The following is a 72089-nucleotide window of genomic DNA, read 5'->3' as shown; positions in this document are numbered from 1 at the left end:
TCAGCTCTATCTCTCCACTGAATTCCAAATTTTTTTTCGTACAAATATAGTAGACATTTCCAAAACACCCTCCAAATTTTTTTTTTCCAGATGCCAACAAAGACCTCAATATCAAATTTTGGGATTCCAGGTTATTTTTTTCACCTATACCAAATTTAGTACTATTTAGTGCTTTTAGTACAATTAACCACAGACACCAACAGTCACAACCATATCAAATTTCAGGATTTCCCACCTATTTTTTTATCCATTAAATTGTAGTAATATTTAGTACTTTTCGTACAAATATAGGACGCATTTCCAAACCACCCTTCAAATCTCAGAACAGATTCCAACAGTCACATCCATATCAAATTTCTATTCTCTATTTCTTCACACAATACCACGTTTTGTACTATTTTGTACTTTTCATAGAAATATAGCACAAATTGTCATAACTATTTGCATAACATAATTCCAGATACCAATAGACCCCTCAATACTTAATTTGAGGATTCCAGCCCTATCCCTTCACCCAATACCAAATTTAATACCATTTAGTACCTTCCGTACAAATATAGGACGATTTTCCTTACTTTCACCCAATACCAAATTTAGTACCACTTTTTATTTTTTTCGTACAATTATTTCTGCACATTTCCGAAACCACCTCCATATGTCCCGGCAACACCTAAACAGCGATCCGAATACCAAATTTCAGATTTCAAGCAATCTTTGATCACCAAATGACAAATTGTACCAAATATAGTACTATTTAATACTTTTCGTGCACTTATAGTACACATTTTCAAAACCACCTCTTTATTACAAATCTCATTTCAAAATTTCAATAGTCCAGCTCCATCCGTTCACCTTAACCAATCTGTCGCAAATTTAGTACCATTTTGTACAGTTCGCACATTTAGTACACATTTCCAAAACCATGTTCATATTATCAAACTTACTTTCCAACCTTGATTCTCATACCAAATTTCAAGATTTTAGTTCTATTTGTTCACATTATACCGAATGGTACTATTTTACAAATTTAGTACCATTTTAGAACTTTTCATAACCTTAAGTTGCGAATTTCCAAAAACCCTTTGGTGCATCTATCCTTATTCACTCCATCAGTGACTCTCATTTCAAATTTCAGAATTATAGCTCCTTACGCTTGTGCAGTACAAATGATTAAAATTTTAGTGCTATCACATGCCTATGTACCAAGACTGAACATTGTGCCAAATTTCAAGATTCTAGCTTCATCCGTTTCGTCTGAACGTCGATTCTCAGCCAGTCACTTATTTTACTACTCTTTTAGGAGATGAATCCATGGTAAATGGTAGAGGTTTCATTATGGTTTTATCTTAAAGCCGTATTTGCTGGTATCCTTCTGCTTATAAAATGAGAATACCTTCCGCTAGGTTTCCACACATCATTTCCCAACCCTTTCAATTTCTATGAATATACAATGCGATGAAATGAAATGATAATTTGAAGGACATTGCTGAAGAAAACGATATCCCAATGCAATTTTCCATTTTCACCAAGTGCTACTTTAAATCATGCCTTTCAAGGTATTTCAACGTTGAACATATCGTCGTTAGTCTATTTTGAGTATAAGGACGTCGTGACGTCATGTCTCATGTTAAATTATAAACTATCACCATGACATGATTGCTGGCTGACTGACTGGCTGGCTGGGTGGCTGGTATGGTATGGGTAATGGCCTTCAGCGTTTTTTATTCATTCATTTCATTTGGCGTTTTATACCTTTGGCGTTCTGTTGAAAAGAAAACCCTACCGAGTGATGATGACGTTTCGAATAATAGTTGGTTTGTGTTATTTTTCGTTAAACTGTTTTTTTTTTTTTTTTTTTTTTGTTTGATATGATTATTTTTATTTTATTTTTTTAATTAATTAAATTTTACAATGATATGTCACGGAATCGTCAATAGATGGGTTTTTGTAATTTATCGTGTGATAACAAATACAGTGTCATCATCACCATCCTTTACCGCCGTGTTGCGGAAGCAAACGATATTTGGAAAATCTTAATTTCACCCGCTTTATTGGTCATAAAGTGAATACTGTTGTTAATTGCAATTTAATTTCTTAATCATATACCTCAAATATTAAGTTGCCCTATTTTGTTGATCGCAAAGTGGACTTTTGATGTTGATTTGATGATGACGAAATGCAATTTCCCTTTATTTGACATTGTGATAATTTGTTATTTATCTTTGAAAGTACAATTAAAAAAATGTTAAAATTCAATTAAGGTTCTGTTATTCTGAATTCTGAGAAAAAAAAAGCATTTAAAAGAGTCTTGCCCTTTTTTCGATTGGAAGTTTTGATTAACCGAAACAATTCCGTTTGAAAGGTAATAAAAATCCGGGTATGATTTTTTATTTATTTATTCTGTCTGTCTGTGGTGGGCTTTTACGAAAAAAAAAAAATGATTTGTCAAAGTAATCATTTAAATGTCATTAACTTGGTGAGACATTTAAATAAATGCCCAATGACTGTTGATTGCAGATTAATGAGGCCATTGAACTGCCAAGGTCATTTATGTGGCTAGAAACATGGGGTGAATTCAAGAATTATTTGCCGTTCAAAATATAGAATGTCATACCCTAGTCTTTGCTAAGGACAGTTTACATCGTTATACGGGGTGTAAGCCATCGACGCTAGAACCAATTACGAACTACAAATACCTTCTTTTAGACAAATCCGTTGAAAAATGTGGCAAAAATCATCAAAAAACCGAATATCGGGAGGTACCGTTGTATGGAGGCTATACGAAAACGTGGACCTATATATGCAACGAACCACCACCGGAGCTAGAACCAATAACGAACTACAAATACCAATTTTTAAACAAATCCGTGGAAAATGTTGCTAAAACCATCAAAATACCGAATATTGGGAGGTACCCTTATATGGGCTCTATACGAAAACGTGGACCTATATAACCAATGTTCTGTCACCGAAGCTGGAACCCATTACAACCAACAAATATCATTTTTTGTGAGACAAACCCGTTGCAAAATGTAGCAAAAATCATCAAAATACCGAATATCTGGAGGTACCATTATATGGAGGCTATACGAAAACGTGGGCCTATATATAAGACGATCAGCCACTGGAGATAGAACTCATAGCCAACTATAAATATCAATTTTTTAGACAAATTGATGGAAATATGTGGCTAAAACTATTAAAAAACCGTTATATGGGGGATATCCCAAAACGTGTACCGATATATCTTATTCTAAAGCTCTACTTCAAAAAATGTGAGGTGTATCGTGATTTCAACAGACAGACGAACATCGTTAAATCGACGTCAAACGCCATACTTTTTACATTTTTTTTTCTTTAATTTTATTGAATGAAAGCAAAAAATGTCGGAAATAGCATCACATTTTAGAATAAGATTAGATTTGTTCGAATTGGTCACCTTTGGTACGAATTATGGCCTTCAAACGGCCAATGAAACCGTCACACGCTGTCCCCATATTCCTCTGCGGTATTTTGACCCATTTCCGGCGAAGCGCTTGCTTGAGGTGATCGACACTTTGGTATATTTTAGTGCCAGCCTCGCTATCCAAAATACTCCAGACACAATAGTCCAACGGATTGGTATCCGGATATTTTGGTGGCCATTGCCCGCTGGAAATAAAGCGAAGAACCTCATTTTGTAACCATTTTTGGGTGGCGCGATGGTGCTGTTTGCGTGCCCAAGGCTTTAATACACCCTCCAGAATATTTTTGCGATAATATTCGTCATTTATTCTGATGCCACGGTCGATTAATACGAGCGGAGAGCGACCATCGGCTGTTATGGCGACCCTCACCATCGCCATGGCCGGCGCTTGAGTTCTGGTGGCCAACCGAAGTTGCACATTTTCAGCTGACCTCTTTGGCAAGTAAACATGATCATTTTGTTTGTTTACAAACTGCTGGACAACGAATGTTTTCTCATCGGAGAAAACCAAATTCGGCAGTTCACTACTTTCGGCCAAGCGAAGCAACTCTTTAGATCTTTTGAGTCTATTTTCTTTATGTTGCGGTGTAAGTTCTGGCATTTTTTGAAATTTCAATGGCTTTGCCCGAGCTCATTTTTCAATATTTGCCGAATGGAATATTGCGATATGTTCAGCTCACGACCCATTTTTCGGCCACTGCGACGCGGGTTTCGATCAAGTCACTTCTTTATTTTTCCAACCATTTCTGCTGATGTTGCTTTTTCTTCCGTCCACTTCCTTGACGTCGGGCTAAGAGAAGACCATTGGGTCTTCTTTGCGACCTTTCGTTCTTCTATGCCAAGACTTTTCGCCCTTCTATGAAAATACCCTATGCGAAGACCTTTCGCTCTTCTATGCGACGGCCTTTCGCCCTTCTATGCGACGGCCTTTCGCTCTTCTATGCGAAGGCCTTTCGCTCTTCTATGCGAAGACCTTTCGCTCTTCTATGCGAAGACCTTTCGCTCTTCTATGCGAAGACCTTTCGCTCTTCTATGCGAAGACCTTTCGCTCTTCTATGCGAAGACCTTTCGCTCTTCTATGCGAAGACCTTTCGCTCTTCTATGCGAAGACCTTTCGCTCTTCTATGCGAAGACCTTTCGTTCTTCTATGCGAAGACCTTTCGCTCTTCTATGCGAAGACCTTTCGCTCTTCTATGCGAAGACCTTTCGCTCTTCTATGCGAAGACCTTTCGCTCTTCTATGCGAAGACCTTTCGCTCTTCTATGCAGAAGGCCTTTCGCTCTTCTATGCGAAGGCCTTTCGCTCTTCTATGCGAAGACCTTTCGCTCTTCCATGCGAAGACCTTTCGCTCTTCTATGCGAAGACCTTTCGCTCTTCTATGCGAAGACCTTTCGCTCTTCCATGCGAAGACCTTTCGCTCTTCTATGCGAAGACCTTTTGCCCTTCGCCCTTCTATGAGAAGAATTTTCACCCTTCTTTGACTTGTTTGACTTTTCGGTCTTGATATTTTGGTCTTCTTTGAGAAGTCCTTCTGGTTTTCTTTGAGAAGACTTTCTGACCTGCTTTAAGGAGTCCTATGGAAGAACTATAGGTCGTCTTGGAGAAGTCTTTTGGTCTTCTTGGAAAATACGGATTGCTTTTCTAGGAGTAGACCTTTTTGTTTTTTTGTGTGCAAACGTTATTGTCGTTGTTGCTGTTCTCTGAGAAGACCTTCGGGTCTTCTTTGAGGTTACCTTTAGTTCCTCTTTGAGAAGACCTTCTGAGCTACTTCGAGAAAACCTCCTGGTCTATTTTGCGAAGAACTTCTGGTCATCTATCAGAAGATCAATAAGTCTTCTAAGAGAAGACCTTCTGCACTTGTCTTTGTCTCTGGTCTGCTATGAGGTACACCTCTATGAGGTCTATCTACAAAATGAAAAAGTCATTTAAAATGAGTTCTGGTTATAAAAAATCCCTCTTCAGAAATCTTTGGAAAAAAAATCCTATTTACAGATTATTATTTCCACAATTTCAAAATCGGTCCATGTTTTAATATTGCCCCGGTTTGGGTGGTTCGGTACGATTTAAGGTGTTTTGCAGTTTTCATTCTGTTTTCCAACGCAACTAGCTATTTTTTGATTTTTGAGATTCTCATTGAGTTCTTTTTCTCTCTATTCCAAAATACTTTCTGAAATGCAATACTAGACTACTTTTGACAAAAATTTGACAATAGACTTAGTATTTTTCGCACTATTGTGGTTTGACTCTTTTTTGAATTTCAAATCGTAATATGTCTTTTGACGATAAAATTGGTTGACAGATGGGCTTATTGGCCGACCTTAGGTAGGCCATGTCCAATACTATTTTTTTTCTACGACTACTTAGTTACAGTTGTCATTTGGTACATCAATCTAATTTGATCCGTATAATTCAAATATGGAAATTTTGCAAATATTTTTATTTTTATTTTTGCATTAATCAAATCGATTTTCATTCAAAACAAACAATTTCACAGTTAATTTATTTGTGGTCACGAATTGGTGCGCAGTGAATGCCGACCGTTAGATGGTGGTGATGAGTTGCAAACAGGTTTTCTAGAAATAATTATAACAAAAAAAAAACACAATTATTTTTTTTTTTTTTTCAAACAAACAAACAAATAATGATGATGACGAATTGAAATACAACCGAAGACGATAATGATGAATGAATAGTTGATACACTTTCAAACACCTTTGAACAGGTTGTTGGTTGGTAGGAAAATGTTAGCACAATTTTGTTTTGAGCGCGACTGGTACCAGTTACTACTAATTGTGTTCAGTATACTGTCATAAAAGCGATAGTGGTTAAGTTGTAGCATTTTCAGACCGAAATGAGTAAAATTTGAAAAGTAAGCATCGTATGGGTTACCCTTTATGCAGAGATACGAAGAAATGGGTAACGAATTTAATGGAGGTGTTTCATTTCATTTTTTTGCCATTATACGGGCATATTAATATGTCTTATGGTATTGGGTTTTGATGCAAGCTTCTTGGTCACTAAAGTTTCTAAATAAATTTAAAACTATATTTCCTCCAGATAAAAAATATCCCAGACCCATAATGTACAATAGGTTGTTAATTGAGTGGCCTTGTCATGCACTGTAGCCTCTATTTTTATACCCTCCACCTTTGTGACACCCAAAATATTCGTCGTAGACCCCATAATGTATGTATATTCATAATCAGCATAAAATTCTAAGTCGATTTAACGATATCCGTCTGTCTGTCTGCCTGTTGAAATCACAATACAGGCCACATTATTTGACATAGAGCTTCAAAATTTAGCAGAATAATTTGTATTGTGTCTAGATAGGTTGGTATTGAAAATGAGATATATCGGTCCACGTTTTGGTATAGTCCCTATATAACGGTACCTCCCGATGTTCGGTAATTTGATGATTTTTGCCACACTTTTTCACGAATTTGTCTGAAAATTGGTATTTGTAGGTCATAATGGGTCTTAGTTCGTGTGGCGAAGCATTGTATGTATAGGCCCACGCTTTGGTATAGCCCCCATATAACGGTACCTCCCGACGTTCGGTATTTTGATGATTTTTACCACACTTTTTCACGGATTTGTCTGAGAATTGGTATTTGTAGGTCATAATGTGTCCTAGTTCGTGTGGCGAAGCATTGTATGTATAGGCCCACGCTTTGGTATAGCCTCCATATAACGGTACCTCCCCATATTCGGTATTTTTATTATTGTTGCCACATTTTTTCACGGTTTTGGTATTTGTAGGTCATAATGGGTCCTAGTTGGTGTGGCGAAACATTGTATGTATAGGTCCACTTTTTGGTATAGTCCCCATATAACGGTACCTCCCGATATTCGGTTTTTTATGATTTTTGCCTGATATTTTCAAGGATTTTTCTAAAATTTGGTATTTGTTGGTCATAATGGGTCCTAGTTCGTGTGGCGAAACATTGTATGTTTAGGTCCACACTTTGGTATAGCCCCCATATAACGGTATCTCTCGATATTCGGTATTTTGATGATTTTTGCCCCATTGTTTCATGGATTTTTCTAAAAATTTAAATTTGTTGGTCATAATAGGTTCTAGCTCCGTTGGTGAAACATTGTATGTATAGTTCCACCTTTTTTTATCCCTATATATCGGTACTTCTCGATATTCGGTATTTTGATGATTTTTGCCACATTTTCCCACGAATATGTCTAAAAATTGATAGTTGTGTGTCATATTTGGTTCTAATGTTTTCTTAAACCTAAGATGGAGGGTATAAGAAGTTCGGCCCAGCCGAAATTAATTTTTTTACTTGTTTGTTTTCTTTTGTTCAATCTTTTATCTATCATCAAGGACAAACACTGCAGATACCAGTCACCAGCGATGGCAACATTTCCAACCCACGTGTCTGCCTCACCAGTCACAGAAGATTTCATCACAGTTATTCATTGCTGTTATCAGCACCATCTAATCATCTCATCCCATCTGATCTTATCACTCTCCAGTAAAATGGTCATATTTTGAGGATGCTGTTTGTATTCTCTGTTGAAGGGATTGCCATTTTTTGTTTTTCATCATAATTTTGTTGATTCAACCAACTCTGCAGCAGATGCTGCAGTCTGCTTATCTCTGGGTGTTTTGTTTTTTTTTGGAAATACGTGTCATTTATTTAAATATTTGTTAGATAAACATTGTTTTATTGTTGTTGTTGTAGCAATTTATTATCACCCATCTGAACAACAATAAAAACAACACACAATACCACTATGTACTCGCTTTTGGTCCCGACTGCTATTATTATGGAGCGTAATATTTACTCTGTTTTAGCCTGTGCTGGGCTTTTTGTGAGTATTTCAATTTGAATGCAGTAAATATCAGTAGCTTGTATTTGAATTTGTTAATTATATAAACACAATATTTGTTGTTGTTGCTGTTTTGTAAATAGGTGTTAATTTTACTGGAGTGTTAAAGATTTTGTTTGGTTTTTTGTTTTCAAATTATAAAGGGGGAAATATACTACCAGACCAGAGGGCCTTTTCAACAAAAGTCCAGAAGGTCTTCTCATAGAAGACTAGTTGATCTTCTCATGTATGACCAGAAGTTATTCGCAAAAAAGACCGGAGGGTTTTCTTCAAGGAGATCAGAATGTCTTCCCAAAGAGGACCTAAAGGTAACCTCAAAGAAGACCCGAGAGTCTTCTCAGAGATCAGCAATAACGACAACAACGTTTTCACACAAAAAACCAAAAGGTCTTTTCCTAGAAGAGCAAATCGTATTTTCCAAGAAAGACAAAAGACATCTTTAAGACGACCTATAGTTCCTTTCATAAAAGACCATATGGTCTTATTATAAAAAGCACGATGGTCTTCCTCAGAGAATCAGAAAGTCTTCTACTAGTAGATCATTTCCAATACGTCTCCTTAAAGCAGGTCAGAAAGTCTTCTCAATGAAAACCAGAAGGACTTCTCAAAGAAGTCCAAAATATCAAGACCGAAAAGTCAAACAAGATCGAAAAGTCTTCTCATAGAAGGGCGAAGAGCGAAAGGTCTTCGCAAGAGTAAAAGGTCTTCTTATAGAAGAGCGAAAGGTCTTCTAGAAGAAGAGCGAGAGGTCTTCTAGAAGAAGAGCGAGAGGTCTTCTCATAGAAGAGCGAGAGGTCTTCTCATAGAAGAGCTAGAGGTCTTCTCATAGAAGAGCGAGAGGTCTTCTCATAGAAGAGCGAGAGGTCTTCTCATAGAAGAGCGAGAGGTCTTCTCATAGAAGAGCGAGAGGTCTTCTCATAGAAGAGCGAGAGGTCTTCTCGTAGAAGAGCGAGAGGTCTTCTCATAGAAGAGCGAGAGGTCTTCTCATAGAAGAGCGAGAGGTCTTCTCATAGAAGAGCGGAAGGTCTTCGCATAGAAGAGCGAAAAGTCTTCGCATAGAAGAGCGAAAGGTCTTCGCATAGAAGAGTGAAAGGTCTTCGCATAGAAGAGCGAAAGGTCTTCTCGTAGAAGAGCGAAAGGTCTTCTCGTAGAGGAGCGAAAGGTCTTCTCGTAGAAGAGCGAAAGATCTTCGCATAGAAGGGCGAAAGGTCTTCTCTTAGAAGAGCGAAAGGTCTTCTCTTAGAAGAGCGAAAGGTCTTCTCTTAGAAGAGCGATAGGTCTTCTCGTAGAGGAGCGAAAGGTCTTCTCATAGAAGAGTGAAAGGTCTTCAAATAGAAAGGTGAAAATTCTTCCCATAGGAGAGTGAAAGGTCTTCTCTTAGAAGAGCGAAAGGTCTTCTCTTAGAAGAGCGAAAGGTCTTCTCTTAGAAGAGCGAAAGGTCTTCTCTTAGAAGAGCGAAAGGTCTTCGCATAGAAGAGCGAAAGGTCTTCTCGTAGAAGAGCGAAAGATCTTCGCATAGAAGGGCGAAAGGTCTTCGCATAGAAGAGCGAAAGGTCTTCTCTTAGAAGAGCGAAAGGTCTTCTCTTAGAAGAGCGAAAGGTCTTCTCGTAGAAGAGCGAAAGGTCTTCTCGTAGAAGAGCGAAAGGTCTTCTCGTAGAAGAGCGAAATATCTTCGCATAGAAGGGCGAAAGATCTTCTCATAAAAGAGCGAAAGGTCTTCTCATAGAAGAGCGAAAGGTCTTCTCATAGAAGAGCGAAAGGTCTTCTCACAGAAGAGCGAAAGGTTTTCTCTTAGAAGAGCGAAAGGTCTTCTCTTAGAAGAGCGAAAGGTCTTCGCATAGAAGAGCGAAAGGTCTTCTCGTAGAAGAGCGAAAGATCTTCGCATAGAAGGGCGAAAGGTCTTCTCTTAGAAGAGCGAAAGGTCTTCTCTTAGAAGAGCGAAAGGTCTTCTCGTAGAAGAGCGAGAGGTCTTCTCATAGAAGAGCGAGAGGTCTTCTCATAGAAGAGCGAGAGGTCTTCTCATAGAAGAGCGAGAGGTCTTCTCATAGAAGAGCGAGAGGTCTTCTCATAGAAGAGCGAGAGGTCTTCTCATAGAAGAGCGAGAGGTCTTCTCATAGAAGAGCGAGAGGTCTTCTCGTAGAAGAGCGAGAGGTCTTCTCATAGAAGAGCGAGAGGTCTTCTCATAGAAGAGCGAAAGGTTTTCTCACAGAAGAGCGAAAGGTTTTCTCACAGAAGAGCGAAAGGTCTTCTCATAGAAGAGTGAAAGGTCTTCCCATAGAAGAGCGAAATATCTTCCCATAGAAGAGCGAAATATCTTCCCATAGAAGAGCGAAATATCTTCTCATAGAAAGGTAAAAATTCTTCCCATAGAAGAGTGAAAGGTCTTTTCATAGAAGAGCGAAAGGTCTTCGCATAAAAGAACAAAAGGACTTCTCATAGAAGAGAGAAATATCTTCTCACAGAAGAGCGAAATGTCTTCTTTCACAGAAGACCCAAAGGTCTTGTCTCTTAAAAGACTCAAAGGTCTTCTGAGAGAATGCTAGAAAGTCTACTCATTGAAAGCCCAAAGGTCTTCTTATAGAAGACCAGCTGGTCTTCTGATAGAAAACCAAACCCAAAGATCACCTGAATTAAAATAGTATTCCACTATCACTCTAATTTGCAAAACAAAAATATTTAAACAATTACATACGTACATATTTACATACGTGTGATTACAAAGGCTACAAACAAACTGTCTACTCTGTCATTTAATGCGGCAAATATGAATGTAGATTAGAATGAATTATTTAACAATATCAACAACAAGAACAATAACAAAAGTCATAAACAAAACCAAACAACTGCAAATACGGAACATTTACATACTAAGTACACATTCCCGCCGCCAGTTAGCAGACGTCGAGTCGAGTTGAGTCGAGTCGAGCGTCAACTGCTACTCTATTTTTTATTGTTATTTGGAATTCATATTTGTAAATAAATAAATAAATGAATAAATTTCCATGGCGTTTATATTTACATGCAAAATAAGCTATACTATATTTACTGGAGCTTATATAACAATTGTATGTGTGTATCGCATATTTAAATGGATCAATTACATCGATGCTAATCAATAACAAAAACCCGAGTCAGTCCCTTTAACTGTGGCCAGGCAGGCAGGCGGCTTAGTCATTCATGCATATTCAAGTGTGATAGCTGATGAAAAAAACAAATATTTTTGAAATAATTTATAATGACAAACGAACAACTACGAACTGGATGTATGTGACTGGGTAGATCACCCTGTTCAAATATATCTGTACTTAAGCGAAAAATAAGAAAGAAGAGGTAGAAATCGTATGAGGCACCAATTCTAGAGGATATTCAGGGAGTCTTCTATGTGTAGAACACCCCCAAAGGTTCTTCTTAAGACAGAATTCTTCTATGAATAGAACATCTTTCAGATATTGTCTAAAGGCGTAAGATGTCTTATATGGAGGACTTTTTTATAAGAAGTCAGTCAATAGGGGTTTTATAAATAGAAGGTCTTTAAGAGGTTTTCAGTATAAAAACATTGTTAGAAGGTCAAAACTTATCCTATTTAACAAAAATCGCTTAGTTATAGAATATTACAATAGGTGTTTTTCAGAAGAATACATCTTCAACAAATATATTATATTTAGAAGGACCAGGAGTTTTATATAAATACCAGCAAGTGTTAGCTAATTCTTCTGCAAAAAGTCCACTCTAATATTTTGGATTTGTTCCAAGAGTTAGACGTTCCTATTTATACCCTCCACCATACTATGGAGGGTATATTAACTTTGTCATTCCGTTTGTAACTCCTAGAAATTTACATTTTAGACCCATAATAACTGCAACAAAGTCAAACGCCATAATTTTACATTTTTTGTTTACATTTTATTGAATGAAAGCCAAAAAAATATCGGAAATAGCATCAAATTTTAGAAGAAGTTTAGATTTGTTCGAATTGGTCACCTTTGGCACGACTTATGACCTTCAGACGGCCAATGAAACCGTTACACGCTGCTCGAATGGTGCTCTGCGGTGTTTTGGTCCTTTCCCGGCGAAGCGCTTGCTCGAGGTGATCGACACTTTGGTATTTTTTAGTACAAACCTTGTTTTCCAAAATACTACAGACACAATAGTCCAACGGATTGTTATCCGGAGATGTTGGTGGCCATTGTGCGCTGGAAATGAAGCGAGGAACCTCATTTTATAACCATTCTTGGGTGGCGCGTGCTGAGTGCGATGGTGCTGGCTTTAATACACCCTCCAAAATATTTTCGCGATAATGTTTGGCATTTATTCTGATGTCATGGTCGATTAATACGAGCGGAGAGCGACCATCGGCCGTTATGGCGGCATACACCATCACCATGGCTGGCGCTTGAGTTATGGTGGTGGCACCGAAGGTGCACATTTTCAAACTGCTGGACAACGAATGTTTTCTCATCGGAGAAAACCAAGTTAGGCAGTTCACAACTTTCGGCCAAGCGAAGCAACTCTTTAGCTCTTTTGAGTCTATTGCGGTGTCTTTCTGTTTTGGTGTAAGTTCTTGCACTTTTTAGAATTTTAATGACTTTATCCCGAGCTTATTTTTCAATATTTGCCGAATGGAATATTGCGATTTGGAATATTCCAACCGGGACCTCAAGATAAAATATCAGGATTCGAAATCATAAATTCACTCAATATCAAATTTAGTACTTTTTGTATAATTTTAGTACTAATTTGGAAAATCAATCACAAACTCCAACTGTGACAAATTATCCAAATTTAGTAATATTTAGTACTTTCGTACAATTATAGTAAAGATTTTTAAAGTCCACTCCATATCTCAATTCCAGTTGCCAATATCCATTTTGGGGATTCAAGCTCTATTTCTTTACCCAATGCCCATTTAGTACTATTAAATACTTTTCTTAAAATTATAGTACACATTTCCAAAATCACCTCCATATCTCAATTCCAGATACCCATAGAGACCTTAACATCAAATTTGAGGATAACAGCCCCATCTCTTTACCCAAAACCAAATTTAGTACTATTTACTACTTTTCGTACAAATATAGGACGCATTTCCAAACCACTGCCAAATCTCAAACTTAGATACCCATAGTTATCTAATATCAAATTTCAGAATTGTATTTCTATCTCTTCAACCATGTATATAGTACACATTTCCGAAACCACCTCCATATGTGCAGGCTACACACGAACAGCGACCCTAATACAAAATTCTATATTTCAAGCAATATTTGTTCACCCAATACCAAATTGTACAAAAATAATTACTTTTTAGTACTTTTGGTTCATTTGTAGTACACATTTCCAAAACCACCTCTTTATCACAAACCTACCATCAAAAGGGAACCCAATACAATATTTCGAAATTACAGGTTCATCCGTGCACCCTAAACTAAATTATTCCTAATTTTAGTGTCATTTAGTACATTTGACACACTTAGCCCATATTTCCAAAACTATGTCCATACACCGAACCTATTTTCCAACCTTGATTTTCATACCAAATTACAAGTTATTACCTCTATCCGTTCGTATAATACCAAATAGTACCATTTTAGAACTTTACTACCATTTTAGAACTTTTCGTTAACTTTAGATTTAGATTTCATAAAACCCTTTGGCATCTATCCGGCACTCCATCAGCGACTCTCGTTCCAAGTTTCAAAATTCTAAATTATGCCGTCTGTCCAATTTTTGTACTATTCTTATCCTTTTAGTAGGTATTCCCAAAAATTCAGTCTTATTACACGTCTACGCAGCAAGACAGACATGCAAAATTTCTAGCTTCAGCCGTTTCGTCTGGGCTTAGATTTTCAGTCAGTCAATGAGTTATTTCACTTCTCTTTTATATATAGAGATAGAAAACCTTTAACTGAATTGAATTCATCTGTATATAAAGCTTCTAAAAGGGCTTCTACTTTCTGGAGAATATTTCGATCCTGTTCCTGCAGAAAGTTACTTAACAAAAATTTCTAAATTGAGTATATCCCTACAAAAACCATTTGCTCAAAAAAAATTGTTTTTTATACAAAAGTTGCATTTAATTCAGGCCTTGTCAGGAAAAAATGAATTCATTTATTTCTGATTTATTTTTTTCCACCGCAAAAACTCAATGTGGAAATATTTTAAACTTGAAAAATTAATCATATTTTTTTGGAAGATTTTCTCTTTTTTTTCTAACATTGGAGAAAATTTTGAATACTTTGAGGATACATTATATTTTATAGCACAAACATGATGAAAGCATTCGCGCTTTGCTGCCCACTTATGGCGATTGCATATTTATAATTCATGCAATTTCCAACAACATTTGTAGGTGAAAATTCCTTAAGTTTTGTATTTTATATCCCGCACAGACATATCTGTTTTATTTTATAAACCGAAAAAAAAATTTTAAAAATGTAAAATATTCCACCAATAAAATAAATTCTACATCAAAGTGTTTGAAAACAAATATGAATAACACTGTTTATAGCCAATTAACATCATTATAAACATCGAATATTCTTTGATTTAAATATTTCCGAAGTGGTGTGTATTTGTCGATTTCCAAACAAATGTGTGAAGTGCAAAAATCCATTTAACCGTAGCCTATTTAAAATCTTGTTAATCAATTTATTTATAATAACAACAATTCTTTGTTAACATGAAAATGACGTTATTCCAGATCAAAATATATAAACTCTATATTTGTTTGTTTTTTTCCTTCTTCCATTCCAGATATGAACGTCTCTTACATCGTGCTCAAATCGAAGATCTAAGCGAGGTATCCGGCATCGGTTGTTTATATCAGAGCGGCGTTGATCGTCTGGGCAGACCAGTGATAGTGTTTTGTGGCAAATGGTTCCCAGCACACAATATCGATTTGGAAAAGGTAAGGGGGAGATATGAAATAGCTCATTCAATATGTGCGTGTGTGTGATTAACTCTTTTCTTTTTCCAATTCCTTTGCAGGCCTTATTATATTTGATAAAACTCTTGGATCCCATCGTTAAAGGAGACTATGTTATCGCTTACTTCCACACATTGACCACAACAAATAATTATCCATCATTGCATTGGTTGCGTGATGTCTACAGTGTATTGCCTTACAAGTGAGTTTTGAAAAATTTTATTAGGCTTCAAAGATTTATTTGAAAGGTTACAGATAATTTGAAGAAAAAGATCATCTTGATGAATTTTCCATTGTAAAATATTGCTGATTTAATTTTATTGATAGAAGAACTTTAGACATTGATAAATTTAGTTTTCAGCAGGACGAAACAATTTCGTATTAAATATTTGAAAAGGGATACTACTTTTCAAATATTTAATACGAACAAGTAAAAAACCAGTAAATAAAGTCCTGAAGTCGGGCGGAGCCGACTTTATGATACCCTACACCACTTTGCTAATTTAGTAGAGCTCCACATAACAATTAAAAGTTTTTATGGGAGAATTCAATCATACACGCTATGATTATAATTATAATTTAGAGTTCGAAGGACTAAATATGCCGAAGCATTTGTATCTTTTAAATTCGGACTTGTATTGCCCATTTGGTGCAAAATTAATTTGAAATCAGATAAAGATATATATGGGAGCTATATCCAAATCTGAACCGATCTCGATAAAATTTGGCAAAGATATTTCTGAGTTGTATTTGATATATTTCCCTAAATATCGTTGTTACGGACTGCATATTATGGCTGTGGGTAACAAATATAACAAATCGGATGAACAGTATATATGGGAGCTATAGCTATATCTGAACCGATTTTCAACAAATTTGGCATACTAGCTTCCAGACTCAATTCGGTCGTATGTGCCAAATTTCATCACATTTGGGTAAACATTAAACGTTTGGTGTACAATAAAAAGTAAATCGGACGAAGTTATATATGGGAGCTATATCCAAATCGGAACCGATCTCGATAAAATTTTGCAAAGGTATTTCTGAGCTGCGTTTGATATATTTCCCCGAATATTGTTGTTACAGAGTGCATATTACGGCTGCGGAGGACAAAAATAACAAATCGGATGAACAGTAAGACCTTTTGAATAATGCTGTTAAATTAAAAAAAAAAAAACATAAAAAGGAGAATGTTAGGCCGTTATATAAGAAACTCCATAGACAATTTAATACTTCAAGGATTGTCATCTACCAAATCTTCAAAAATACAATATTTGAAACAATTTTGTGTGTAAATGTGACTAGGATTATCAAAATACCAAAAATCGGTATTTTATCGGGAGGTATAGTCATATAGGGGCCATACATAAATTGTGGATCTATATATACAATGTTCTTTCGCCGGAGCTAGAACCCATTATGAACTACAAATGCCAATTTTTACACAAATTTGTTGAAAAATGTGCCTAAAATTATCAAAATATCGAATATCGAGAGGTACCGTTATATGGGGCCTATCTGAAATACTGGACCCACAAGACCATTTACGAACATAACCTGCTTACTGGCAAAATACAGACTTGCGAAATTTTAGCCTTTTATATAAATTCGTTCGAAATATAGCGTGAATGACAATGTTAATATACCCTCTAAAGTATGGTGGAGGGTATAACTAGTAAGACAATGTTAATATACCCTCCAAAGGTCTAAATAATCGCGTATGCAAGTCCTCGACGTCCTATAACCCCCATATAACGATACCTCCCTATATTCGTCAATTTCATGATTTTAGCGGTATCATTCACCAGATTTTTTTTTTCAAATTTCCTAATTGAAGTTCATAATGGGTCCTACAGCCTATGACAAAAAATATCTTATGAGAGAACACGTCTACTTATAGTCCCTATATAAGGTGTTTCATTTGAGAGGCATTTTTCTGCGGATTTTGCTTTGGGAATTTTTCAAGTTCCTTCAACATGGTTTGTTTTTAAATAAGACACGCAGTTTTCATTTAAAACTATTGCTAAAAGAAAGTTTCGCATCACATTAGAAGCATATGTACCATTTCATAATAATAGCATACTTTAAGGCGCTCCCCATAATTTTTAAATTGAAGGTTAAATTAAATGTTAAATAAATATTATAAATTAATCTTAATTATAATATTATAAATTAAGGAGTAAAAAGTGAGTCACTTATTCACTGATTCATAAACACCCAGGCGAAACGGCTGAAGCTAGATTGCTTGTAGGCCAATATTGGTGGGTAGGGGTTAGATGAGGCCGGGTTTTTAGAAATTCGGTCTAGAAGTGTACAAAATGTTCTAAACTGTACAAAATATGTAAAATGAGGGTCACTGATGCAGTGCAGTACCAAAAGGTTTTTGGAAAATCCAATTTTATGGTTACGAAAAGCTCGAAAATAATACTTCTAAAATGGTACCTTTTGGTATTACGTGAACGGATAGAGCTAAAAACTTGAAATTTGGCATGAGAATCAAGATTGGGTGAAGGGAAAGTACTGAAATCCTGAAATTTGATATAGATGTCACTGCTGGTATCTGTAGTTGAGATTTGTTTAAAAAGTACTATGTGGCACTAAATTGGGTATTAGGTGAAGAAATATATCAGGAATCCCGAAATTTGAAATTGAGGTCTCTGTTGGTATCTGGGATTGAGATTTGTTGGTGATTTTGCAAATGCGTACTATAATTGTTCGAAAAGCACTTTGGATCACTTATGTTGTCTAGGATGAAGAGATGAAGACTGTTTTGGATATGCATATTAAATGTGACTAAAAATATGGTATTGGGTGAAGAGATTGAACAGAAATTGTGAAATTTGATATTGAGGTCTCTTTTTATTTCTAGGGGTTATATATAAGAAAAATTGGATTGGAAAAATTCAACATCAAAATTAATTATTTGAAAGTCTTTTGGTATAAAAAGTAAACATTTTCCTATTTTCTTTTCCGAAAAAGAAAAAACTTAAATAATACATGAAACCTTGAAAATCTGAAAATGTAGTACGATGTTTAAAGTTTTGATGAAAAAAAAAATGTTGTCAAACTAAACAAATTGTACATTTTGAGTACTTAAAAGGTCTAACACGTATTGTTAGAGCGAATCTTAAAAAGGTAGACTTTTCGCTGGCAAAGTAGCGATGAATAGAATAGCTTTAATTTCAAAAATAACTTTTTTATACTTAATCTAACTCTTAAACTAATTACCTTTTTTTATTTTCCAGATACAAAAAGAATCTGAAAGCCTTCTATATTGTACATCCCACATTCTGGACAAAGGTATGGATATTTGTTTCAATCATTTAGAAATAAACTCTTTAACCCCATTTTTATTTTTTAATTAGATGATGACCTGGTGGTTCACCACATTCATGGCACCAGCCATTAAAGCCAAAGTACACTCCCTACCAGGCGTTGAACATCTGTATTCCGCAATAACTAAAGATCAATTAGAAATTCCCGCTTATATCACAGAATACGATATGGCCACAAATGGCATACACTATTTTACACCGCAAACACAGACGACCACGTCATAGACTACAATTATCAGACCAGAGGCTGTATAAATAGCAACCCCAAATAAAAACGAAAACTAACAACAACAACAACAAAACTTAACAACTTAACAAGTAATCCTTCCACAAATATTAGAAAGAAAAGAAAATAAAATACAAAGAAGCCTTTTTCCGTCAACCTTGTGGTCCTTTTTGAGAAGAAAGTCCTTGTGCCCAAGCCAACAACCGAAAGAAGAACCCTACACAACAGAAACACTGAAAAAAAAAAACACAGCCAAGTCCTCCTCATACTCTTATCCAAATATTACTGGTGTGCGAGAACATCATTATGTCAGTCAAAAAAAAAAAAGTTGTAAAAGAAGAAGAACAACAACCGCAGTCTCTGTCTATAGAAAGTGTTATGCAATAAGAAACAAAAAGAAGAAGAAGAAGAAGAAGAAGAAAAAAATATACTGTAAACCCACAATCTCCCATTCCCTCCCCCCATTTTACCGACCCATGCTAATGATGAAGATTGAAGTAAGATATACCTACCTATTATACACAACAACAACATAAACAATAATAACAACACCAGCAACATATTATATACAAATAAAAACATACATACTTACAAGCCGTTACATACCAACTATATATATATATACAACAAAAAATACATTGAAAAGCTGAAGCAAAACTAACTGGCCACCACATTTCAAATATTCAAATCGGAATGTTGCTGGCAAAGAAAACCAAAAGTTGCGAGAGAAAGAAAAAGGAAGCAGACAAACAGGAAAATGCCGACAACAATCCTCAACTAAAACTAAACATTTAAATTTTAGCATTACCCAAACTATAAACATTAACACACACAAACACACACACACACACACATACATGCATATACACAAATATATATATATTGTAAAGTAGAGTTTGGGACGGACGTTATTATATATAATAAAAACAAAAACCAAGAAAACAAAAAATAGAAAGTTGAACAAAACTTGAAAAGAAAACCAAATGTTGAACTAAAAATGATGTACCTTTATATGAAAAATAAAAAAAAACAACAACAACCATTTAGAAACAAAACTCCACATTATTATTATTATTATTATATTATATTATTATATATTGTTATAAATCATACAAAACAAAAACCTTATAAAACAAAACACATTTAACATTTTCAAAAGAAAAGAAAACAAAAAAACCAACGCTAATATTTAATTTAGAAACGTTAGTTATTAAAAAAAAATAATAAAACAAATAACTTTTTTTGATGATAATGTAACGAAAAGCAAAGAACTAAGTGAAAATCATCAAATAAATTAAATGAAACAAAAAAAACAAATTGTTGTAGTCCTTAATAAAAGAAACCGAAAAGAAAAAGAAACAAAACATTAAAAAAACTAAACCAAAAAAAAAGTATAATTCTTGATTTTTTATTTATTTTCTTTTATTTTGAGTTTGCTCAATAGGTTTGAATATTTTTTTTTCGAAATTTCAATATCTTTGATTTAAGTACAATTACACAATTTCCAGACAAAAACACGATTACATTTGTTGCATTTCTATACCCTCCACAATAGTATGGAGGGTATATTAAGTTTATTATTCCGTTTGTAACACCTCGAAATATACATTTTACACCCCACAAAGTATATATATATATTCTTTATCAGCATAAAATTCTATGTCGATTTAGCGATGTCCGTCCGTCTGTCCCTCTGTGGAAATAACACTAGCTTTCAAACGAAATGAAGTAGATTGATTGAATTTTACTCAAATGTATATATTTTATCTGCAGGACTTTTGGTATTGAAAATAGGCCATGTAGGTCAACGTTTTGGTATAGCCCCCATATAACGGTATCTCCCGATATTCGGTATTTTTATGATTTTAGCGACATTATTCACCGGAGTTGTTTCAAACTTGTTATTGGAAGTTCAGAATGAATACTACAGCCTAAAACAGAAAATTCTCTGTGTAGATCCACGTCTTCCCACATATAACGGTAACTCCCGATACTATTCATACTATTCACTTCACTACTATTCACCGGAATTGTTTCAAATTTGGTATTTCATGTTCGTAATGGATACTACAGCCTATGACAGGAGATTGTCTGTGTAGGGTTACGTCTTTGTATAGCCCCCATATAACGGTACCGCCCGATATTCGGTATTTGGATGATTTTAGCGACATTATTCACCGGAATTGTTTAATATTTAGTATTTGAAGCTCGTAATGGATACTACAGCCTAAGAAAGAAAATTGTGTATGCAGGTCCACGCCTTTGTATAGCCCCCATATAACGTCACCTCCCGATATTATTTTTACGATTTTAAAAGAATTTTTAACGGATTTTATTGTTTTTAAGAATTGCCAAGTTCGTTCCAAATGGTTCATTCCAAATTGTTCATATTATGTACTACAAAAATTTACAAAATCTACAACGGTTATTAGGTTATTCAGATGGATTTTCCATAAAAACGTCACTTTCTTTTCCAAATGAAACTGACGTACTTTACTAAAGTCTCTTCGGAATTTTCAAATTTCCTAACCTGACATTTATTGGCATTGATTATCGAAGGAAGAAACAGAAAATTTAAATTAAAGTGGCAAGGATATTACAAAACAGAAATGGCAAGAGCAGCGGCCAAACCGACAAAATATTCAAGTAAAATAGGCTAAATATTTATCATGTCGGCAGGAACTAGGTCCCCACTCTGGCTACATTGGTATTACACCGTTTATTAGCGGTCATACAATTAAATCAAATGATGCCTAGATTCTAGATTGAGGATTTATACCGAAGAAAAAGTTTATAATGTTAGAGTCGTGTGTAAATCAATATTTCCTTACAGCATAGCATACTTTTTGGCGCTTTCAACAATTTTTAACTAGAAAAAGAAACTACGATATAAAAAAGAAACTACAATAAAAACTATATGATATACTTAAGCTGTAGATATATTCATTCGAACTACAGTTCAGAATTTTTTTTAATTTTGAAAATTTTTGTATTCGCCTAAAAGTATGCTGTGAAAATGCTTAAATAAAATAATGACTGTAACATGATGTATAACCAGACTTAGGGGAATTCTGTGCCCTTTATAAAACCTCTATTTTACTCTGGTATAATTTCGGTTTGGCTTTTAGACCCTCAGAAGTATCACTATAGAAGGGGCACATATCATTTCAAATTTTAAAAATGCCTTTCTTGCAGGCACGCTAATTTTCGATAGAAGTATTCAATTTGGTCTTGACTTTGCACAAGGTAATATTTTTGTCAGACTTTAATCAAGTTCGAGAATTGTTATATGGTGATATTTTTAACAGGTCTGGGTTAGGTTCTAGTACCTCCCCCCAAAAGGGTGGAAATTTTGAATAAACATAACTCTTATAAACTGTGGACTGACTCACCGATATCCTTCAAACTCTGGTACCTCTCAATACGTATTTTCTGTAGATGTTTTCGTAAACCAAGGTGATGTAAAGAAACGTCTCATAATCTGCGAATATTTTCTTATTCTTATCCGTTTTTTACTAAGTTTATATTTATTTCGAGTAGTTGTTAAGTTGTTAAGTAGTTCGGGGTTAAGTCCTAATAATTCCCAAACTTCTTTATTTTACACAGGCCGAATTACACATTGTGTTAGAGTCATATGTTAAGTGAATTTTTCATATTTTACGTTTTCATAGCATACTTTGAGGAGCATACTTTGAGGAGGAGGAGGCGTCTAAAAGTTTACTATAAAAATCCTATAGATAATTGTGTGGAAAAGTCAGTACATATGGCTCCAACATCAAGTGTAATCTAGTCTTTAGCATACATACTTATTGTATTTACTCAAAACGTTTACAAGTCGCGATTTAATACTGAACTGACTGACTGGTTTCCTACACACTCGTATTTATAGTTCATCGTCTATATATGGAAGTGTAGAGAAATTCGCAATCCGAGTCCATTTAAATCCATTCGTCAATGATCATACACTCACATACAAACAAACCAATACATGTAAACAGCAAAGGAGACAGTAATTATAAATACGAGTGAGCGTTTGTTTCTTTCATATCGGATCGGAGCAATTTTCAACTCATTATATTTTGGGAAAGGGGTTAAAATCGACAATTTATGAATATAGAATGCAAATATGAAAATGTGAAAGTATAATATTTTCGGATTAGAATTTGAATGAAGCGGATCACCACCACTTTTTTGGGACGTAAAAATTAAAACCCATAACATTTTTGGACAAAATAACAAATTTCAAATGTTAATAAACAAGCACAGCGAAGGGGGCTTGGAATAACAATATCGATTCTTTTTTTATTGTTCAAAATCGACATATCTTAAGAATTTTCCGAGTTTTTTTTTACAAATATCACAGATAAATCAACTCCAATCAAATACAAGAGTAATGTCTGGAACTTGTGCGATCCTCAAAAACTAGTTTCTTAATTGTCTTCAGTTTCTAAAATTTTATAAAAATAGTTTTTTCTTCTTTTAATTTTTTGTTAAATAAAAAAATCAAATTAAATTCTTATGAATGAACAACAAAAAAAAAATAAATAAAATTATGTTCGAAATTAAATCTAAATCTGTAGACCGACCTTAATTTAGAAATCTCCCATAAAGTAAGGAAACAATACTAATAGTGCGTTTACATTAAATCACGTTTATCTGATTTAAACGTGATTATTGACCAATCGCAATACATTTAAATCATAATTTCCATGGCCAAATTTATTGCGATTGGCCAATAATTAGGGGTTGAGTCGGATACAGATTTTGTATGTAAACGTACATTAAGGTCCTGTTTCGGTGTGTCGATAGACATATAAATGCGAGGGGAAAAGCATTTCGAATATTTTTCAAAATGTTTGGTTTTATTTAAACAATCTTCCTCGACAATTTTCCTATCGGCTCTCCGAACCAGATCATATATTGTGAAAACAACATTTTAGTATTAATTTAGTAAACGTTATAAATTTAGTAAGTAAAGTAAAAAAATATGATGAGAAAAATGAACTAAAATAAAAATTTGTTGTTATTACGTAAATAAAAAAAAAAAAATATAATTAAATTATAAAAAAAGATCCCCAAATTGTTACAAAGTATTTAATTCCAAATTTCTAAAACAAAAACCAAAACCAAAAAAAAAAAACTAATAACAAAATCGAAACAAGCATTTCCCTTTAATATTTAATAAAACTAAAAAACTAACTAATGCCATAAAAATAAAAAAAAGAAATAAACCAAATCACATTTATTTCTAATTGTAAATTTTCTCTTCAAATCATTTTCCTAACCAAAAATAAAAACCAACAACTAAACTTCTTTATACTCTAAAAGCTAATAACTTAAAAAAAAGATAAACAAAAATTGTTATTAATATTTATAATTTAATATTCACCAAAGAAATTCGTTTAACAGGCCTAAAATATTCTAAATTAATGCCATATTTTGTTATTGAAAACTAATAAATCCCAACCAAAAATTGGTTATTAAAAACAAAATTAAAACATTGATTATTTATTTTTTTAATTTGGTTTTAACAACACACGCATTTTAAATGTGTAACGAAAGCTACAAACGCCAGAGGTAAAAGTTAGGTTAAATTAAACTAATCAGATGATGAAATAAATCTGTTTTGCCGACAGTTTTATTGCCTTGCCTGAGTTATGATTATTCAAACTGTTGACAATTTATGGGGGAGGTTCCGAAGCAGTTGGCCAATAATGCCCATTTCGTATCTGACTTAAAACTGATATAAATATTACAACGCGCCAGATTTGGACTATATCGACTACTTCCTTTATATGAGATATGTGCAAATTTTTGGAAAAAGTAGAAAGATGCGTGAGGTAACAGATAACAGCGGACCGAAGTATTCCATTTTCATACTTTATCTAATACAGAAAAAATATTAGAATGTGCAAAATTTGAAGGAAATCGAACATTTTATGCGAAATCATAAATTTCGATAAATTACATATTCATATCAGATTTCTGGTTATATGAAAACTTTAGATATAGCAAGTTGTAAGGAATCGCCGACTTGTTTCGCTACTTATGACAGATAAAAGTATTTAAAATTGTGACTCTTTGTGGATTAGGGACCAAAAGGGGTTTGCAGATAAATATAATCTTCACAATCTTCAGATCCTGCGTTAGAAAAATTCGAAGAGAGTTGGATGCTTATTTCGCTTTCTTTGAGCGTTTACTTTCTCAAAATCTTGAACCCTATGTGGGCAAGGTACTTGAAGGAGTGATCCGATCTCTACCATCTTTATAACATATCTTGTTTTGATGGAAATATTGAGATGTGCCAAGTCTGAATGGAATCGGATGTTTATTTCATGTATTATGGATTTAATGAATATTCAAAATTTTGACCCTATATGGGGAAGTACCAGAAGTGAAGTGGGCCGATATATGCCATCATCACACTAGACTTTGGGTTAATAAAAATATTATAATTTGTGTAATTTGAAGAGAACCGGATGCTTATTTCGGATTTCATTCTCGTTTTGGTTATTCAAATCTATGTCCCTTTGTGGAGGATCTCTACCATCATTTTTACAGATCTTGTATTGATAGAAATATTGAGATGTGCTAAGTCTAATAGTTTTATGAGCTTCATGAATATTCAAAATTTTGACCCTTTGTGGGGAAGGTACCAGAAGGAGTGAACCGATATGTTCCATCTTCACACCAGACCTTGGGTTAATATAAATATTGTGATATATGTAATTTGAATGACAATCGAACACTTACATCACATTTTATAAGAATTATAATTATTCAACATTTTGACTCTTTATGGGGGATATACTGCATGGAGTGGACCGATATTGTCCATTTTGGCACCTGACCTATCACTGATGTAAATATTAGGATTTGCAAAGTTGGAGCAAAATCGGATTATCCATTCTCTTTCTGTGCAGTAAATTATGTTCTTTGAAAGTGTTGACATTTTGTGGGGGAGGTACCACAAGGAGTGGACCGATATTGCCCATCTCCGAACTCGATCTAAGTTTGACAAAAATATTACGATGTACAAAGTTTGGGTCAAATCGGATACTCCCTTCGAGAGTAATCGTGCGTACCAGCAAGACAGACAGACAAACAGACGAACGGACATCGCTAGATCGACTCCAAATGTACCGAAACGAAATCTGGTCCAAAGAGACCTAGGGTCTAAAACCATTATTTTAGATGAGGCACGTTTTGGCCGTATCAAATGATATATATCCTATCTAGTCATATGGCTGAGGGTATAATTAAGTTAATTTGGTATATCAGGTTCCCAGAGGTCTCCTTGTTACGCTCCTTGAATAATATTGCCAATAAAGGCCCACACTGTTTGAAGTAGCCCCCAGATTTGGGTACCTCCTGATTATAGGCATTTCATATGTAATTTCCACTATTTCCAGTCGGATTTACTATATTTTGGCAATTTGGGTTTTTTGTTGGAGGAATGCCTTACAATAAAATGAATATTGGCCCATTGTTTCAATAAATCTGTCATAAGCTTCGAATAGCTACAACTATCAATTTATGGGTCACATTTTGAGGCGAAGTGGTTGTTAAGTAGTGATATTTTGAAGACATTTTTACAACAATTTGAAGGGTGTTTTTTTCTGACAAAAATGGGGCATGACAAAACTTAACGCCATCTTTATTTGTTCTTTTAAGGGGCAGTGATTGCGATATTTCTAGTTTTTGAACAATGTTATACAATGTTTTGAAATAGTCTCCAGATATTGATATACCGAAAGTTTTCACAATATTCTTCAATGAAATTGGTTATAATTTTGGATATGTCTTCCTATTGGATAGTTTTACTTCATACGTACACGTTTTGATCATTTATTTATTTATTTATTTTTTGTTTTTTTTTTTTTCAAATTCAAGAAAGGATGCTAATTGCAACTCTTGGTGCATATATGTGCTAAGCACACTTTTAGGCACAATTATTATCGGACTACAATATTTAAGGCTAGTTTACACATCTTCATTTTGTATAAACTATTTTTCTTGCCTAGGGTTGAAGAAATGTATTTGGAGTCGCCACAAGTCAGAGACATTTCAATTGCTCCATCAGTAATTTCCCGGTCATGTTATTTCGCGTTTTGGAGTCCAGAATTGGCCATCTCGATCGTAATGTAGTGGTCCATCGTTTTGAAAAATCGGTATATGGGCTAGTATACAAAACTACCCTTAAGGCCCGATTACACAGGATGATGTTAAAACCATATATTTTTTTAAAATTAAAAGTTACGCTTAATTATGTAAACTACATACTATAAAAACAATAGAATTTTAATTATACTATACTTTTAGTACATTTAAATTAATTTATACCATAAATAATTCAGATATAGTCTAAATGCATGATATAAAAATGCAAAATATATCTATCCAGATAATGCCGCTTTGCATATGACTTTAACATAATGTGTAATGTGGCCTTATTTAAATCACGGTTTTTTGTAGCCACTTAGTCTGCTTTCTACCTCTGGTGTTCGTAGCTAATTACCAAATAATTTGTACCCTAAAAGAAATCATTCAAATAATTGCACAAACTACTACTCTTTCTAAATAATAATTGGAAATCTTCCTATAAATATTTAATCTCACTCACAAATAAAAAACGTAAAGCACCAGTTTTATAAAAATGAAAAACAAAATGCTAAAGAAACCAAAATTGATAATAATTATAAATGCCTAAATTTTGAAATAAACCAAATATTGACTGCTATAAATGCACCCTCTAAAGCCTGATAGAAATTAATAACAACAAGAAATAGTAATGTACAAAACTGAATTTTTGGCCACATAATAACCACAAAAGAAAAACAAAAGTTAGATCTCATATTGAAAATGTGTAGGCAGTGAAAAACACTTCTTTAATATTAAAGAACTTTTTTTGTAAACTTTATCGAACATAAAAGCTATAATTATGCTTTATAGATAATTTTCATTAATCTGTCTTTTTTTGACCCAATTTTTATTTAAACACTATGTATTTATGCATTCGTCCGGTGAGAGAATTTATTGAAGCTTTTTTACCTTGCCAAAGGTTGGAAGAGGTTAAGGTTTGACTTTTTTAGAATTTGGAGACAATAACGCCACCTTAAAATTCTTTACTTCCCAGACCATTTTCTATGTCCTACATACGGGGATTCTACTGACTATAAATTTCCACATAGCTTTAGGGGATATTCTCCTATTATAAACCTGTAGACAGTAAATAGCGATCTACGAGATATAGAGTCCCTATAATGTCCATAAAATTCCTTAAAGATTTTTATTGTCCTTAAAACTTTCTATTGCCTACAGAAGTCGAACTAGCAAATATGTTTAAAAATCTCATTTAAGGCGGAAAAGGTCTTGAAATAATGTATTTATAAAAAAAATCTTCGTTTGAAAAATATATTTAAAAACAAATATTTTTACAAAATTCACATATTTGGTTTTGAAATCATTTAAAAAAATAATTTTAAAAACCACGATTATAGCTCTGAAAGATCTTTAAAAATATATTTAAAAATTCCTGCAATCATGACTTTTTTCTGAGAGCTTTTGAAAATATATTTCCAACATATTGACCAACAGCGGCTCCAAAATGTCTTGAAATATAATTAAAAAAAATACACTATTGTAAAAAAATATTCATAATCCTTGCAAGGATATTTGAAAGTCCTTAAAAAATATTAAAAAAAAACTAAAATAAACTAAACTAAATTACGTGTTGGACAGCCCGATGGTAAAATTAAGAAGATAAAGACATTTCAAATAAGCATATCCATCTCTGCATTTTCTGTAATTTACCTTGTCAATATATAAATAAGCATATCCATCTCTGCATTTTCTGTAATTTACCTTGTCAAATTTTACTGCATAGGAAACAGATCCCCATCTCTGATTTGTGTATATGCAATTTGACAATGAGATGTAGTCAAATGAATAATTAAAAAAAATCAAAATATTAATGCATGACTTTACTTTTATAATTCTAACATGGACATCTCTTAAAAAGTATTTTTAGAAAGTCTACGATCGCCTTTAGGAATCCAAGAATGCAGCTCTCAAAGTCCTTAGAATAATATTTAAAAAAAAATCAACTTTTTCTGCTTGGATGTCCCTAAAAAAATCCAGGTTTATGGAATGGATGGTCCTTGAAAAAATATTTATCAGAAATCTACGTTGTAAAAAATTGACATATACGACTTGGATTGCCTTTTGAAAAAATAAAAATTAAAAAAAAAAAACAAAATAAAAGTTTCCCGCTTGGGTGGTTCATAAAAAAATTAAAAAAATATGTTAGATGGTAATTAAATAATAACTGTAAACAATTCTCGTTTGTGACTCTGAAAGTCCTTGAAAATTTTTTTTGCAAAATCCACGATTCTGACTCTGAATGTCCTTAGAAAGATATTTTGGAACAGTCAATCATTTGACGCTAAAAGTCTTTGAAAGAAAATCTTTGTTTGTGGCTCAGGAAGTCTTTTTTAAGGACTCAAAAAGTCCTTAAAAATATTTAAAAAAAAATCCCGGAGTCCTTTAAAAATATTTTGAAAAAATCCACGATTCGGACTCTGAGAGTCCTTTAAAAATATTTTGAAAAAATCCACGATTCGGGTTCTGAAAGTCCTGGAAAAATATTTTGAAAAAATTATTATTTTATTTAAAATATTCATTAAAAATATTTTTAAAAAATGCACAATTCTGGCTTTCATTGAAAAATATTTTTTTATTTAATCCAGATTATGGCTTTTATAGCCCAAAAATATACTTTAAAAAAGGGATTATTGTATTCAGAACGTCTTAAAAAGGCCTTGAAAGGTATTTTGTTCTAAGAGTCTTTTAAAAACAAATATTTTGAAAAAAAAATCCACAATTTGGGCTCTGAAAGTCCTGGAAACAATGTTTTTAAAAAAAATCTATGACTGTGAGTCTGAAAGTTCTTGAATATTTTTAAATTCTATGACTCTTATTGTCCTTAAAAATATTTTTAAGAAATGCACGATTCAGGCTATGAAGGTCCTTGAAATAATATATTTTTCTTTTAAATCCAGATTATAGCTTTAATATTTTAAAAAAAAAGTTTTCAAAAAGCCACGTTTGAGGCTTCGATGTTTCTTTAAAATATGTTTTTAAACAATTTTAAAAATCCTTTCAAAAATTAGTTAAAAATCTGCGATTGCGGTTCTGAAAATCGTTAAAAGATATTTTAAAAAGTCCATGACTGCAACTCTTAAAATTATTAAAAAAAAAATTGTTAAGAAAAAAATTATTAATAAAAAATTGTGAAAATATTTTTATAAAATTCACGATTGTGACCTCGGATATCCTTTAAACAAAAAAAAACTATAAAATAAATTTTTGGCCATGAAAATCCTAGAAATTTTTTGTATTATTTTTTATATTCCTCTAAAAAAATTTTAATTTATGAATTGGGTTAATAGTAAAAAAATATTTAATGTTGATTTTTACTACAACAACACAAATACCGGACGAAATTAGATAAATACATAGCGTTTGCATTCAAATTTTAATAATTTCTCCAAAAACGCCTCGAAAACAAAACTTAAAAAGTATTAATTATTTTAGCACTCAGGGATTCATTTCAATAGCAGCAAAAACATCAACAACAACAATATGATTCCTGTACGTAATATATATATACATACAAACTTATATACATACATACATGCCTATGTGTATATCCCTCGAAAACAAAGATCCTCAGATGATGTTAATTAATGCCTAAAATAGCAAAAGTATTCATGACGAGTTTTATTCAAATCACAGGGTCCCCACCAAGAATTACAAATTCTTGGGCCAAAACAAACAATCGATGTATTTTACTCATTTATACAAATAGCAGTAACACAAATGATATATAAAAACATACTGACAGACAGCCAGATATATAATTGTTGTACAATATTACCATGGATTAGATTTTGGGTTGCTGAAAAAAAAAAACACAAAATGAGTTAAAATAATTATAATTAAAAAGAAAAATTCAATTAGTAATGCATTTTTGATAGAAGTCAATGGAAATTTTTTAGGTAAAGAGTACAATTTCGAAATTCGAAACTTGTTAAAATTAAAAGCCTATCGAGTTATACAATTTCAAAAAAATAAAGTAGTAATTGGACCCAAGCATTAATGTTTAACCCTTTACTTAAAAGAGTCCTTTGGCCAAAGAAATTTTTCACAAAACAACAAAGAAAGACAGCCCATGTTTTTTGGATGAACAAAATTAGCTCACCGTAAATTGTCAAACGAAACCAACAAACTAACCAGGAATAATTTACAATTATTTCCAAAAACCAAAAACAAAAAAACTTAAATTTTTGTAGCATGTATATTTATATAGCGTAGAACAGAATTAAAAAAAAATGTGTTTCGTTTTACCTGTTTTTTTTTTTTAATTTTCATTTTATACCAAATGTTAAAATTGTCAAAACAACACACGACACAATGTAAAACCAAACAATGAAATCTATATTCCAACAAAAGCCATTACTAGAGTTTAATTTTCAATGAAAATTATTAATAACTGTTGCTCCCCTTTTTGTATATAAAAACAACAACAGCAAAAGAAAAAGAAATTGTGAAAAAAACGTTATTACCTATTATATAAGTTCAAAATCACATAAAATCCTCTATATAAGGAAATCATTTTTTGAAAATGAAAAAAAAAACATAACAAAAAAATCCCCAATCATAAAATGCTTGCGTTAAATAAAAAAATAAATGAAAAAATTAAAATCAAATGTGAAGTTTTGATTACGGTTTATGTGGGAAATGTTTTGGGTATTTTGTTCTACTGGAACCTTATGGCGGAGATTTACATGAATTAAAAACAAAAACGAATATGGTTTGCTTCGTTGAGGCCTAAATTCTTTTTTAATTGAAAATGTGAATAAGAAGACCAGTGAATTCCAAAGAAAAGCACCCATGTCATATGAGTTTTTCATATTAAATAAAACTTTAAAATTTATAAAAAAACATGCATGTTTTTCTTTTGAATCCACATTCGAATTATTATAAATGATTCAATATTCTTTTATAATGAAAATGGTTGCAAATTTAAAGTTTGTGTAAATATTTTCATTTCGTATAATGAAAATAGCTTTTTTTTAGTTAAGCTGCCGTAATTGATATTACCTAAAAGTATGCAGCATTTATCAATATTTCAGAAATGTTATTTAATGAAACTGGGTGCCTCGTACAAAAGCTAAAGCAAAATGTAAAAATTTTTGGAATAAGGTCCGTAAAAAATATTTTCATTTTTATACCCTCCACCATACTATGGAGGGTATATTAACATTGTCATTCCGTTTGTAACTCCTCGAAATATCCATGTCAGACCCAACAATGTATATACATCCTTGATCAGCGTAAAATTCAAAGTCGATTTAGCGATGTCTGTCTATCCGTAAGTCCGTTGTAATCAGGTTATCTTTCGAACGAATTGAGATAGAATTTTGCACACACACAACGGTACCTCCGGATATTCGGTTTTTTGATGATTTGGACGTCATTATTCACTGGAAGTGTTTCAAATTTGGCATTTGAAGTTCAAAATAGATACTACCGCCAAAGACAGAAAATTTTCTGTGCAGGTCCACGTCTTCGTATAGACCCCATATAACGGTACCTCCCAATATTCGGTATTTTGATGATTTTAGCGTTATTATTGGGAATAATGGGAACTTCAGTCTGTGACAAAAAATTGCAGGTCCAGGTCTTCGTATAGGCCCCATATATCAGTACCTTTCGATATTCGGTACTTTGTTGATTTTAGCGACACTATTCACCGAATTTTTTTGAGATGTCGTATTTGAAGTTCGTAATGGATGCTACAGCCTGTGACATAAAATTTTCTATGCAGGTCCAGGTCTTCGATATTTTGATGATTTTACCTACATTTCTTTATTTCAAGTTTCAAATTTGAATATAGCAATGGCTTATGGCAAAAAAAGCTTATGTAGGTTCACGTTGTAGAGACCCCAATATAACGGCTATATTCAGTATTTTTAAGATTTTAACAGAAGTTTTAACGGATTTTATTTTTTGAAAATTTCCAAATTCGTTCCAAATGCTGGCGGATATTCAAAGTTCGGCCAGGCCGAACATACTGTTTTTTAGCTTGTTAAAAGTTCACATTTCACCTTGGATAATCTCTGAAAAATTACTAAAAATACTTTTTCAGCTTGGCTGGTCCTGTAAAAACATTTTTAATATTCCACGTTCATAATTTGATCCTTAACAAGTAAAAAAAGTATCGGTCGGTTTTGCCGACAGATGTATACCCTCAGCCAATGTTCGATTATTTAAAAATATTTTGACTTCTGTTATGAATTTTCAAACTCTTGACCCTCTATGAAGTGGGTTTTTTTCTAGATTTCAGATCGGACCTAAAGAAATATGATATAAATATTATTATGAATATATAAGAAAATCGAACATTTATATCAAATTTTTGGGAAATCTTAAATTCAATATTCATCTCAGGATTGTTGTTGAGAGACATATATTTAGATATTGCAATTTGTAAAGAATCTCTGAGTTGTTTCCAAATTTATGACAGTTAAAAGTATTGAAAACTGTGTCCCTTTGTGGATGAGGTACCAGAAGGGGTTTGCAGATATATAGCATCTTCAGAACAGATCTTGCGTTGGCAAAAATTTTTGTATGTGAAATTTGAAGAGAGTTGGATTCTTATTTCGCTTTCTTTGAGAGTTTTGTTTTTGTGAACCAGGTAGCAAAATATAATAATAATCTTTATAATATATCTTGTATTGATGGAAACATTTTGAATCTACCATGTCTGGAATGGAATTAGATGTTGATTTTGCTTTTTATGAGCTTCATGGATATTCAAAAATTTGAGTGTTTGTGAGGGAGGTTCCAGAAGAAGGGGATTGATATTGTAAATTTTCGCACCAGACCTAGCACTGACACAAATATTAGGATATGCAAACTTTGAGAAAAATCGGGTTATCGTTTTTCTTTCTGTGCAAAAAATATGTATTTAATATTTGTCGAATGGAATATTGCGATATGTTCAGCTCACGAGCCATTTTCGACCACTACGACGCGGGTTTCGATCAAGTCGCTCCTTTACTTTTCAAACCATTTCTGCTGATGTTGCTGTTTTCTTCCGTCCACTTCCTTGATGTCGGACTACCAGTATCACGGTAACGAGCGATAGTACGAGACACAAAAGATTTATTCACATTTAAATGCTGGAGTGCTCTAACGATAGCCACTTGAGGGTTTCCAACCAAATACAAAAAAATTACACCATCACGCTTGAATTCCATCACAAATAACTTTTTTTCTGGAAAATTCTCAGCAAAATGCTTTTGTACGCTTGTAAACAGTATAATGAGCTGTCACTGGAATAATTTTAACAGCTGTCGGACGAGTGGCTTAAAAATGAAGTTGGTTGCAGTTTTTTCATCTCACCCTGTATATTCCTGATCAGCGCAAAATTCTAAGACGATTTAGCCCAGTCCTTCCGTCCGTCTTTTGTAATCACGCTAAAGTCAAAACGAATTAAGATCAGTCTTTTGCGTGTGCAGGCAAGTCAAGTTCGAAGATGGCCTATATCGGTCCACGATATCGTATGGCCCCCCATATAACAGATATTGGTATTTCATGACTTTAGGCACATTTTTCAATGGAATTTTCTCAATATCCTCACAATGAGTTCCATCTGGGAAGTTTGCCGATTTTTCTGAAAATATTCAATATCTATTCTTAATAACTTTATTTTGGCTTAAGGTCAACTGAAAAACATCAGTGTTTTGTTTTTATAATTTTGTTTTTTATTTTCCGATGTTTTTTCAATTGACTTTAAGCCAAAATAAAGTTATTAAGAATTAATACAAAACAGGTCAACAATAAAAAAACAACATTATTTAATATCATTCAAAATGGTGGAGGGTATTAAAAGTTTTTTTTCTCTAACTAACTTGGATTTTTATCTTCATAACTGAAATGTTAAAAAACGCTCCACTTGTAAAATGCAGCTCTGATTCAAGACATTTGGTCTTGTTTAAACGCCAGGTTAGTTGTTGATGTTGGTTTGTCACATGATAGAATAATATAGGTAGACGCGTCGACACAGCTGCTAGGACAATGAACTGTCAAACCACTTTTGGAATTGAAAATGTTGAATGATACATTATTTAAATTTGTATAATTGTTGAAAAACGCGAATTATAATAACCTCCAAATAACGTCGTATAAGAAAACATATAAAAATCTACTTATATTTGAAAAAACGTTTAAATTTTTTTGACATATCAATGCTCCCAAGCGTTGATGCATCTACCTGTATTCTTCTGCCATGGTTTGTCATTAATGATTTTGCCATTGAGAATAATATAGGTAGATGCATCAACGGAACATTGATAAGTCAAACATTTTTAAAAGTTTTTTTTTTCAAAAATAAGTAGATTTTTATGTGTTTTCTTATACCACGCCAATCGCAGTCTGTTACGATATACATTTTCCAACAATTTAAAAAAAAATGGAATAATTTTTCATTTCAAAATGTCCCAGCAGCTGTGTCGATGCTATTACCTGTACCATACGTACAACGGCAGGTTATTTACGTTTTAGGAACATTTTTTTTTATTAAAATAACAATTTTATTTACAACTTCTGACTTAAACTTTATAAAACACTTTTAAAAAAATTAACAATAAAACAAAACAAACTTATATGTGACATAAAAAAATAAATAATTTCTGTAACAAATTAAATATCCAACTTATCGAATAACCAATTTGGTATTCTCGGCATCTTTGATGTATTTATGTTTGTATTTTTCAAACATTTCATTCAGGCTATCGATAACTTTTTGATGGATTTCATTGACATACTGCGTGTCGGGTTCATCCATTTGTTTGACAGGAATGGGTGCACCCACAACTTGGACAATGTGGCGGCGATAGGGCAACAGACCAAAGGTGTATTGGAAGAAACCACGACCCAAAACGATTAGTGGGGAGACACCGGTAAAATGTTTGACAAATGACTGGAATTTACGCAACATAGAATCTGGTGGATTGGCAACCTGTTCGAATATGTCAACTTCGCCGAAGGAAAACGAGGGCACAATGGGAGTTCTGTCAATAAATAAATGCACCTTATTATTGGTATTTCTGAGAAATTTTCATTTTTTTCTGACAAAACTTACCCAGAACGTATGGCAATCTTCACGAAACCTTTACGATTTTTCAACACCAAAACATAGCGTCCTGGATGTGATTCCAGCGATTCTTCAGCACCACCTACCAACAAAGCCACTGCATTTGAGGTATAGCCATCACGATTGTCAGGATGTGCAGGATCATTGGATTTGCCAAGATAATAGAGTAGAGATTGCTTCGAGCAGGATACCAAACCCCAAAGACGCAATACTTCACGCATAAACGGTATACGGAAATGCATATCCAAGGTGGCAATTTTTGGTCGAATTCCGGGATATAATTTCAACCATTTACCAATATTGTTGCCCATGTTGTTGGTAACGCCAGTTCTGAAAGAAAAAATGTAAATTTATGTGTAATTTTTAAATATTCATTCCTTGAAGCGATTTAATGTGGTAATTGGTCATTCACAATAATTAACGTATGTTTTCCTAGTCATCGTGATTGGTCAAGAGCCTCGGTTAAATAAATAAATTAAATTAAATCCTTGCCAAGGTTAATGGCATGGCAACCCTTTTCTGAAGTACTCGACCTTGTCATTTTTCAAATAAAATTTATTTTAATATCTGAAATATTCACGTATGACGAGTGGCAGATTTTACAAAAATAGTAAATAATCTATTATTTTCGGCGGTTCCAGGTAAAAATAGTTATATGTTCCATTTATAAGGAAGACGATTTTAATTAATCTTGCCTTCAACATAAACATATAAAAATCGAGATTTTAAACCCTTCATCGTAAGGAAACATTCTCGGTGCAGTCAGGCTGGGAATACATAAAGCGCTTATTTGACTGGCTTCTTCTGAAAAGAACAAAGGAGCCTAGGGCCAAAATTGAACTAAGTCAACCTAAAACTCCTTTGTTCATCTACGAAGAAGCCAGCCGATGACTTAAGCCAGCCAAATATGCGCTTTATGTGTTTCCACCCTTAGTTCTTATGTAGGCCAATTCGACTGAAAATTCTTCCTTGACAAGAATGGTATAAAATTATAAATAAATTATAAAGGCAAAACTCAAAAATTCAGCCGAGCCTGGCTGTGGGATTTGAACCGCGGACCTCTGTGTGCAGCCAACTAGAAGTTGCCGTCTCTACGTTCAGAGCCATTAACCCGTCTTCCTAAAGCAGCACTAAAACAAGTGTATGCATTGGAAGCAATGTAGTTGTTGTGGACAAAAAATCCATCACTACAAAAAACAAAACGTTGCTGTGAAAAAAGATCTGCCAATAGAACTTGAGTCGAACCTGGAGAGTTTCTAGTGTATAATTCGCATATGCTAATTTGCAATAAGTTCGAAATATATACTACTTTCCAGAGAACGGCCCTTGTAAACCATCATCCACATCAAATATGCCTGATGAGCCGCTTAACCAACGGCGAAACGCGTCGCATAGTGGTGAGTGTGTGATAGTGTCTATCTGGCTTTCCTTTTCACTGCAAATTTCAGATCATTAAGCTCGTCTCGAAAGAGAAAACAAACACTTAAATTATAAAATATTTTGTCGCAAAATAACCTGAATTTCATGCCAGCTATACGCTCATATTTAAGGAAGAACCACCCTCCAAGAATGGTTAAAAATTATAAAATATTTTGTCGCAAAATAACCTGAATTTCATGCCAGCTATACGCTCATATTTAAGGAAGAACCACCCTCCACCATATTCTGGGTGAGATAAAAAACTGCAACAAAGTCATAATTTTTACATTTTGTTTCAAAATATTTGAATGAAAACAAAAAATGTCGGAAGTAGCATCAAATTTTAGAATACGTTTAGATTTGTTCGTATTGGTCACCTTTGGCACGAATTATGGCCTTCAAATGGCCAATGAAACCGTCACACGCTGTCCGAATGTTGCTCTTCGGTATTTTGGCTCATTTCCGGCGAAGCGCTTGCTTGAGGTAATCTAGACTTTGGTGTTTTTTTAGTGCCAACCTTGCTTTCCAAAATACTTCAGACACAATAGTCCAGCGGATTGGTATCCGGAGATTTTGGTGACCATTGTGCGCTGGAAATGAAGCGAGGAATCCAAGGTCTGAGGCCAAAATTTTGCGTTCCCAAGGCATTAATACACCCTCCAGAAAATTATTATTTATTCTGATGCCACGGTCGTTTAATATGAGCGGAGAGCGACCATCGGCTGTTATAGCGGCCCACACCATCACCATGACCGGCGCTTGACTTCTGGTGGCCAACCGAAGGTGCACATTTTCAGCTGATCTCTACGGCAAGTAAAAACGATAATTTTGTTTGTTTACAAACTGCTGCACAACGAATGTTTTCTCATCAGAGAAAACCAAATTCGTCAGTTCACCACTTTCGGCCTAGCGAAGCAACTCTTTAATTCTTTTGAGTCTATTTTTTTTTGGTTGCGGTGTAAGTTTTTGCACTTTTTGGAATCTTAAGAGCTTTACCACGAGCTCAATATTTGTCGAATGGAAAATTGCGACATGTTCACGGTAATGAGCGATGGTACGAGGCACAAAAAAATTATTCACATTTAAATGCTGGAAGAGTGCTCTAACGAAAGCCACTTGTAGTTTTCCGGACAAATATAAAGAAATCACACTAACACCCTTGAATTCCATCACGAATAACTTTTTTTCTGGAAAATTCTCACAAAAATGCTTTTGTACGTTTGTAAACAATATAATGAGCTGTCACTGAAATAATTTTAACAGCTGTCGGATGAGTGGCTTAGAAATGACAGCAGTATGAAGCTGGTCTTCTCACCATGTATGTTTGTATGTGTGAAATTTGAAAAGAATTCGATGCTTATTTCGCTTCCTTTGAGTGTTTTGTTTTTTGAAAATCTTGAACCCTATGTAGGAGAGGTACTAAGAAAAATGGTCCGATTTCTACCATCTTTATAACAGATCTTCTGTTGATGAAAATTTTGAGATGTACCAAGTCTGAATGGAATTGATGTTAATTTTGCGTTTTATGAGCTTCATAGATATTCAAAATTTTGACCCATTGTGGGGGAGGCAGCAGCAGTGAACCGATATATCTCGTCTTCACAGCAGATCTAGGGTTAAAAAAATATTGTGATGTTTGTAATTTGAAGAGAACCTGATACTTATTTCGGATTTTATGATCGTTTTGGTTATTCAAAACCTTGACTCTTTGTGGAGGAGGAACCAGAAGAAATGGTCCGATCTCTATCATCTTTATTAGAGATCTTGTGTTGATGGAAATATTGAGATGTACCAAGTCTGAATGGAAATGGATGTTAATTTCGTGTTTTATGGGCTTCAAGAATATTCAAAATGCTGTCCGTTTTTGGGAGAGGTACCAGAAGGAGTGAACCGATAAATCTCATATTCCCACCAGACCTTGGGTTAATAAAAATATTGTGATATGTGTAATTTGAAGAGAACCGGTAGTTTATTTCGGATTTTATAACCGTTTTGGTCATTCAAAACTTTGAAACTATGTGGGGGAAGTGCCAGAATGAATGATCTGATCTCTACCATCTTTATAACAGATCTAGTGTCGATGGAAATATTGATATGTACCAAGTCTGAATGGAATCGGGTGTCAATTTCGTGTTTTTTGAGTATTTATGATTATTCAAAATTTTGACTTATTGTTGGGGAGGTACCAGAAGGAGTGAACCGATATATGCCATCATCACACTAGACCTTGGGTCTATAAACATTTGTTAGGGCTGTAACGTGACATTTTATAAGAGTTATAAATATTCAAAAGTATGACCCTTTGTGGGGGAGGTACTTGATGGAGTGCACATGACCTAGCACCGATGCAAACTTTAGGATTTGGAAGGTTGGTGCAAAATCGGTTTATCCTTTCTCTTTCTGTGCAAGAAAAAAAGTATTTTTTTTTTTTGTTTCTTTTTTTAATTCGAATTTTTGTGGGAAGGTACTAGAGAGAGTGGATTGAGATTGCCCATCTGTATGTTTGATAATAATATAACGTTGTACCAAACATGAGCCAAATCGGGTACTCCCTTCGAGAGTTATCGTGCGCACCAGCCAGCCAAACAGACAGACGGACGCACGGGTGGACATCGCTAGATCGACTCCAAATGTCCTAAAACGGATGTGGCCCAAAGAGATTTAGGGTCTAAAATTGTATTTGGATGAGGTACGTTTTGGCCGCATCAAATGATATATACCCTCTGTAATCATATGACAGAAGCTATAAAAACAAATATTAAATTTATTGTGAATATGGGAACATGTGTTAAGTTTATTGTGTTTGGCTAATTGTCAGGGTTAATCTCTTCCAAAAAAAGATGTACTTTATTAATGCGTTTACATATGAAATTTTCGAAACGATTAAACTTGATAATTGTGGAATGACAATCAATTTAACATAAGTTTTCCTTTGTCAAATATATGTCAATTTTCACAGTTAAACTGAATAAAATTTTTTATGTAAAAGTACAATAACCCGGATAAACATCTGTTGTGGATTTAAATTGCCAATTTCGTATGAATTTCAAATAAATTCTCATAATGGCAATTAAATAGCCAATTAACTCTCAGGTAAACATGTTATAATACTTCATTTTTGTTTTCGCCACAATCAAATACTTTGTACATAGAAATTTATAGAAACAGCAAGAAATCTTCTTGCCATGGGGTTCTGATTGCTGTTTTCTAACAAATATCTCTTTTCGATTTACTGATATTTTTCGGTGATTGATTAAACTGCAATGTGAATGAGTTTTTTTTTATTATGATATTTATAAATACAGACGTTGATAAGACTATCATAAAAATTATTGAATTGTATTGAATGTTGTTTTTTTTTTTTAATTTCGCAACTATTAGTGTGCAACTTGTTAACTAGTTTTAACTATTTACATAACATTTTGCCGCCTAAATTGTAAAATAATAATAATAAAAACAACAAACACAAAATTGTTTTTATTAACATTCTAGTTGGGGCATTACGAACGCTGCCACAATAATTGTTAAGTTAAAATCTTTTTAATTGCCTTTTTGAACCTGACCTTTTTTTCACAAAACACCGAATGCAAATGAAAACAAATAATTGATGTTGAAATTGAGAATGAATGGAAGTCTAGGTATTTTGAATGAGTTTGAATGTTCCATGACGTGTTCAAACTTACCCATATTTTAAGAGCTACTACAATATTCTAATCGAAAATCGCCAGAAATTCAAATTTTAAATTTTTGTTGACAGAAATCGTAAACGGAAATCTCATGGAAACGAAGAGCAATTAAAGCAAGTAAAAAGGTATCGGTCGGTTTTGCCGACAAATGTATACCCTCATCCAATGTTCGATTATTTCAAAACATTTTGACTTCATTCATGATTATTTTATTATTATTCAAATGTTTTACCTTTTATTCAGTAGGTTCCGAAGGAATGGGCCAATATTGGCCATTTCGTATCGGACATAAATAAATCGGATGCGAATTTCGCTTTTTATGAGCTTCATGGATATTCAAAATCTTCACAAATAATGGGATATGTGATATATAAAGATAACCTGATACTTATTTCGGATTGACCCCTTGTGGGGGAGGTACCAGAAAAAATGGTCCGGTCTTTACCGTTTTTTAACAGATCCTGTGTTGATAGAAATATTCAGATGTGTCAAGTTTAAATCGAATCCGATGTTAATTTCGAGTTTTATGAGCTTAATGGATATTCAAAATTTCGACCTTTGTGGGCGAGGTACCAGAAGGAGTTGACCGATATATTCCATCTTAACACCAGACTAACCCAAGACTAATATAAACATTGAGATATGTAAATTTGAAGACAATTCGATTCTTACATCACATTTTATAAGAGTTGTAATTATTCCAAATTTTGACCGTTTGGGGGGAGGTACTTGATTGTCCATTTTCACACCAGACCTAGCACTGACTCAAATATTAGGATTTGTAAAATTGGGGCAAAATCGGATTATCATTTCTCTTTCTGTGAAGTAAATATATTTTTTTGAAAACTTCGACCTTTTGTGGGGGAGGTACCAGAGGAAGTGGACCAATATATTCCATCTTAAAATCTTAATATAAATATTGGGATTGGGACTCTTACATCACATTTTATAAGAGATGTAATTATTTAAAATTTTGACCCTTTGTGGGGGAGGTACCAGAAGGTGTGGATCGATATTGTCAATTTTCGCACCAGATCCAGCACTGATGTTGGAGTTGGAGCAAAATCGGATTATCGTTTTTCATTCTGTCCAAAAAAATTTTTTTTTTTTTTTTTGAAAATTTCGAACATTTGTGGGGGAGGTACCAGAAGGAGTGAACCGATATATTCCATCTATACACCAGACCTTGGGTTATTATAAATATTGGGATGTGTGAAATTTGAAGACAATCGGACTCTTACATCACATTCTATAAGAGTTGCAATTATTCCAAATTTTGATACTTTGAGGGGGAGGTACTTGATGGAGTGGACCGAAATTGTCTATTTTCACACCTGACCTAGCACTAATGGAAATATTAGGATTTGTAAAGTTGGAGCAAAATCGGATCATCCTTTTTCTTTCTGTGCAATAAAATATTTTCTTTGAAAATTTCGACATTTTGTGGGCCGATATTGCCCATCTACGAACTCGATCTAAGTTTGACAAAAATATTACGACGTACCAAGTACCAGACAGACATACGGTCATCGCTAGATCGACTCCAAATGTTCTGAAACGAATTTGTATCAAAGAGACCTAGGGTCTAAAACTCTGTAGCCATATGGATGAGGGTATGAAAAAACATTTGCAAATATATTTAAAAAAAAATTAAGGAATGGCAAGATTTTAAAAGTTTAGACCAAAATTGGTATAATCACATTGAAAGGATGTTGATTTTAAATTCTGCAGAAAAACTATGCAGTGACTAACAGCGCGTCGCAGTGGTCGAAAAATGGCTAGTTATCTGAACATTTGCAATAGTCCATTCGGCAAATATTGGAAAATGAGCTCTGGGTAAAGCCATTGATACTCCAAAAATTGCAAGAGCTTACATCGCAACAGAATGAAAATAGACTCAAAAGAGCTAAAGAGTTGCTTCGCTTGGCCGAAAGTGGTAAATTGCCGAATTTGGTTTTCTCCAATGAGAAAACATTCGTTGTCCAGCAGCAAAGCGGTCAGCTCAAAATGTGCACCTTCGGTTGGCCACCAGAAGGTTCCTCGCTTCATTTTCAGCGCACAATGGCCACCAAAATCTCCGGATACCAATCCATAGGACTATTATATCTGGATTATTTTGAAAAGCAAAGTTGGCACTAAAAAATACCAAAGTGTCGATCACCTCAAGGAAGCCCTTCGCCGGGAATGGGCCAAAATACCGCAAAGCAATATTCGTGGAGCGTGTGACGGTTTCATTGACCGTTTCAAGGCCATAATTCTTGCCAAAGGTGACCAATTCGAACAAATCTAAACTTATTCTAAAATTTGATGCTATTTCCGACCATATTTGATTTCATTTAATAAAATTTAAAAAAAAATGTTAAAATGATGGCTTTTGACTTTGTTGCAGGTTTTTTTTTTTCTCGACCTGTATATACATCTGCAGATTTTCTAGAAGCATGCTTTTAAAAAATAACCTTTGTTATATAATCATTTACTTTTCAAGTTCAACTACGCCAAATCGGAAGATAACGTTCTATTGGACTTTTCCAAGAAGAACTTTATTGACCGGTAACCCAAAGTTCTAAATAACGTTTTTTTAAGTTTCGGTGGTAACTTATCAGTTCTTAGGCTCAAGTATGTCCACATGGCAATGAACGCAAAAAAGTGCATAACAACATATCAATGTTAAAATCTTCTCTGATTAAATAATCAAATCTATATTGCAAGAATATAACAAAGTAGTTTTTTGAAACTATTCAGATAAGAGTACCCCCTGCGTCTATACATGTACATATTTCAAATAGTTCAATATTTTCGATAGTGTTTATCTGTCATTTTCCAAAAACCAAAATCGAAATCGATTTTATATAAAAACCACTTAAAAGCCTATCAACCTGTGAAAAACAAACTATTTTCTTGTTATGTTCTTTTTGTATTGTGCAATTAGAAATTTAAACGTAACTCTTATCTAGATATTAAATCCAACAAAACAACAACACAGAATTCTGCAAGACTTTGACCATTTTAATAAAACTTGTTTTATGCGGGACAAACATCCATACACATCATTATTCAAGGTTATTTTTTGTTGCAACTTCAAGTCATACAATTTGAAAACTTACCCAATAATGCCATGTGGAAAACTGACCACCAAATAGTTGCGGTCCGGTGTCAATTCGGCGGTTTTTACCAATTCAATGGGGAAATAATCACGCAAGTGATTGGTCAAAAAATTGTTACGCAAAAATTTCCAGCTGTTGAGAAATAAAATTAAGTGGTAAATTATTAAGTAAATTGAAAAATATAACAAATTAGTTAATCATTGAGGAATTTCTAAAATTTATTAAGTAAATTGAAATGAGAAGAACAATTGAGCATCATTCTACATTAAGGTGGATAGAAAAAAGTTTCGAATGTTAAATTTCATATAAGTTTTAAGTTATTTAGGCAAGTTATAATTTTGAATAAAAAAGAAACCTTGCATTTTCCACTTATTTATTTAAGAACAATAAATACTTACCCATTACCATCCAAATGTGATGCCCGTTTTGTGTGATCAAAATAAATATATGTCAAGTAGACCAACAACAAAGCTCGTCCAAGATAATTTAAGTAAAGCTGCAATAAAAAGAGACCCAGAAGTAAGCAATTAATGATCAACATATAAAACATATAGCACAGGTGGTTAATTTCAGACCAATAGAGACTATATATATGTTAGAAGTAGAAGAAGTTCGCCTTTTGTGTATTTCGGATATCGCCTGTATGTAATGCTGGTATTTTTTCACACAAAAGTGGTGGTCCATTGTACTCGCTGTCCTAAAATCTAACTTTATGCGAGATTTCGTGTACTTTGGTTTCTATTTGTGACCGTTATAACGGCTGCAAAATCAGGAACATTTTTAGTTGTTGGTCCATTTCAACCCCTAATATATTGCGGACATCTCTGAAAATAATAGGCCTAGCCCTTCTGAGCCCAACCCCACCGTTGTGAAAATTTTCGTGAGAATCGGACGATATTTGCAATACTTATATAATATCCCCAACCTGTGTTGTAAGATGAAAAAATATTACAAAATATTATAAGTCAAATTTAAAAAATCGCATGCGATAAAATATATGAAAAACTAAAAAAATGGCACAAAATACCACAAAATCTATAATAACACCATTATTGACAGATTTTTATGCGAGTTTTTTAGATTTTATTCTCTTATGCCAATAGGGCATTCAGAATTGACAAAATCGGTCCAGCCATTCTTGAGATATATGCATTCTAGTTAACATCCCCTTCCATTGTATGTTCACATTGTATATATTTCCCTATATATATCAGCTATATTTACTATCGGCGTCTACGTAACGGTCAGAATTGACCTCTTCATTTATTTGTGATTTCGCCGGCATTAAAAATATTCGCGTTTTAATGGAAAATTTGACTTTTATTTAACACAAATGTTGTGGCCTATTTCACCCACTAAATATTAAATATAATTTTCGGCCCAATCAAACTTATAATACCCCCAACACATAGTGTTGTAGGGTATAAAAACTGTAAGTTCGGCCGGGCCGAACTTTGAATACCCTCCACCATTTTGTACAAATTTGGCAATTTAAAAAAAAAATTAAAATCCATTAAAAATTCTGTTAAAATCTTAAAAATGCCGAATGTAGCCGTATATTAGGGTCTACACAACTTTTGTCATAAGCCTGCAAAATTTTCTGTCATAGCCTGTAGTATTCATTACGAACTTCAAATACTAAATTTAAAATAGTTCCGGTAAATAATGTCGCTAAAATCATCAAAATACCGAATATCGGGAGGTACCGTTATATGGGGGCTATACGAACAGACAATTTTCTGTCATAGGCTGTAGTATTCATTACGAACTCCAAATACTAAATTTAAAATAGTTCCGGGATAAATGTCGCTAAAATCATCGAAATACCGAATATCGGGGGGAACCGTTATATGGGGGCTATACGTAGATGTAGGCCTGCATAAGTATTTGTGTCATAGGCTGTAGTAACTGTTCCGAACTTTATATACGAAATTTAAAACAATTCCGGTGAATAACGTTGCAAAAATCATCAAAATACCGAATTTCGGGAGGAATATGATATTGTAGACCTACTTATATAGACAATTCTCTTCCAGAAGGTAATGTACTCACAAGGAACTCCATTTGTGGTTTTTAAGACAATTTCATTGAAAAATCTGGTTCGAAATGTGCGGGTTGAAAGACCCATAACTCTGGTTCCGAAAAAAGGTATTAGCACAAATTGTTGCATTATGGAATGGTAAGAGTCTCAACTATAATTTCGCATCAATTTTGCTGACCCCCATAATGGTCCTTTTTTTGACTTTCTGGGGGTTTTATAAATAATCAAAAATATCAATCATTTGACTATAACTTCCGAATCGCTTTAAATAATCACATCATGTGACCACTTGTTGGATATGCATATCGGGTAAGTGGAACCGAGTCTAGCCTAAGTATTGAACACGGACTTTTGGGTCGAACATTTGGGGTCCCGTTTGTTAAAAATTATGTTAAAATCTTAAAAATACCAAATATAGGAAGTCTCTGTCATTTTGGGGTCTGTACGAAGACGTGGACTTTCATAGGGAACTTTTGTCTTAGGCAATATAACAATATTCAAATACGAAACTTGAAAAAACTACGGTGAATAATGTACCTAAAATCATCAAAATACCGAATATAGGGAGGTACCGTTGTATGGAGACTACACGAAAAATTGTACCTGCACAAACAATTTGATTTTCTGTCAAAGGCTGTAGTTCCCATAAGGAACTTCAAATACTAAATTTGAAAAAATTCTTATGAATATTGTGCCTGAAATCGTCAAAATACCGAATAGGTACCGATACATGGGGGTTATACGAAGACCTGGACCTGCTTAGACAATTTTCTGCCATATACTGTAGTTCCCATTAGGAACATCAAATACGAAATTTGAAACAATGCCGGTGAGTAATGTCGCTTAAATCATACCGAATAAAAGGAGGTATCGTTATATGAGGGCTATACGAAGACGTGGGCCTGTTTAAGCAATTTTTTGTCTTAGGCTGTAGTAACCATAAGGAACTCGAAATACGAAATTTGAAACAATTCTGACGAATAATGTCCCCAAAAATATTCTTTTGTAGATTTTCAGACAATTCCTACAATTGGCAACATCATCAAAATACCGAATATCGGGGGTACCGTTGTATGGGGGCTATACGATATCGCGGATCTTCTTTTGTGGATTTTCAGACAATTCGTATAATTGGCTACATCATCACAATACCGAATATCGGGGGTACCAGCTATAAAATATCCGGCTATATGGACCGATATAGCCCATCTTCGAACTAAACCTGCCTATAGATAAAAGACTGATCTGTGCAAAATTTTAGCTTCCTATCTTGATTCGTTTTGACTCTAGCGTGATTACAACAGACGGACGGACAGGGCTAAATCGTCTTAGAATTTTACGAAGTATTTTATAAATACTTCGATAGGTCTAAAATTATTATTTCAATGAGTTACAGACGAAATTACGAACTTATTATTCTCTCCATACTATCTATGGTGGAGGGTATAAAAATGGTGAGATTACTTTGAGGCGGAGATGCTACATTTTACTGGTACTGTGATTTAAGGCAAATACTAGTCTAGGTTGATATATAGATGGCGTTTAAATGTTACATTTTTTTTACAATAAGTTAAGTTCCGTGGTATAGGTTTCAGTTCTGATGCATCCAAATTTAAATCCTGCCGAAAGCAACCTTATCTAAAAACGGCACCCTGCTTTTCTACGTTAAGTACGGCACCCTGCTTTTCTACGTTAAGTTTACCACGTTTTAAAAAATAATAGCACGTTTACATATTACCAGATTCAGAAAACCCATTGAACCTTCTTTATAATGACAGGTTTACCCGGCAAAAATATCATGTGTAAACATGATATAAGAAAGTAATTACTCTCACTATTTATTAATATTATTATTATTATTATCATTATTATTATTATTATTATTATTATTATTATTATTATTATTATTATTATTATTATTATTATTATTATTATTATTATTATTATTATTATTATTATTATTATTATTATTATTATTATTATTATTATTATTATTATTATTATTATTATTATTATTATTATTATATTATTATTATTATTATTATTATTATTATTATTATTATTATTATTATTATTATTATTATTATTATTATTATTATTATTATTATTATTATTATTATTATTATTATTATTATTACTATTATTTAATTTTTTTTTTCAATTTACTTAAATTTCCACATTTTGAAAATTACTTACCAAGAAAAAGGCAGTTAAAAACAACGAAATAAATGGCAAAAACATAAATACATAAACATAAAATCCAGCTGCCAATGTTTGAATGCGGCGCCGAGGTGGTACATGTAACGGAGCCCATTCGATTTTCATGTGACTGGATATTTCCTCAATTTCTTTTGAGAATTCCATGGAGAGCTCCTTTAATTTTTCCTTCGATTCCATGGAAAGCTCCTTTAATTTTTCCTTCGATTCCATGGAGAATTCCTTGAGTTTCTCCCTAGATTCTGTGGAGAATTCTTTCAATTTCTTATTGGATTCTTTTAATTTTTCCTCCAACACGGTCATGGTGAATTAGTTTTGTTTTTTCCAAATTGTAAATAAAAATTCTATTTTTATTTTTCCATTAAATGTTTCGATTTTGGTTGTTGTTGTTTATTTATCTTTCAGTTCTACAACTGGGCACTGCACTCAATGTTAATGTGAAACACGGGGGTGGACGGGCGCGTTTTAATTTTATTTATTTATTTTGTGTGTATTTTTTGTTTTTTTTTTTTTTTTTCAAATCGATTCCACAAGCTATGCCGTCTACTCGCGTTAAAATTCTAAATTCAACTGAAAAAAAAATAAAATGCCGTACATTCACACTTCGAAATCGCACACTACCAGGCCGCCACCAGTGAGCGCTGTTAGTCAGACAACATTTTCCGGTCATACTCGACGACTCATTTCGTTTCAAATCTTATCTCAATTAGACGGAAAAAAGTTCTATCGTCCAGTTATCAGCGTATGAGCAATTCTAGTTCTCGTTCTGAAACGCTTTCGTAATTTATCGTGTTTACATTTTTTGTCCTCTGTCTCTCTCCGAATTGAACTGCAATCCCCGGCCTCCACATGAGTTTACAACACACATTTTTTTGTTATTGTTGTGTTGTTAAAAATACTTGTTTGTTTAAATAAAATGCCTTTTGTTGTTATAAATATTAGGGTGGAGTTCGAATAATATTTGTATACGAAAAAATATAGAATACCTTTATTAGGCCGTCGAAAATATCTCTGGCGTCCTTTATGTATTGAATCTTTTCATACCGTCCTATATACATATATAAAAAGTCTGTATAAGTTTATACATTTTTTTTTGAGTTCTACTTTATATCAAAAGGTCCTCCAAAAATTGGGTGCTTTATTCCGTAAAAAAAGATCTCCCCGAATAAAGGGCTTGTAAAAAGTAATTACTAAATGGAACACCATCAATGAATATAAATCAAATAGGAGGTGCTCTATCAATAGGAGATATCTATATGTCAACTATAAATATCAAGTTGTGAACGAATAGAAGACGCCCATGAATAGATAGAAGATCTGTTAAGGTATTTTATTAATAGGAGACCTTTATGGGGTTCTCTATAAATATATATAAATCGATCTCCTTGGGATCACCTATAAGTAGAGGTCATTTTTGAAATACACTATATGTGGTCCTCTTTCTGGTGAGGTAGACCCCTAGTTACTTCTAAGGATCTTTATACAATCACTTTCTTAGTCGATTCATGCATGTCAGTCTTTCCATGTATTTTTGTAAACAAGATGCAGGTCGCATTTATCATTCGATTGAGATGAAATTTTCCAAGCAATATTTATTTGGCTCAAGGACGAGCTCTATTGAAATTAGTGAGAATCGGTTCAAATATAGATATAGCTCCCATATTTATCTTTGACCGATATCAGATTTATTGTGCACCAAATGACCTGTATTTTGGCACATCCAACCGAATTCATCCTAGAAACAAGTACTTTGATTTTGGTGAAAATCGGTGCAGATATAGCTATAGCTCCCATATACAGGGAGAGATCAAAAAACTACTCATGAACTGAACATATCGCAATATTCCATTCGGCAAATATTGAAAAAGGAGCTCGGGTAAAGCCATTGAAATTCCAAAAAGTGCAAGAACTTAAACCGCAACACAAAGAAAATAGACTCAAAAGAGCTAAATAGTTGCTTCGCTTGGCCGAAAATGGTGAAATGCCGAATTTGGTTTTCTCTGAGAATTTTCAAAAAAATAAAATCCATTGAAAAGGGAGGTGCCTATATATGGGGGATATACGATATTGTGGACCTATATAGACAAATCTATGTCTGGGGGTAAAGTACTCGCAAGGAACTCCTTGTGCAGATTTTCAGGTAATTCCATTGGGAAATGTGGCTTAAATCATCAAAATACCGAATATCGGGGGGTACCGTTGTATGGGGGCTATACGATATCGTTAACATATATAGAGAACTATCTGTCAAGGGGTAAAGTGCTCACAAAGAACACCTTATGTGGAGTTTCAGACAATTCCATTGAAAAATGTGGCTGAAATCATCAATATACCGAATATCGGGGGGGGAATTTTACGCTGATCAAGAATATATATACCTTGTTGGGTCTAAAATGATTATTTCGATGCGTTACAAACGGCATGACGAACAGAATATACCCTCCATACTATATGGATATGGTGGAGGGTATAAAAAATATATATTTAAGGGGTTGTTTCTATTTAGCTCCTGTTATTGTGTCATGAGTTAACCCAGCAAAAAGCTATAATGTAAATGTACTACAAGTCATGATATTCTTTTTTAAATAATCTAATTCTGTTGAGAGAAATTTGGGATGTAAAAAATCCACCCTAATATAACCAAATTATTATTCGTGTAAAGCTATATACTATGTTTGTACGCATGTTACATTTTTGTTGCCATAACAAACTGATTGCTAGAACAGTTTGTTTTTCATGTTTCCATGATATTGAATTGCGATAAAATTAATCGCTTCACAAATTCTAGGCGTATCGAATACTAACGGAACAATGTCGCTCTTAATTATTTTTGCTTTCGTATTTTCCCTTTCAATATTGACTCACACTCGCATTATCGCTCTAATCAGATGTGTTGTACTTCAAATGCAAAAAAAAATATGTTTGTATTTAATTTTCCGGCATAAAACAATTTGTTATTATTCAATATGCAGATGTGTAATATGCTATTGTAAATAATAAATGGCTAGATAAAGGCAGTGATATAAAGATTTTGAAATATTGAATATGGGGGAATAGGGTGTTTAAGTGCGGGAAAATCTGGATAATTCATCATATTGTGTATTATAAATATTATCATCTATTGACATTGATCGAAATGGTAGTTGTCAATGAAAATAAGAGTTAAAAGCATACTTTTAGGAGCAATGATAAAGCAGTCTAGCAAATTGACAAACACTGAGAGAAAAATAAATGTGTCAGTTTTTAGATATGTCAGTTTTCTGTTGTAATCAAGATAAAGATAATGTTTTTTTTATCATATTATAATCAAGAAGATAATGTCCTGCAATCAATTGTCATACATTTGACAACATTTCATTGTTGAAATGTTTATTACAAATTCATTGTAAGCACGTTTACATACAAAATCTCTACCCGGATTAACCCAGATAATTGACCAAACACAATAAAGCCGACCACATGAAACATAACTTAAATATATTGTGATTGGTCAAGTGTCGGGGTTAATCCGAGTGGAGATGTTGTATGTAAACATACTTTAAAATAAGTTTAAACGACGCCTATCGAAGGTTGTTATGATATGCACTTTTCAACAATTTTAATGAATTTAAATAATAATATTTTATTTAGTTCGACAGTTGATTGTTTCAGCAGGTGCCGCGATGGGACCACCTGTATTCTTCAACGATGTTTAGAATAATAAGGTGCATATACATAAAAGTCATCGACAGGCTTCTTCGTAAAAGAACAATGAAATTTTAGGTTGACTTAGTTCAAATTCAACCCATAATTTATATTTGCACACCCTACTCTCCTTTGTTCAGAACTAGATCTGAAAAATCGATCGAAAATACCTTTGGTACCAAATCTATTTCCTGACTTTTGGGTCCTTCAGCTTTAATTTTTATACCATCAGCCATATGGTTTGAATGGGTATATATAATTTGATATGGCCAAAACATGCCTCATCGAAATAACCGTTTTAGACCCTAGATCTCTTTGGACCAAGTCCGTTTCAGGATATTTAGAGTCGATCTAGCGATGTCCGTCCGTCTGTCTGTCTGGCTGGTACGCACGATAACTCTCGAAGGGAGTATCGGATTTGGTCCGAATTTGGTAATACAGGGTGACATAAAAAAAACTGCAACAACGTCAAACGCCATAATTTTTACATTTTTTTTTTAATTTTTTTGAATGAATGCAAAAATGTCGGAAATAGCATCAATTTTTAGAATAAGTTTAGATTATTGTTCGAATTGGTCACCTTTGACACGAGTTATGGCCTTCACACGGCCAATGAAACCGTCACACGCTGCCCGATTGTTGGTCTGCGGTAATTTTGCCCATTCCCGCCAAAACGCTTGATTGAGGTGATCGACATTTTGGTATTTTTAGTGCCAATCTTGCTTTCTAAAATTCTCCAGACGCAATAGTCCAACGAATTGGTATTCGGAGATTTTGGTGACCATTGTGCGCTGGAAATAAAGCGAGGAACCTCATTTTGTAACCATTATTGGGTGGTGCGTGCGATAGTGCTGAGTCCTGTTGGAATGTCCGAGGTCTGCAGCCAAAATGTTTACGTGCCCAAGGCTTTAATAAACCCTCCAGAATATTTTCGCGATAATATTCGGCATTTTTTCAGATGCCACGGTCGATTAATACGAGTGGAGAGAGACCATCGGCTGTTATGGCGGCCCATGGCCGGCGCTTGAGTTCTGGTGGCCAACCGAAGGTCCACATTTTCAGCTGACCTCTTTGGCAAGAAAAAACACGGTCATTTAGTTTGTTTACAAACTGCTGGACAACGAATGCTTCCTTCGGCATTTCACCACTTTCGGCCAAGCAAAACAACTCATTAGCTCCTTTGAGTCTATTTTCTTTCTGTTGCGGTGTAAATTCTTGCACTTTTTGGAATTTCAATGGTTTACCCCGAGCTCAGTTTTCAATATTTGCCGAATGCGATATGTTCAGCTCAAGAGCCATTTTTCGGCCACTGCGACATGGGTTTCGATCAAGTTGCTTCTTTACTTTTGGAACCATACACCATCTGCTGTTTTCTTCCGTCCACTTCCTTGACGTAGGGCTACACTGTAACGAGCGAAGGTACGAGACACAAAAGATTTATTCACCCATTTTCCATTTCTTCTTGTACCACCCCCACAAAGGGTCAACATTTTGAATATACATGAAGCTCTCAGCACGCGAAATTAAAATCCGATTCCATTCAGACTTGGTACATCTCAATATTTCCATCAATACAAGATATGTTAAAAGATAGCACAAAGCGGACTATTCCTTCTGGTACCTCCCCCACAAAGGGTTTTGAAAAACCAAAACGATTATAAAATCCGAAATTAGCATTTGGTTCTCTTCATATTTCACTCATCCCATTATTTCTTCTAACTCCAGATCTGCTGGGAAGATTGGATATATCGGTCCACTCCTTCTTGTCCCTTCCCCACAAAAGGTCAAAGTTTTGAATATTCATGAAGGTCACAAAACGTGAAGTTAACACCCGATTCCATTCAGACTTGGTACATATCGATATTTCCATCGATATAAGATCTGTTATAAAGATGGTAGAGATCGGACTATTTATGCCGGTACCTCCCTCACATAGGGTTCAAGATTTTGAAAACAAAACGGTCAAAGAAAGCGAAATTGGCATCCAACTCTCTTCAAACTTCGCACATACAAACATTTTTGCCAACACAAGATGTCTTGTGAAGATGATATGTATCTGCGAACCCCTTCTGGTACCTCACCCAAAAAGGGCCACAACTTTCAATACTTTTATCTGTCAAAACTTGCGAAAAATGTCAGTGATTCTTTACAACTGGTTATATCTAAATATTTCTCCCAACCAGAAACCTGAGATGAATATGGAATTTATGATTTCGCATAAAATTGCATATAAGTGTTCGATTTTCCGGTATTTTAGTCCATATCAATATTTTTATCTGCATTAGATGAAGTAAGAAAATAGAATACTCCGATCGAGTACATCTGGTATCTCTCACACTTTTTAATATTTTCTAAAAATTATCACATATCTCATATGAAGTGAAGGAAGTAACCAATATAGTCCAAACCTGGCACGTCGCAACATTTATGCCATATTTATCTAAGTCCCATACGAAATGGACAACAATAAACCATTCTTTCGCAGCCTAATCCATAGAGGGCTGAGGGTATACATGTGTCGGCAAAACCGACTGATACTTTTTAATTTGTTTTTAAATACTATTTATATTTACAATTTGTGACTTAGTGCTTAGAATATTTTTTTACATAATTGATTAGGATTTTTGTTAATATAACAACAACACTAACTTAACATAAGCTAAATAATTATTTTTTTTTTAATATTGTGCTTTATCTTATCACTAATTTAGTCTTCTCGGCATTTTTAATATATTTATGTTTGTATTTCTCAAACATTTCATTCAGACTATCGATGACTTTTTGATGGATTTCATTGACATATTCCATGTCGGGTTCATCCATTTGTTTAACATCAATGGGTGCACCCATAACTTGGACAATTTGTCGACGATGTGGCAAAAAGCCGAAGGTATACTGGAAGAAACCACGACCCAAAACAATTAACGGACTGACGCCTGTCCAATGTTTGACAAAAGATTGGAATTTACGCAGCATAGAATCGGGAGGATTATCCACTTGATCGTAAATATCAACTTCACCGAAGGAGAATGAGGGGACAATGGGAGATCTGTGAAGAGACAAACTTTGTATTTTATCCTTTTTAAAATAAACTCATTTTTTCGTACTCACCCTGTGCGTATGGCAATCTTAACAAATCCCTTGCGATTTTTCAATACCAAAACATAACGACCTGGATGCGATTCCAATGACTCTTCAGCGCCACCCACCAATAAGCCCACGGCATTTGATGTAAATCCATCACGATTATCAGGATGCTTGGGATCATTGGATTTCTTTAGGTAATACATAAGAGATTGTTTGGAACAGGATACTAGACCCCAAACTCTCAATATCTCACGCATAAATGGTATACGGAAATGTATATCCAAGGTGGCAATTTTTGGCCTAATACCGGGAAACAATTTCATCCATTTGCCGATGTTATTACCCATATTGTTGCCAATGCCAGTGCTATCGAGAGAAAATTAAGGATATTGATTAATTAGCATATTTTGTAGCATACTTTTGGGGATTAAAAAAATATAAACACTGTCTTGGTGGTTTAATTGGTATTACATCAACGACAATTAGTATTTTAAGATAGAAATATTGATATGTGCAAGTCTGACTGGAATCGGAAGTTAATTTCGCGTCTTACGAACTTCATAGATATATACAATTTTTACCCTTCGTTGGGGTGGTACAGGAAGGGTGGTATCTTGGGTTAATAACATTATAGAGAGGTGTGAAATTTGAAGACAATCGGACTCCTTACATCACATTTTATAAGCGTAATAATTTCTCAAAATTTTGACCCTTTTGGGGGAGGTACTTGATGGAGTAGACCGATATTGTCCATTTTCGTACCTGACCTAGAACTGATTCAAATATTAGTATTTGTAAAGTTGGAGCAAAATCGGATTATCTTTTATCTCTCTGTGCAGTAAATTATTTTATTTGAAAATTATGACCTTTTTGGGGGAGGTACCAGAAGGAGTGGACCGATTTCCCAAATCGATCTAAGTTCGATAATAATATTACGATGTATCAAGTTTGGACCAAATCGGATGCTCCCTTCGAGAGTTATGTGCGCACCTGCAAGCTTGACAGACAGACGGACGAACCAACGGACATCGCTAGATCGACTCCAAATGTCCTGAAACGGATTCGGTCCAAAGAGATCTAAGCCCTAAAACCATTATTTCGAAGACCATATGGCTGACGGTATAAAAACTTACCCAAAAATTCCATGTGGGAAACTGACAACCAAATAATTGCGATCTGGTGTCAATTCAGCGGTTTTAACTAATTCAACGGGGAAATAATCGCGCAAGTGGTCGGTCATGAAATTGTTACGCATAGATTTCCATCTGTTGAAAATAAAAGGATATAATCATTAGTAGAAGAAATAAATACAATCTGTTAATAAATAATAAATAAATAATCGTTCCACCCTAATGTATATATAGCCGTAGTAATTTTACAATTAACAATTACTTACCCAATACCATCTAATGCCGATGCCCGGTTTTTATGATCAAAATAAATATACGTCAAGTAGATCAACATCAAAACTCGTCCAACATAGTTCAAATAGAGCTGCAATTAAGGAGAAAAAAATAAAAATAATTATTCAAATATTTAAAAACTGCTTTAGACAAAAAGACGTTTTTGCAAATTTCTCTTAGTTTGAGAACATGTGGTAAAAACTTGAGGCAGTATCATTTTGACTTTTGGAATTGCAACCCAATCTATTGAAAGACAAAAGGTTCGTTTACATTATTGGAGGTTAACTCATTGAGTTTAATACACCTAGTGACTTAACCATGCGAGTTTAGACACACCCTTAAAAGGAAAATTGAGCACCATTGCGGTTATAAAATTTATTATTTCCAGAACTGCTAGAAGGAAAATGTTTTATTACGACAACCGATGTTTTCTTTATGATATTGAAAAAAATTGCAAAACTGGTAGATTCTTGCCGGTTCTGGAACAGAGCAAATATGTCTTTATTTACATTGATATACTTAGAAAAAAAAGCATTTCAAATACAATTTAAACAACGCCTTTGCGGAAAAAGGCATCTTTGGACCAAATCCGTTTCAGGACATTTGGAGTCGATTGAGCGAAATCCGTCCGTCTGTCTGGTTGGCTGGGGCGCACGATAGCTCTCGAAGGGAGTATCCGATTTAGTCCAAACTTGGTACTTTGTAATATTTTTGTCAAACTTAGATCGAGTTTGGGAATGAGCAATATCGGTCCACTCCTTCTGGTACCTCCCACACAAAAGGTCAGCATTTTCGTAGAAAATAATTTGCATCATAGAAAGAGAACGGATAATCTGAGTTTTTCAAACTTTGCCAATCGTGATATTTGCATTAGCGCAAGATCGGTTGCGAGAATTGACTACTACTTCTAGTACCTCCCCATAAACATGTCAAAATATTTTTAAAAAAAAATTATAAAGGCGGAAGGTACCAATCTGTCGGCGGAACCGAGAGATACTCTTTAACTTGTTTTGTAATTGTTTGAAAGCAAAATATAATATATCTCCTAGTGTGTTATCATGAGCAAATACATTTTTTGTTATTGTTTAAAAGCAAAATATTGCGGAAACACTTACGACTTCGGGGTGTACTGCATAAAACACAGTGATACATTTCGTTAGTATGTACATATCGGATTGGATTTAAAATAAATCCAGTTATAAGAAGTTTATTTTACAATAAAACAAGTAAGCAGAAGTGATCTTTTAAAATATTCGCGGTTTAGTGTAAATTTTCCTATTTTCTAACATAAAAGTTAGGGTATATTTTACACGCTAATTATTGTCCGATGGCCGCTTAAATTGCTCGATTTCTGCCCAGTCCCAAACTCTAACTCCATGTAAATTTTCGCGTCGATTGGTTCATAATTGTGACCTATAGAGCAACTGCAAAATCAGAAAATTTTTTGGTCCATTTTAACCCCTAAATACCGTGCGATCTTCTCCAAAAACAATAGGGCTCTAGTCTGACCCTAACCCCAACTCCATTTTCAATTTCGTGAGGATCGGTTCATAATTGCGACCTGTAGAGTGATTACAAATTAACATGGACAGACGGACGGACGGACATACATAGCTAGATCGACTCAACTCGGCGAGCTAGGAAGACCCATATATACTTTCCTATGTGGGAAATCAATATTTCGAAGTGTTACATAATTTTTGGCCCAATCAAACTTATAATACCCCCAACACATATTGTTGTAGGGTATAAATACATAATTTACAATAAAACAAGTAAACAAAGGCTATAGTCGTGCGGGACCGATTATGCGATACCCTACAGCACTACAATATGTTGGAAGCCCCCTTAAGTCCAAATACATTTTCAAAGATTTCGTTTTTGAAATGACGTTATGCTAAATTCCTCATTCATCATAAATTGTGGCATATAGAGGAGCTGCAAAAGCAGGAACATTTTTTGTTTTTTCAACACCTAAATATTTTGCAATCATCTCCAAAAACAATAGGGTTATATTCTGACCCTAACTCCACCTTTTGTGAGGATCAGGCCATAAATTGAAAATAATAAATCTTCTACGTATTATCATAAGTGAATGCACTTTACATTTATATACCCTCCACCTTGGAAAGGAGGGTATATTAACTTTGTCATTCCGTTTGTAACTTCCCAAAATATTCTTTGTAGACCTCATAATCAGCATAAAATTCTAAATCGATTTAAATTTGTTCGTCTGTCCGTCTATCTGTTGAAATCACGATATAGCTCACATTATTTGACGTAGAGTTTCAAAATTTGGCAGAACAATTTGTATTGTGTTGCGGTTGTTATTAAAAATAAGATATATCGGTTTATGTTTTGGCACAGCCCTCATATAACCGTATCTTTAAGTATTCGGTATTTTGAGGATTTTTTGCCACATTTTTCTAGTGATTTGTCTAAAAATTGGTCATAATGGGTTCTAGCACGTGTGGCGAAACATTAAAGGTATAGATCCACGTTATTATAGCCCCCATATAACGGTTCCTCCGGATATTCCGTATTTTGATGATTTATGCCACATTTTGTCACGGACTTGTCTGGAAATTAGTAGTTGTAGGTCATAATGGGTTGTAGCTCTTTTGGCGAAACATTGTATGTATGAGTCCGCGTTTTGGTATAGCCCTTTTACAAGGGTACCTCCCGATATTCGGTATTTTTACCACATTATTTCACGGATTTGTCTAAAAATTGGAATTGGTGGGGGCCATGATGGGGTCTAGCTCCGGTGGCGAAAGATTGTATGTATAGGCCCACGTTTTCGTATAGCCCCACATAATGGTACCTCCCGGTATTCCGTATTTTGATGATTTTTGCAAAAAAAATTTGCGGATTTGTCTAAAAATTGATACTTATAGTTCGTAATGGGTTCTAGCTCTTGTGGCAGAACATTGTACGTATAGGTTCACGTTTTGGTATAGCCCCCATATAACGGTACAACCAGACATTCGGTATTTTGATAATTTTTGCAACATTTTTCAAGCGATTTGTCCAAAAATTGGTATTTGTAGGTCATAGTGGGTTCTAGCCCGGTGGCAGAACATTGAATATCTAGCTCCATGTTTTCCTATAATGCACATGAACCGATACCTACCGATATTCGTTATTTTGATAATCCTAGACACATTTACCCACGAAATTGTTTCAAATTTGGTATTTAAGAACATTTGGTAGATGACAATCCTTGCAGTATAAAATTGTCTGTGGAGGTTCCCGCTTTCGTTTGGCCCCGTATAACGACCCCACTCACTTTATGGTTTTTCAAAAGTTTAACTGTATTGTCCAAACGGTCTTAATGGTATATGAAGTTTAAAGGGGAACACGCTTGAATTTAGATACGTTTATGTAAAAAAGTTTCCTTTACTCAAAGGTGGAAGGCAATAAAAGTTCGGCCCAGCCGAACTTAACATTTTTACTTGTTACTTTTAAAAAATATTAAAAGTACTTTCGGAAAACAGGCTGTTACAATTTCTTACTAAAATTATTGATTATATATTATTATTATTATTAAAAAGCAAAATTTTATAGCTTTTTGGGGAGTGCTCTAAATTTCAGAAATATTTTTATTAACTTTAATTTTCTTCTCTCGAAAATTCCTGCACAGCGGGCTACCCTGACAACAAAGTAAACTTCAATAATATAGTTCTCACGAAAGTCCAAGTACAGGGTGAGATGAAAACACTGCAACCCACTTCAGACTGCTGTCATTTCTAAGCCATTCGTCCGATGGAATTTAAGCTTGATAGTGAGATTTCTTGATATTTGGCTAGAAAACCACAAGTGGCTATCGTTAGAGCACTTCAGCATTTAAATGTGATTTTTTTTTGCTTTCATTCAATATCATTAAAAAAATGTAAAAATTATGGCGTTTGACTTTGTTGCAGTTTTTTTATCTCACCCTGTATATTTAGCTCCAATACATAATTAAACTCCTGCAGACATAGGCAACACAGTCCAGAATATTTCGTTCACAAATTTTACTCACCACAAATAGCGCCGCCAATAGCATCGAGACGAATGGCAAAAACATAAAAACGTAAACATAAATACCCGCCGCCAACGTTTGTATCCGACGACGAGGTGGAATATTTATTGGAGCCCATTCGATTTTCATATGACTTGTTATTTCTTTGATCTCTTTCGAAATTTCCTTAATTGCCTTCGAGTCGATGAACTCTTTTATTTTCTTATTTGATTTTAGGAATTTTTCTTCGAGCACGGTCATTGTGTGTGGCAAGTAGTTTTTTCTTAATTTATTTCAAAAATAAATATTTATTTCTTTCTATTATTATATGATTTTCAGTTCACAATTATGGGTAAGCAAGAATTTAAACGTATTATTCCTTATTAATTCGAAGCGCTTCGCAAAAGCACCACCGACTGTTCTTGTTTAAATTCTAAATTGAACTGAAATAAAATTGAATGGCATGCAATCACACTTTGAAATCTCACCCGAATTATAGGCTAGTGAGTGCGGGGTGCTATTAGTCAGACAGAACTTTGCCGGTTCATACATGGTTCAGTTTAAATCTTATCTGAATTTGACTAGATGTCGCACATCCAGTTATCAGCTCAATAAGCAATTTAAGGTTCTGAATATCTTGGTTGTATTGTGTGTATGTGTATGTGTTTTTTGATTTTTTGTTTTCAATTAAATTGTAATCGCCGGCTTGTCAATGTTAAAAAATTTACAACTAATACTTTTGTTGTTGCATTTTTGTAACAAAAATATTATAATATTTGGTTGTACGTTTGTTAGGGTGGTCTTTAAAAAGGCGAATGTTCTTAAATAATTGTCAATTATTTTCCTGCAAAGTCCTTCATAGATTGTTCTTACAAATCTTCTATTTAGAAAATCTTCTCTAGAAAGTTCACGATTTCAGTCTCCAAAAATCGTGTCCCACTGTAAACTACAAATACTAGTAATACCGTTTGGTATCCTTAAAGTATGGGCCCATATAAATGCCTCACCCACCCATAAAGTGGGTGAGGCATTTATATGGGCCCATACTTTAAGGATTGTCATCTACTTAAACTTCTTAAAGTAGAAGGACATATGCATTTAATATTTCGCCACCGGAGCTAGAACCCATTACGAACGACAAATATCAATTTTTAGACAAATCGCATGAAAAATGTGGCAAAAATCATTGAACCACCGACTATTGGAAGGTATCGTTATATGGGAGTTATACCAATACGTGGACCTATATATACCATGTTCCGCCACCGGAGTTAGAACCCATTTCGAACTACAAATACCAATTTTTAGACAAATTAGTGAAAAAAGGTATCGAAAAGATCAAAATACCGAGTATCGAAAAATACAGTTATGAAATGTGGACCGATATATCTCTTTTTCAATACCAACCATCCTAGAAATAATACAAATTGTTCTGCCAAATTTTTAATTAAGCTCTAAGTTAAATAATGTGGACTGTATGGTGATTTCAACAGACAGATGAACATTGTTAAATCGACTTAGAATTTTATGCTGATTATGAGTATATACGGGGTGAGATAAAAAAACTGCAACCAACTTTAGACTGCTGTTATTTCTAAGCCACTCGTCCGACAGCTGTTAACATTATTCCAGTGACTGCTAATTATTGCTCATTGTTTACAAAAGCATTTTGGTGAGATTTTTCAGAAAAAAAGTTATTCGTGATAGTTATTCGTACAAAAGCATTTTGGTGAGACTTTTCAGAAAAAAAGTTATTCGTGATGGAATTCAAGCGTGCTTGTGTGATTTCTTTATATTTGGCTGGAAAACCGCAAGTGGCTATCGTTGGAGCACTCCAGCATTTAAATATGAACAAATCTTTTGTGTCTCGTACTATCGCTCGTTACCGTGATACTGGTAGCGTAGCCCGACGTCAAGCAAATGAAGGCAAGAAAACAGCAACATCAACAGTAATGGTTCGAAAAGTAAAGAAGCGATTTGATCGAAACCCGTGTCGCAGTGGCCGAAAAATGGCTCGTGAGCTGAACATATCGCAATATTCCATTCGGCAAATATTGAAAAATTAGCCCGGGGTAAAGCCATTGCAATTCCAAAAAGTGCAAGAACTTACACCACAACAGAAAGAAAATAGACTCAAAAGAGCTAAAGAGTTGCTTCGCCTGTCGAATTTGGGTTTCTCCGATGAGAAAACATTCGTTGTCCAGCAGTTTGTAAACAAAGAAAATGATCGGGTTTACTTGCCAAAGAGGTCAGCTGAAAATGTGCACCTTCGGTTGGTCACCAGAACTCAAACGCCGGCCATGGTGATGGTGTGGGCCGCCATAACAGCCGATGGTCGCTCTCCGCTCGTATTAATCGACCGTGGCATTCATTTCCAGCGCGTAATGGCCGCCAAAATCTCCGGATACCAATACCTTGGACTATTGTGTCTGGAGTATTTTTGAAAGCAAGATTGGCACTAAAAAATACAAAAGGGTCGATTACTTCAAGTAAGCGCTTCGCCGGGAATGGGCCAAAATACCGCAGAGCAACATTCGGGCAGCGTGTGATGGTTTCATTGGCCGTTTGAAGGTCATAATTCGTGCCAAAGGTGACAAATTCGAACAAATCTAAACTTATTCTAAAATTTAATGCTATTTCCGACATTTTTTTCTTTCATTCAATAAAATGTAAAAATTATGGCGTTTGACTTTGTTGCAGATTTTTTATCTCACACGGTATATTCTTGTTTAGCGTAAAACTCTAAGACGATTTAGCCCTGTCCGTCTGTCTTTCCGTATGTTGTAATCAGTCTTTTGTGTATAGGCAGGTCAAGTTCGAAGATGGGCAATATCGGTCCACGATATCGTATAGCCCCTATATAACGATACCTCTCGATGTTCGGTATTTTGATGATTGTAGCCACATTTTTCAATGACATTGTTTGAAATTCTACACAAGGAGTTATTTGTGGGTACTTTACCGCCTGGAAGGGAATTGTCGATATAGGTCCATACGGTATCGTGGTCTCATATAATGGTACCTCCCGATATTCGGTATTTAGATGATTGTAACAAAACATTTCAATAGAGTTGTCTGAAAATCTACACAAGGAGTTCCTTCTGAGGACTTTTACCCATGGAACAGATTTGTCGATATAGGTCCATACGGTATCGTGGTCCCATATAACGGTACCTCCTGATATTTGGTATTTTGATGATTGTAACCAAAAATTTCAATACAGTTGCCTGAAAATGCACACAAGGAGTTCCTTTTGAGCGCTTTACCCTCTGGAAGAGTAATGTCCATATAGGTCCACGATACCGTATGTTTCCCATGTAATGGTACCTCCTGATATTCGGTATTTTGATGATTGTAGCCATATTTTTCAATGGAATTGTCTAAAAATCCACACAATGAGTTCCTTCTGAGTACTTTACTCCATGGAAGGTAATTGCTTATATTTAGAGTTACTACAACCTATGACGGAAAATTGCCTATGCAGGTCAACGTCTTCGTAAAGCCCACATAAAACGGTACCTCCCTCTATTCGGTATTTTGATGATACTAGCAACATTGTTCACCAAATTTTTGTTTCAAATTTCGACTTTGAAATTCGGAATCGATACTACAGCCTATGACAGAAAATTACTTATGCCGGACCACATCTTCGTATAGCCCCCATATAACGGTCTTCATTTAAGTGGTACTTCTCGATCGATTTTTTTTTTTTTTTAATTTTTTTAAGTTTCTTCAAAATAGTGGAGTGTAAATCAACAGGGACGAACTTAGCTGCTTTTTCACTTGTCTCTAAAATTTTTTAAAAAAATTCTCAATGACTTGCATTGATAGTATTTAAATATTCAGTAAATTATGAATTTTATTTATATACCACCCTAATATGTATATGTATTTATTTATTCACATGTATATGTAGCGACCACGAAGTGCTTTATGTTTTTGTTGTAGTTTTAAACAGATTGCAGCGAATGAATATTTCCACTTCCAGTATTGACTCGCTATCATCACCTCCAGTTCAAATGCACAACTATTTTGTGTTGTAATTTTTATTTGCCGCATGCAAAGCTCGCATTGAATATGGAAATGAGTAACGGATTGCATACTGGAATGTGGTATATTTTGAAATATAGGAAAATTTCCCTCAATATATAAAAATGTATCGCAAGATTTTTAATTTTAATAATGATTTCAAATTTTCATACAAATCGTTTTCCAAGTCAACCCTGATAAATTTGACTATAGAAAATATGCTTTGAATTTATTAACGCCATGGTAGAAGAATACAGGTAGCTGCATCAGCGCTTGGAAACAGTGTTATGTCAAAAAATTTTAAATGATTTTTCAAAAATAAGTAGACTTTTTATATGTTTTCCTACAGGTATATGTTTTCCGTCTGTCTGGCTGGCAGGTGCGCACGATAACTCTCGAGGGACTATCCGATTTGATCCACACTTAGTATATCATAATATTATAGATCGAGTTCGGAAATGGGCAATATCGGTCCACTCTTTCTGGTACCTCCCTCACAAAAGGTCGAAATTTTCAAAAAATATATTTTCTACACAGAAAGAGAAAGGATAATCCGATTTTTCTCCAACTTTGCAAATCCTAATATTTGCGTTAGTGCTAAGCCAGGTGTAAAAAAGGACAGTATCGGTACACTCAAAGTACCTCCCGCACAAAGTGTCAAAATTTTGAATAATTATAACTTTTATAAAATGTGGCGTAAGGGTTCGATTGTCTTCAAATTACAGACATCACAATATATTCATTAAACCAAGGTCTGGTGTGGAGATGGAATATATCGGTTCACTCCTTCTGGCACCTCCCCCAAATTTGGAATATCCATGAAGCTCCTAAAACGCGAAATTGGCATCCGATTTCATTCAGACTTGGTACATCTCCATATTTCGATCAACACAAAATATTTTATAAAGATGGAAGAGATCGGTCCATTTCTTCTGGTAACTCCCACACATAGCGTTCAAAATTTTGAGAAACAAAACGCTCGAAGAACACGAAATAAGCATCCAACTCTCTTCAAATTTCACACATCCAAATATTGTGAAAATGATTTATATCTGCGAACTCCTCCTGACCCTAACCCACAGTCACAATTTTCAATACATTTATCTATCATAACTTGCGAAACAAATCAGCGATTCTTTACAACCTGCTATATCTAAATATTTCTCTTAACCAGAAATCTGATATGAATGTGTAATTTTCGAAATTTATGATTTCGCAAAAAATTTAATATAAATGTTCGATGTCGTTCAAATTTTCCACATACCAATAAATTTATCTGTATTAGAAAAGTATGAAAATGGAATATTTCGGTCCGCTATATCTGTTAACGCATATTGCCACATTTTACAAAAATATGCGCTGGCCTTTGTATTATTTATATTAGTCTTAGGTTAGATACGAATTTGTCAACATTGGCCAACTGCTTCGAACCTCCCCCATAAAGGGTGGGGGTTGATGCATCTACCTGTATTCTTCTACCATGAGTTTTCTTTCTTAGATCGTGTTTACACTACTAAATCCACTTGATTTCAAATGTCTATTCCAAAGTATATACGTCACGTAAATTGAGTGAATATTATTTAAGGTATACGCCTTTGAATTGAGATCGAGTGGATTTCGTAAATCTAAACGTGCCACTGATAGAAGAAACCCACTAACGTTTTAAAGGGATAAGCCAATTGAATTAAAAAATTGGTATTTTTGGCATTTGGGAACACGTTGCTTTAAACCGTTTTAGTTGTGGTTTCTTTAGAAAATTCTTTATCACATCTCACATTCAAAGGTTGCCACCTGCAAAACTGTATTTTAACCTTTTCCAGAATCAAAAAAAAAAATAGAACTAATAGAACAAATTCCATAGTCATTTCAAGAAATTAAGATTTGCATTCCTCAATCACATGTTGCCCAAATGTGTTTTTCACACTTTTGTCGTTAAGTCTAATAATAAACTTCAGTCAAATTTAAGTGTTTAGGTGCAACTAGCTACACGTTTTATGCTTATCACCAAAAAAAACGCCGTCTCGAACATATTTCAATGTCGACATTTGCTGCAGTAAATATTACCCACCTATCTAGGCATAACAACGCGTAATATTCCTAAAACCGCCAGTCAAAACACTTCACAGATTATTAATCACTATTCGTGTGTTTTTTTTTTTTTTTTTTTCGAATAAAAAGTGAAATTTTTAGCAAAGTCCTCCTTATCAGCCCAGTTGGGATTTTTGTTCTTGCTCTATTAATGATTTATATAGTAAACCTACAATAGTTTGAGCGGGTCTGGACGTCTAGCAACAGACAATATAATAATTATACACAAAAGATTGAATTCGATAACGGCAAAATGTGTAATCTCTGGAATACAGTTTAAAGTTCAAAAATAGTTTTTTTGTGTTTAATGAGAATTTGTCATTGAATTTCCAATAATAAGGTGGTTTACATTATTGGATCTCGATATATTTCACTTAAAATATATTACATGGCAGAAGAATATAGGTAGATGCAACAACGCTTAAGAACATTGTCAAAAATTGTTAAGTGCTTTATCAAAAATAAATAGAAATGTACATGGTACAATAAAGAGGTAGAACAGCTTCGTAAAACTACAGAAATACAGCCCTGAGGCTATGCCCGCTTCCTGTCAATTATAGGCAACAGGTGGTTTTAATTCATTTGATATTTTTTGTTCATTTCTAAAATGAGTCCAGAAGCCCAAAATATGAATGAAAGGCCTAGATGTTCTGTCAATAATATGTTCCTAAGTGTTCAATCTTTCAATTCCATGGCAAATCTGGTTAATATTATTAATGTGTGCCCCTCAATTTATGTTTCTTCCATTCATTGATTTTGAAAATATTTTGTTTTTATTTTTCAAAACAAAAAATACATACACAAAATTGGCAGAAGTCGGGCACACTTAGAAAAAAATTGTAATCAGCTGGAAGCTCTACCTTACCTTTTTATTGTACCATGGAAATGTATATGTTTTCTTATACGACGCAAATCGGAGGTTGTAATCATGGTACAATAAGGAGGTAGAACAGCTTCGTAAAAGTACAGAAATACAGCCCTGAGGCTATGCCCGCTTCCTGTCAGAATTACTCAAAATAATAGGCAACAAGTGGTTTTTATTTATTTAATATTTTTTTTGTTAATTTCTAAAATGAGTCAAATATCGCGAAAGATGAATGAAATGCCTGGATGTTCTCTAAAGAATATGTTCACAAGAACAGCTTCGTAAAAGTACAGAAATACAGCCCTGAGGCTATGCCCGCTTCCTGTCTGAATTATTCAAAATTATAGGCAACAAGTGGTTTTCATTTATTTAATTTTTTTTTTGTTAATTTTTAAAATGAATCAAATATCGCGAAAGATGAATGAAATGCCTGGATGTTCTCTAAAGAATATGTTCCCAAGTCTTCAATCTTTCAATTCCATGGCAAATCTGGTTAAAATTATTAATGGGCGCCCCGCAATTTAAGTTTCTTCCAATCATTGATTTTGAAAATATTTTGTTTTTATTTTTGAAAACAACAAATACATACACAAAATTGGCAGAAGTCGGGCACACATAGAAAAAAATTGTAATCAGCTGGGAGCTCTACTTTACCTTTTTATTGTACGATGGTTGTAATGATATGTATTTTTCAACAATTTTTACAATTTTTTTCATTCAAGATTTTCAATTCCAAAATCGGTTTGACAGTTCATTGACCCAGTAGCTGTGTCGATGCGACTACCTGTATTCTTCTACCATAATATATTAAAATAGACCACGACAGACCAATTGTTACGAATATGTGTTTAATGTAAACGTAGCATTAGAAGTGGTTTGAAGGTGTCCATCCATCCATTTTTTTATACGATGCCAATAGGAGATTGTTATAATATGCATTTTTCAACAATTTTTACAAATTTCAATAATTTTTCATTCAACATTATCCATTCCAAAATCAGTTTGACAGTTCATTGTCCCAGCAGCTGTGTCAATGCGACTACCTGTATTCTTCTACCATGGTGTACATCTAGCAGTTGCTTCTTTGTGAAGTATTCATGACTAACCAATAGGAGTAGGGAATAACGATTTTAGACCCTAGGACTCTTTGGACCAAATCCGTTTCAGCACATTTTAAGTCGATCTAGCAATGTCCGTTCATCCGTCTGGCTGGCTGATGCGCACAATAACTCTCGAAGAGAATATCCGACTTGGTCCATACATGGTACATCGAACTATTATTATCAAACTTAGATCGAACGATTATTATTATCAAACTTAGATCGACTTCTGAGCAAGGCAATATGGATCCACTTCTTCCAGTACCTCCCCCCCAAAAAAAGGTAAAAATTGTCAAAAAATATTTTACTGCACATAAAGAGAAGGGAAAATCCAATTTTGCTCCAACTTTGCAAATCCTGCGATAATGGATAATATCGATCCACTTCATCGAGGGTCAACATTTTGAATATCCATGAAGCTCATAAAACGTGAAAGTAACATCCGATTCCATTCAGACTTGGTACATCTCTATATATATTATAAACATGGTAGAGATCGGATCATTTTTGTGGTACCTCCCCCACAAAAGGTAAAATTTTTGAATAATCAAAACGATTACGGGTGAGACAAAAAAACTGCAACAAAGTCCAACGGCATAATTTTTTCAATGTTTATTGAATGAAAGCTAAAAATGTAGGAATTAGCATCAAATTTTAGCCTTTGGCACGAATTATGGCCTTCAAACCGCCAATAAAACTGTCACACACTGCCCGAATGTTGCTCTGCGGTATTGATCGACTCCTTGGTATTTTTTAGTGCCAACCTTGCTTTCCAAAATACTCCAGACACAATAGTTCAACGGATTGGTATCCGTAGATTTTAGTGGCCATTGTGCGCTGGAAATGAAGCGAGGTACCTCATTTTGTAACCATTCTTGGGTGGCGCGTGCTGAGTGCGATGGTGCTGAGTCCTGTTAGAAAGTCCAAGGTCTGCGGCCAAAATGTTTGAGTGTCCAAGGCTTTAATACACCCCTAAAATTTTTTCGCAATAATATTCGGTATTTATTCTGATGCCATGGGCGATTAATACAAGCGAAGAGCGACCATTAGCTGTTATGGGGACCCACACCATCACCATGGCCGGCGCTTGAGTTCTGTTGGCCAACCAAAGGTGCACATTTTCAACTGACCTCTTTGGCAAGTAAACACGATCATTTTTTTTTTTTGTTTTGTTAAAAACTGCTGGACAACGAATGTTCTCTCATCGGAGAAACTCAAATTCGGCAGTTCACCACTTTCGGCCAAGCAAACCAACTCTTTAGCTCTATTGAGTCCATATTCTTTCTGTTGTTCTTCCACTTTTAGGAATTTCAATGGCTTTACCCCGAACTCATTTTTCGACGTTTTCTCCCACACAGAAGGTCAAAATTTTGAATGTCCAGTTTTGTGTCAGTTTAAAGCAGTCATTTTATGTCAAATGAGTTTTAGTAAAACATGCTAAGCTGTCAATTCAATTAAAACAAAAAAACCAAACATATTTTGGATATAGTAGCTTGTATGTCAATGCCCCAATTTTATATTCTTCTCTTGTGTACTGTAGGGTACTTATCAGTATTATTCAATATTCAATATTTTAATCAGCGCAACTAATCAGAAAAAAATATTAAACGAAATCGTTTTTTAAATTGTGCGAGCCATAGATAAAATACATTCGCTTGTTCGTAGAAATCGTCATTGTTTGTTAATATGTTTGTACAATTGATTTATCGCGTATGTATATTTGTACACACAATGCAGATGAGTTGGCATTTCTAACAGGAACGAAATCGCGATGATTAATACTTTCAGTTTATTGGGAAATGTAGAACCTTGTCAATGATTTCATGGCACTAACGGTCTTGATAATGATGATGCAAATCCGATGTTGTATTATTATTATTTTATTTATTATTTTATTATTATTATTTAATAATTGTAAACGTAATTAAGGCAGTATGCATGGTAAAATTATAAAGGTAAAGTCATTTACCCATCTCTGCATTTTCTGTAATTTGCCATGTCAAATTTCACTTCATAAAAACTAGGTTTCCATCTCTGATTTGCGTATTTACAATGGATTTAAAAGTGAGATGAAAAGACTTTAACCAACTTCAGACTGCTGTCATTTCTAAGCCACTCGTCCGACAGCTGTTAAAATTATTCCTGTGACAGCTCATTATATTGTTTACAAGCGCACAAAAGCATTTTGGTGAGAATTTTCCTGAAAAAAAGTTATTCGTGATGGAATTCAAGCGTGATAGTGTAATTTCTTTATATTTGGCTGGAAAACCACGTTAGAGCACTCCAGCATTTAAATGTGAATAAGTCTTCTGTGTCTCGTACCATCGCTCGTTACCGTGATACTTGTAGCGTAGCCCGACGTCTAGAACAGCAACATCAGCAGAAATGGTTCGAAAAGTAAAGAAGCGACTTAATCGAAACCCGCGTCGCAGTAGCCGAAAAATGACTCGTGAGCTGAACATATCGCAATTTTCCATTCAGAAAATATTGAAAAATGAGTTCGGGATAAAGCCATTGAAATTCCAAAATTCGCAACATAGAGAAAATAGACTCAAAGGAGCTAAAAAGTTGCTTTACTTGGTCGAAAGTAGTGAACTGCGGAATTTGGTTTTCTCCGATGAGAAAACATTCGTTGTCCAGCAGTTTGTAAATAAACAAAATGATTGTGTTTACTTGCCAAAGAGGTCAGCTGAAAATGTGCACCTTCGGTTGGCCACCAGAACTCAAGCTCCGGCCATAATGATGGTGTGGGCCGCCATAACAGCCAATGGTCGCTCTCCGCTCGTATTAATCGACCGTGGCATAAGAACAAATGCCGAATATTATCGCGAAAATATGCTGGAGGGTGTATAAAGCATGCTAACATTTTGGCCGCAGACTTGGACATTCCAACAGGACTCAGCACCATCGCGTGCTGAGTACGCGCCACCCAAGAATTGTTACAAAATTAGGTTCCTCGCTTCATTTCCAGCGCACAATGGCCACCAAAATCTGCGGATATCAATGCGTTGGACTATTGTGTCAGGAGTATTTTCGAAAGCAAGGTTGGCACTAAAAAATATCAAAGTGTCAATCGCCTCAAGCAAGCTCTTCGCCGGGAATGGTGTGAGGGTTTCATTGGCCGTTTGAAGGCCATAATTCGTGCCAAAGGTGGCCAATTCGAACAAATCTAAACTTATTCTAAAATTTGATGTTATTTCCGACATTTCTTGCTTTCATTCAATGAAATTAAAAAAAAAATAAAAATTATGGCATTTGACTTTGTTGCAGTTTTTTATCTCACCCTATATGTTTGGAGAATTCTGGAAAAGTTCTGACAGAGAGTAACAATTCTTGACA

The 72089-nt window shown here is 34.2% G+C and overlaps 3 protein-coding genes across 6 annotated transcripts in view; 1 reads left to right on the top strand and 2 right to left on the bottom strand.

The window, feature by feature from the left end:
- LOC101894550 (protein GDAP2 homolog) overlaps window positions 1–28450 on the top strand; it is a 222314-nt gene extending 193864 nt beyond the window's left edge. For all 4 annotated transcript variants that reach the window (XM_059120076.1, XM_059120078.1, XM_059120079.1 and 1 more), the window contains 4 exons: window positions 15068–15221; window positions 15302–15441; window positions 18485–18539; window positions 18605–28450. In XM_059120076.1, coding sequence (XP_058976059.1) covers window positions 15068–15221; window positions 15302–15441; window positions 18485–18539; window positions 18605–18799 — 544 coding nt within the window. In that variant the 3' untranslated portion in view covers window positions 18800–28450. The remainder of the gene's footprint in view (window positions 1–15067; window positions 15222–15301; window positions 15442–18484; window positions 18540–18604) is intronic.
- Window positions 28451–35468: 7018 nt separating this feature from the next.
- On the bottom strand, window positions 35469–49167 carry LOC101894385 (2-acylglycerol O-acyltransferase 1). Its single transcript, XM_005184359.4, has 5 exons — window positions 48471–49167; window positions 44632–44729; window positions 44234–44365; window positions 36013–36354; window positions 35469–35941 (listed from the first exon to the last, which is right to left on the bottom strand). The coding sequence occupies exons 1-5, from the start codon at window positions 48792–48794 to the stop codon at window positions 35584–35586; spliced, it is 1254 nt and encodes a 417-aa protein (XP_005184416.1). The 5' UTR covers window positions 48795–49167; the 3' UTR covers window positions 35469–35583.
- Window positions 49168–54703: 5536 nt separating this feature from the next.
- On the bottom strand, window positions 54704–61100 carry LOC101894214 (2-acylglycerol O-acyltransferase 2-A). The gene is made up of 5 exons (XM_005184358.4): window positions 60690–61100; window positions 56659–56756; window positions 56396–56527; window positions 55287–55628; window positions 54704–55224 (listed from the first exon to the last, which is right to left on the bottom strand). The coding sequence occupies exons 1-5, from the start codon at window positions 60927–60929 to the stop codon at window positions 54867–54869; spliced, it is 1170 nt and encodes a 389-aa protein (XP_005184415.1). The 5' UTR covers window positions 60930–61100; the 3' UTR covers window positions 54704–54866.
- Between the last annotated feature and the right edge of the window lie 10989 nt (window positions 61101–72089).

Source organism: Musca domestica, unplaced genomic scaffold, assembly GCF_030504385.1.
Source record: "Musca domestica strain aabys unplaced genomic scaffold, Musca_domestica.polishedcontigs.V.1.1 16, whole genome shotgun sequence".
Lineage (NCBI taxonomy): Eukaryota > Metazoa > Arthropoda > Insecta > Diptera > Muscidae > Musca > Musca domestica.
Note: the sequence above shows the minus strand (reverse complement) of the source record. Positions and strands in the feature narration are given on the sequence as shown.

Coding starts and splice junctions, on each gene's coding strand:
- LOC101894385 (XM_005184359.4), bottom strand. CDS start 48,794: ATGACCGTGTTGGAGGAAAAATTAAAAGAATCCAATAAGAAATTGAAA. Junction 44,730..48,470: donor TTTTAACTGCCTTTTTCTTG/GTAAGTAATTTT, acceptor TTTTTATTGCAG/CTTTACTTAAATTATCTTGG. Junction 44,366..44,631: donor TCACATTTGGATGGTAATGG/GTAAGTATTTAT, acceptor ATTTCTCAACAG/CTGGAAATTTTTGCGTAACA.
- LOC101894214 (XM_005184358.4), bottom strand. CDS start 60,929: ATGACCGTGCTCGAAGAAAAATTCCTAAAATCAAATAAGAAAATAAAA. Junction 56,528..56,658: donor TCGGCATTAGATGGTATTGG/GTAAGTAATTGT, acceptor TATTTTCAACAG/ATGGAAATCTATGCGTAACA. Junction 55,629..56,395: donor TTCCCACATGGAATTTTTGG/GTAAGTTTTTAT, acceptor TTCTCTCGATAG/CACTGGCATTGGCAACAATA.